The sequence below is a fragment of the Asparagus officinalis genome, chromosome 1 (assembly GCF_001876935.1).
Source record: "Asparagus officinalis chromosome 1, Aspof.V1, whole genome shotgun sequence".
Taxonomy (NCBI): Eukaryota; Viridiplantae; Streptophyta; class Magnoliopsida; order Asparagales; family Asparagaceae; genus Asparagus; species Asparagus officinalis.
The window spans coordinates 127522133-127589724 of NC_033794.1; the positions used below are offsets into that span (position 1 = coordinate 127522133).

Below are 67592 nucleotides of genomic sequence, written 5' to 3' on the forward strand. Positions count from 1 at the left end.
AACACTTTAATAGAAACCATGGGACATATATCAAAAATTCAATAGGCCAGACAAGAGCACCAGAAATCCATCCTTCAAACTGAGAGATACTTGACCTTTCACACGATATAAGTTCCACTGATATTCCGCATGTGGGGTGCAACTGTTAATTACTAGCTTATTACTGTTGGAAAATTATTTTGAAGATTTTGAGCTACAACAAGGTAAATAAAGGAACCAATTAGTTAGCCACAATTGTTCAGCAATAAGCTTCACATAGCCAGATTATGAAGCAAAAGGATAACAACGAAATCATTTTTGTTTGCCCACCCAACGAAATGTCCAAGCAATATACTTTGCAAATACAAAGCATTATAGCGTATGCCACATAACAGAAATTTGAAAATCAAGTTCCACATTAAAGTAACAATATGAAAGAAAATATATGTTCTTTACATTTTGAAAACAAACACAGTATTTGTTCAATGCGAAAACTATAAAATCTCTACACTTGTCATCGTCAGGGAGTCCGACTCAGAAAATTCTCAAGCTTCCCCTATTGATACATGCAAGTGAATTAAACTATTTTCGGAGCTTCCTCTTGATGTTTGCGCGAAGAAGGAGAAGAAAAGTCTGAGAAAAAAATGGACTAGCACGAATGTGTTAACTCTATTGTCCACCATTTCCTGTTGTTCCGAATAAAGATACCTTTTACGTTTGAGTTGCTTTTATCTTCAAGACGCTTATTACATCATCTTAAGATTAAAATTTCTGATTGACCCCATACTAGGGAACTCTCGTAAAACTGTGTGCGTTAAACGACTTAAAAAATGAAACTTTTACAGCCACAAACAAAAGGGACAAAGCCTGATGTATACAACAATAATATAGACAAATCATGTGAAATTGGTATTATAGGGTATATTTAGCATGGTCAGAGACTTAACTGGGAAATAAGTCAAACATGGACAATAGCCATCTTTATACAGCTAATTTGATAATGAAGGAGTTGCTCATGTAACTTTTATCAATATATTCAACTCATTCACATGCTAATATCTATTGTTTTAATTCCTCTCATTACCAAACTTATTATCTACTGTTTCAATTGATGTAGGAAAAAAACAACTATTGTTCGCCAGAACACTAGTTATGTTGGAGTTTCTCCTGATGCTTTATTTATCATTCGTTATGTATCAGACGTTATCTAGGGATCTACGGATTCAAATCTTCATATTCAATTTCATTTTACAGTAAAAAAATAAGAAAATAATTAAATTTAGGAAATAACAATAATTTCAGATAAATTATAATTTACTTACTTAGTAGCCTTAGACAGTCGATGGGGAAGAACCCTCGATCTTCCTTCTGTTGAGCATTTCTTCGACAACCTTATGACAAATATTTCAAAAAGCTACATATAATTATGGGAATATCCCAGCGATAGGTGGAATTCCTTTATAAATTTAATGATTTCAACACCAAGCTAATCATTTAGGTGATAAACCTTAGTATGTTTGAGAAGAATTTCAGTGATTATAAGTACATTCTTATCTTTTCGGGCCCTTTCAAACATTTATATGTGCAGTTGCATGTGATCAAAACTACACAAGGGCTTAATTTCAAAGAAAGTGTTTTTTCTTTTTGTTTCGACTTTATTGGTTAGCCAAACAATGGATAAATGTTAGTACTCACCGATGTAAATAGAGTGAAAGATACTAAACGAACTTCAATGTGCGCCAACAAATACAAGTCCCACGATGACCTAAATGTATACCAAACATTCAAACCATAATTACGGTCCAAGAGATCATCATTCCATAATTAATTTAAAAAAAGAGCTTAATCAATGCAGAAACCTTTCTTTCCCGATCTCTCCCAACTCCAATATCTCTCGCTTACAGACAAACCGATTAATCCAAGCCCTAACTCTCTTCGTTCGCCTTCTTAACCTCATATCGAAATATGAAAACACTCAGTTGATATGAGGAAGATGTGTGATGAAATTCGATGATCTAGGCTTAATTCAAGTATTAGAGATGGAAAAGGGGAAGATTAGTGTGTTACCCGCTTTTAGACCCGTGCAGCCGCCTGTCCGTCGTCGCTCCAAATATCCTCCGCCTTTCAGACCCGTGCAGCCGCCGTACGTTGCGTCGCTCACCGTCGGGGATGTTCCTCAACCAAAGATCCTCGCCGAAACCCTAGTTCTCCTGGATCTCTGGAACAGTGAAACGGGAAGAGAAACGAAACAGAGAGAGAGATGATGCTTAATTTGGGAATTTTGGCCCGGCATTAAGGGTAGTTTAGGATTTTTAATTATTGGGTAAATACAGTATAAGAAAATGGGGTGTATTATAATGTTTGGGTTTAAAAATTAAGTGAGATGAGATACAGTGATCTTTTGGTGCTTTGTAAAAGTGAGTGGGTTTTTAAATAATTGGGGGTAAAACTTTGGGTTAGAAGAGATTTTTCCCTAATACTTAACATATTCTGCGTTGAAATCTGGTTTGCATTCGATAAATGAATAGCGTTTCCTTAAAACAGACATTTTGATCGTAGCATTAACACGACATATTGCCCAAATGGCTACATCAGTGATTGAGCTTTCCCTGGATCGATGGTTATGTTAGCAACAAGTTAGGCGGCTAAATTTTCAGTCAACACAACTTCCATGGCTTTGAAGGGAGACTTCTGGGCTTCTTTAATTACTGCTACACGTGGCCTTGGACTTCAACTGTACATTTGTACACACGAGGCGTCACAAAAACATTGAATTTTTGACCTGTTATCTAAATGGCAATTGAAAATAAACATTATTAGATCATAGAAAACCTTATGGTTTTCTTTGAGTAATGATGTAGCCTGGACATGTTTTTTTTTTTTTTTGCATTTATGTGATGAGCCTCCATGATGTAGCCTGGACATGTTTTTTTTTTTTTTTGCATTTATGTGATGAGCCTCCAGGCCCACCACTTTTTTTTTTCTAAAGCTCAGGTCCGGAATTGAACCCAGGACCGTGGGAGATATATTGAAACCCTCTAACCGTATGGATCGGGTTCTATTGTAATCCCCCTGCCTTTCTCTCTAATTGTTTACCCATAGATGAAGAAAAGCTTAGGATATATATTTACAAGTGCGTGTGGCATAGGCACCGAGGGGAAATCTTAGGAAGAAAAACTCGGGTTTTAATTTTCAAAATTAATTAATTGCAAGTCTAAAAAAATTTAGGATATTTACAAAGTGCATGTTTTTAAAACTTAGCGTATATAAAAGTACAAGCTGTGTAAAGACCATGCTTCCGAAAACAAGTGAGGGGTAAAAGTGCGAAGTGGGAGAAACTATAGGGTATTTAATTGCAATTTGAGCCCCTACGAAATGAGCCTTGATTTGCCCCCGACAAGTCACAACCAGCGCCATGACTCCGTGACCTCAGATTTGAGTTGAGTTTGTCATCCGACAAGACACTTTAGCCCAAGCAAAACCTCAATCAATACGTAGAAAAAAAAACTCAAAAAGCCCAGCCCAACCCCCCTCTCTCTCTCTCTCTCTAACTTCCAACAGTTGAATCGCGACTTGCTTGTCAAAAGGACACAAACAACGAGAAGGAGAGGGGGGAAATAAAAGAGCTAGAGAGAGAGAGGGGGGCAATAAAAGCTCAACACGGTCCACGTGATGAGGTTTCAGCGTCAATGGCACAGACAGTAAATACTCGAGGAACCTGGGGCTCGAGAGGTAAAAGAAGAAATTAGGAACGGAGGAAAACGCAGGGGCATTTTGGGGATCGCGTACGTTTTGTTTCGTACCCCGTGGGCCCCACAGGGCCCGACCCGAGCCTGGAGGAGGCTCATTTCGTTGTCCGGACTTGCGTCCCAGACCGAACCGCCTTCGGGATGTTTTTTTTGCATAGACGCCCTCCTTAATTTGGTTTTAGATACTTCCTCCCTGCAAAATCATGTTTTTGCATAGACGCCTTCAGGATGTTTTGGCATAGCAACGCTTAATGTTCTACAAGTAGGAGCTCATGCTTTTGTCTGACGGTTTAGATTAACATTATTGCATTGTTCTACCCTTAAATTTGAATTTGATTTTCAGCAAAACCTAGATTTTGTTTAATTGGAATAACTAATAATGAGAATTTATTCAACAATTGTAAATTTACTTTGTTTCTGAGTAGATTTATAGTAAAGTCTGAAGAAAAGCAAAAAAAAATCTAACAAAAAATCACACACAGATTAAAAATGATACAAATAGACACAACTTATGTAGATAACCAAGTTGGAAGGGTACAATGTTTGACCCACTTAACCTGAAAACAAATTAAATACGGGACTCAAAAATTATATTTATTTAAACTTCTTAATTTATTGATTTTATTTGATATTTTTAGTTTTTAAGAACTTAGTAGTCGCTAAAGATTTAGACATATATAATTTTGCCTAATATATTTTAAATCATAAAAGTTTTTAGCTGTGAAAACCTACATTCGAACCCGACTTATTTCTTAAATTATACAGTTAGACATCGCTACCCATTTTCTCATAGTTCGGGATATAACTGGAGGGTTGAATTCGCAAATTAGATAGATCCAAATACATACTTATCCTATGAGACTTCTAGGTTGATTTCACCTTTGGCTTGCACTCAGCTAAATCTGACTTGAGCGTGTCACACTCCTAGTCGTTAGAGTATTTTCTAATAGCACATAATTTTTTTTTTTTTTTTTGTGATTTGAAAGTTCATGATAACTTTCTATAATTAAATTAGTTGATGGTACTTTCATGCACAATTCTTAACAATATATAGGAGTTTTTTGTTAAAGTTATAATAAAATTGGAAAGGTACGAAATCCGCGAAATTTGACTTCTCAGGGACACATGCGCAATAGATTTTAGACAAAGGGGGTGAATTGAGAGAGAAGAAGAACAATTTTTCAAAACCGCCTGATTTTTTTTTTTTTTCCAAAACCGACTGTTTTTTTTTTTATTTATCAAAATCGACCCGGTTTTGTGATTAGCAGGCTAATCACTATCTTAAATAGTCGGGGTTGGCAACCCCGACTATTTAGGATAGTGATTAACATGCTAATCACCCTTTAATTAGGGTTTAACCCCCTCCTAAATAGTCGGGGTTGGCAACCCCGACTATTTAGGATAGTCATTAACCTGCTAATCACAAAACCGGGTCGGTTTTGATAAATAAAAAAAAAAAACAGTCGGTTTTGAAAAAAAAAAAAAAATTCAGGCGGTTTTGAAAAATTGTTCGAGAGAAGAAAGACACGGCATCTTGTACCAGCAGGAGAGAGTTGAGAGAGAGAGAGAGAGAGAGAGAGAGTTGGGGAGCACCGATGCGAGTATCGTGGGCCTCAGCCTGACGAAGGGACACAATATATATGTTTATATTGGTTAATTTTAGATAACCCCCTTGGCTCTGAGGAATGTATCAGAAAACTCGATCAACAATTTTAAATAGAGGAAGCCTTATCAATTGTAGATAATCCTCTTTACACTTTTCTTAGAAATCTCTCTTTATATTGCTATTTGAAAATGTAAAATGATCTAAGTATCTTTTTTTGGAAAGAATCTATTTTCACTTAAAATAAGCCTCCTTGTCAGTAAAAAGTGATCATGAATCATTTATAATGCCCTTCTCGCTTCGTCTATCATTCTCTCTGCTAATTATTGTGAAAATTCAAGCTATTTTCATGGCTAAGGGGGTACCTAAGTTTTTTTAGTCATACATTTATTATTACATGACTTTATTATTACATGACACATTAGACTAATGGTACTAGTTGGGAGACATCAAGTTAGAAAATATTAGGGGGTTTTATGAAAATTTCAAAACTGGGAGGATTATCTACGACAACATCCTCGGAGTTTTCTCAAAATAAAATAATTGGGGTTTTTTGCAAGGTTCCCTCAACTTGAGGTTTTTTTTGTAAAAGTTAACCCCATATTTATCACCTTAAAATGTACCTCCATTTCGTCTCATAACTTACTTATATTACTCCACACCCCGCATTTACCCCTTATCCTGGTCCAGCACACTCCCCTCTCTCTCAAGATCCCTCTTCTATTATTATCAGCAGCGACTTCCATTTCTCGAGATCTTGATACTCTCATCATCCGCTGAATCTTTGCCTCCAGTTTCGGGTCCGAGCTTTTTTCGCTGTCGATTCGAGGGATCTGAGGCCATCTCTCGGCGATAGGCGGAGGATGTGAAGGGAGATTGGGGGCGAAAATGGCGGGAAATGGCGCTGGAAGCAGCAGCGGAGGCGGCGGTGCTTCGATCAGCGCCGCGGCGGCGGCGATCGGATTGGCGGATGCGAGACTTCCCGCTCAAGAAAGAGTATGCTCTCGATCTTCATCATCTTTTTGTTTCCCCTCTTCCTATTTTTGTGCTTTTTCTTGGATCTAGCGATTAATAGACCTTTTTGTGTTTTTAGATTTAGGAAAAATCCAGCTAGAAATATGATACTGGGAAAATTGTTACTAATTTAGGACAAAACAAGCTGCAGTTGATCAAATTAAGGTTGCATGAGTGGTTATGGCGTTTGGTTCCTAATTTTGTTTCATCTGTAGTTTTAATATTAAATTTTGTCTCTGATATCGAAAAATAGCGAATCTCTTTTGGGTTTTCCTCGGGGACCACACTTACTTGCATTTTAGCTGATAATAATGCAATTATTTTGTTTGATTTTGATTATCAGGTAAGGAGGGAGTTCATGTTTCTGCCTTTTTCATGAATAAACATTTTATGATGCTATTAATTCGACTACAAATGATTGAAAGCTTGATAAGTGTGGTTCAAATGAATAATCAGCAATGAATGCCTTTTGTTGAGTTCAGCTTCAATATCTATTGTTTCAATTACTCTGTTTGAAGTTGCTGGAGAACAACTGAAATACTCATCGTACATCTAATCAATCGAATGCCTGTCGTTGGCTGCTAAACCTTTGGTTCCATTTGCCTTTGGTTAATAGGCAAACGAGAGCACTAAACATATTTCGTGAGTAGCCTTTCCATTGGCCTGGAAATACAGTGTATAAAAGGAAAAATATTAATTGCTGAATCGGTAAGGGTTCAAACCACATTAATAAGATCTTTTGAGTTAGCAAGTTTTCTTTTGATTGAGAGTGGTAATAAGATGGTCTAGGCAAATTGAAAACGAAGCTAAAAGAGAAGAGGTCTTTTGTGTTAGTAAGCATTCTTTTGATTGAGAATGGTAATAAGGACTTTTGAGTTAGTAAGTTTTCAATACTTGTGGTGTAAGTGTAACTGTCATTTTAAATGGAATCCAAGGAGATAAGAATTTAGTAATTGTGAAATTGAAATTCCTCTTTCGAAGGTAAAAGACGACATGCTACTAGCTTGGACATGGAGGTTATATGGGAGATATTGGATTCTTAAACTTTGTAACCCAATGAGATTTAAGGGCAGCTGATGTTTCATCTCCTATTACTGAAACTTTATCTGATGGAATTGTGAGACAGTCGATCTGGTTCACTTTGGAGTCATCCTCATATAATATTAATTCTAGGATGTTCACATACAATTATTATGCATTTATATATTTAAAGGATCTAAGTTCAAGCTGCCTTTCATTGAAGAATGGGCAGTAGCTAGTGATCTTCCCCCACTAACACTGTTTTAAAAAACCTCCGCCTAGCCCGCTTAGGCGTACGCCTAGGCCTAGGCGGTACCTAGGCCGCCTAACTAGCGCCTAACGTCTAGGCGGTATTTAGGCTGCCCACCTAGATTTTACGAGCGTTTAGGGGAGCATTGTCTGCTTACGTGGATTGCATCCTGTAGGCATTGATTGTGATTTTACGTGTCGTAGCCTACACGTCCTCCAAACTCCATTAACCTCCAAATATGAACACCTCCACTACCTCCTCCGACCTTCAGCAAAACCTCATCGATCATCACTTAAATGAAGAAAGAAAAAAAAAACGCCCAGAAACCGCTTAGGCGTCCGCCTAGGCGACTAAGCGCTGGGCGCCGAGTCCGACGCCTAGAAGCGCCCAACGTGTAATGTAACATTGCCCACTAACAATACTAGTCTACTGCTATGATGATAATTAGGGGTTCATAGCATCCGATATCTGTAATACGACCTTGGCAAGTGCCTTAAACAGGTGTATATATCTTCCTTTTGCAGAAGTCTCATTACAATGAGGTCTAAGTGGGTATGAATTTTGTAGGGAATTTCTCCACGTGGAATAGTAATGTTTACCCCTAGGTCTATATCAGAAATTGTTGTTTGTCCACAAGGTTAGCAGTAGATAAATGTACAAGCAAAAATCAAAGCTAAGGGAGCAGTTGGTAAAAACAACAAACTGAGTGAAGATAAAGGATGGATCGCATTATCAGTCAATGCCTAGTGTTGGTGAATCATTACTTATGAGTAATGCATTCTTTCTAGGGGTGCTAAAACGTATCCGTATCCAAGAAAATATCCGTAATTGTATCCGAGGAAATATTTGTAATAGTATCCGTTATGGATATGGTTACTCAAATCAATAACCGATAGGATATGGTTACAGATATATTTTTGTAGTGAAATATATGTGTTCGTATCCGAAATATCCGAAATATCCGAATACATATTAGTCATACTCTTACGATAGTTTCGATTCTTAAATTATGGATTTCTGGTTAATTTTGATGATCAAGATGTCTATTTAATCTTAACTTTTTAGTTAAACTGAACATATTAATGACCTCTTTTGTATCACACGAACTATATTTTTTCAAATACTATATAGTTTTCTCATATCCGCTTTGTATCTGCATGCATATCCACATCTATATTTGTAACCGTATCCGATTTTAGCTGATATGAATATGAATTTTTCTTACCAAGATATATCTGTATCCGTATTCAAAATGGGTAAGCGGATATGACTATGGTAAGCATTATATCCGAGTCGTATCCGGACTGAATGCACCCCGAATTTTTTCTACAGAATATTGAATTTTTGTGGGTTATTTATGTTTTCAGCAACGAATTAGGAAAAGAAACTTAGGAGCCAAGTTTGTGTTTGGCAAATAAAGAAGAGTTAAGGATGGGTTAAATCAGTTGCTAAATATCCTAAATGTATATCTATCCTAATTGTTACTATAGAAACCATAAAGTAGTTGTTATAAATACCTCAATAAAAAACCTTTTTTCAGATTTTCTAGTAATCTCTCTCTCTACCAGTGTTATCGAGGCGCAAGGCGTAATGCGGGGCACAAAGGTCCCTTACGCGCACCATGCGCAAGGCGCACAATGAGGCGCGCGTCTCGCTGAATTGAGGTGCATAAATCAAACTAATATTTTCGAACATAAGACAAAGATGCATATCAGCAATATGTTTATAAATTATCACATAAAAAGACTAAGAAATATAATTTCACCTACTAAATCACGAAAGAGTCTTAAAAAGACTAAGAAATATAATTTCACCTACTAAATCACGAAAGAGTCTTAATTAGCATGCATAACATAGAGAAGTTCATAAGTTTTCACAAATCACAATGCAAGATAATATCCAACATGAGCAAGAGTCTACGAAACAAAATAAGCAAGTAGCAAAATAACAGTGTCTAGCCATGTTCATAATTTACATGTTCATAATTAAGTGATTAACAATTAAGTGATTAATAATTAAATATTTACATGTTCATAATTTATTAGTTAGCCTGCTAATTAGAGAAGAATGTAACATTTAGCAAATAGCAATAATAATGTAAACAGCAGAAAAAAGAAAATAGAGAAAAAACTGAAAAAGAAAACTGAAAAAAAAGCCACTGTGGAGGCGGCTGTGAGACAGTCAAAAAAAGAAGCCACTGAAAAAAAAAGAAAACAAGAAGAAAAGAAGAAAACTGAAAAAAGAGAAGAAAACAAGAAAAAAAGAAGCCACTGTGAGACAGTCAAAAAGAAAAAAAAAGAAAACAAGAAAAGATAAAAACTGGGAAAAAAAACTAACCTGAGGCGGTGGCGGGGGGGGCGGTTTTCGCGCGGCAGGCCGGCGGCGTCGGTCGGCAGGTTAGGTGAAGGAGTGAGACAGTGGAGAAGATTTGGGAGAGGGCAGCCACTGTAAACTCTTATGGGATTTGAGGATAGCATGCAGACCCGAAAACCATTTAACCCGAAACCTGCTTCAGGAGCAGCCCGCACCAGCACAACCATTCCGTGCGCTCGATGGGCGTGCCAGGCGCGTGCCTCGCTAGCCTGCAGCGCCCCGCCTCTGGTGCGGGGCGCGTTTGCTGCAGCCGCATCGCCTCGAGCCTCGATAACATTGCACTCTACCTTGCGTGGGAAGGCAGAGTATCTTATTCCGCCTTCTTATACAGAATACTAAATCCCTCTAAATGAGGGGTAGAACAAATATAACCGTTATGAATGGCTTGTCCGCATTTTGATGAAAATAACCCGTTTGGAGGGTTAGTGACGGGTTAACCAATTTAACCTGTTGATACCCATTGCCAAATGCAGAGATAAGCAGTTCTGGTGTTAGGAATTCTTTCTTGAAATGGAAACCATATATTGAAATTAGGGAAAATGGTATCATTGCTTCATCCAGAGTCTTATTCGTTCTCATCGATTTTGGAAAGACATAATACTTTTACATTGGTTTGGAAAGAAAGATTATAGATAACCCAATATGTATATTTTTCCCTCTTGCTTATTTCTTTGTTTTTTGTGGCTTTTCTTTTGATTTTTTAGGGCCTTTTCGCCTTACGTAAATGTATTATGAAAACTAATCAGGCTATCTTGTCAATTCGTTTAGTATGTAATATTGTGCATAACTAATTGGTAAAGATAAGTTTGTTTTATAAGTAGTATATTCATTTTGTAAGTTGTTCTAGCTCCTAGCTGGCCATATGTAAAATTTTCATACCTAGTTCATCAGTACTTGTTTCTGGATAATGTACATTTATAATCACAACTAATGGATGCACAATCATTTGACTAACTCGTGCTTGCCTGTTTTGGCAGAGAAGCAGATGGGGAGGTATTTTCAGCTGTTTTGGATCACAGAAGGGAAACAAGCGAGTCGTTCCTGCGTCCCGTGTTAGTGATGGAAATATATCCACCAGTCGTGGAACCGGGTCTCAGTCCGCTGGACCTCCTAATCAGAACACAAATCTAAACCTTTCTATTCTTGCTCCTCCATCATCACCAGCATCTTTTACAAACTCTGCCCTTCCTTCCACAGCCCAGTCACCCAGCTGTTTCATGTCAATGTCTGCCAATTCTCCTGGAGGTCCAACATCAACCATGTTTATGACAGGGCCATATGCGCATGAAACCCAATTGGTTTCACCTCCTGTCTTCTCAACTTTTACTACCGAACCCTCTACTGCTCCCTTGACCCCACCTCCTGAGTTAGCTCACTTAACCACACCTTCATCTCCCGATGTTCCTTATGCACAATACCTTTCATCTTCGCTCGAGCTTAAAGGTTCCAATAAACATAACAGTATGCCTTTCTTGTCATCAGGTTATTCTGTTGGTAGTGATCTTCAAGCGACATATCCTCTTTATCCTGGAAGTCCTTCAAGTAGTCTCATATCGCCTGCTTCAGCAACTCCTAGGACTGGGTTATCATCCCCTTTCCCTGAGCAGGAGGTTCCCAGTCAATGGGGTACTTCTCGTGATTCCCCTTATTCTAGGAGTGGATCAAAGTTGTTTGGATTTGATTCTTCTAGCTCTAGGAATTTCATGTCTACAGATTCTAGTTTCTTCCGCCCTGCTACCTCTGCACAATTTTATTTAGATCAGGCTCAACAGTCATTTCCATCTTATTCTCAGTCTGCTGGAAAGTTGAGCATTTCAAGGGAGGCGGATTCTTATTCAAATGTTGCAAATAGACATAACAAAGCCTGCAAACAGGACGTAGAAGAAATTGAAGCGTATAGAGCATCGTTTGGTTTTAGTGCAGATGAAATCATCAGTACACAGCACTATGTGGAGATTTCTGAAGCTGCTGATGACTCCTTCACTATGTCTCCTTTTGGTAACAATAAGCCATGTATAGATCCTTTCCCGGTAACTGAATTAACAATTGGAGGTCAAACAATTGGAGCGATACATACAAAAACTCAAAAGGCAATGTCAGATGAGAGTGGCAGCGGAGGCCATAATGAAGGAATGCATTCCAGCAATAATCATGCAGGTGAATAATCTTACTTTTTGTTACAGTGAAGTTCGACCTGAAAAGTAGTACCATGGATCGAGTTTTCTCTAGCATGTATTGAAGGTCATATTTTATTGAATATAACCGATCCAATTATTAGAGGAAACAGATATCTGATGCTTGTAGCACAGAACCATTGTGCGTGCTATATGATCAAAATTCCATTTAATACTAGGTTAATTGCAAATAGACCCCTCTAATATCATTGTTTTGATACTGCCCTTGTACTTATCATTGTTACAAGTAGACCCTCTAGGTTAACCTTTTATAACTCTTTTAACGTCAAGTAGACTCACAAATTTCACCCCCCAGGGGCCATCTCTGCTAAAATTCACCCAGGGCGAAAAAGCCAAAAAAAAATTAACCTAGGGGTCTGTCTGCAACAATTAAACAACAGTAGTAGTAAGTGGAAAATAGCGATACTTCAGGGGGTCTATCTGCAAATAACGCTTAATACTATACCAAGTCCATAGTGATTGCTTTTGCCAGTTTTACTGAAGTATGTCTTGCCCCTATGGTTTGGTGCAGATTCTAGGCAAAAGTGTCCATCTGATGGCAGCTTCCCTTCTTTGAAGGGAGGAGAGGAGAGGCTTTCAAAGTCCTTGCGTCGACAACTTAGCAAGAGGTTTTTATCAGGACAGTCGTGCTCGGATGCGGAAGTCGAGTACAGAAGAGCGAGAAGTTTGAAAGATACACACAGCCGTCTGGCTTGGCGCACCTCACCATCGTAACTCCCAACCTTTTCATGTACTAATTCTGTCGGTAATTTAAGCATATCCTAGGCAGTATCATATTGTTACTTGGTTTCTTGAAGAAGCCACATTTCGGTTGATTGTACTGTCACTGAATTCTAATCCTTCCCCCCCCCCCCCCCCCCCCCACCACAAATGTATTATGTGGATATATGATGATGGTGTGTATCGATGTTGTACTTTATAACTGTTAAACAAAGTCTATTACTCTAATCATGTTGTTTTAGTAGAGTTAATTGCTCATGCGGAGCACTGCTGCTGACTGCAAGACACTTAATTTAGTTTTGTAATAGTCCTTGTGTACGCCAAAATAATCCCCGTACAATGGGCAGACTGGCAACAATTTGGTTTATTATTACATGTTGTATGTTACTTGCAGGGGTCACTGCTAGTGCTGGCTCCCTATTGCACTCTGGTCGCTGTGAACTTGCTGTTTTGCCCTATGAGCTGGCATCTATAGAAAAGGGTATTTTACCATTTATATTTTTCTGTTGCAGAATTTTTTTAATTATTTAATACGGCTTTACCAATTTGGTATTTTTAGTTTTTCCGGTGACTTTTTGATATGAAAAGCCTGCCCATTCTGCAATTATAGGCATCTTTCATCGCTGAGAGTGAAATTTTGGGGAATTTTTTGTCCCGAGCTTGCACGTGAGCTTTTATTAGATTTGTAACTGCTGTCGGGGCTTTTAAATTGGGCACCAGAGTTGAATGTGAGGGCAAAGTTGGGGATTAACTGCAAATAAAAAGTAAAAATGAAAAGGATCAAAAAGCAAAAGAAAAGAGGGGGGAAAAAAGGAAGATAAAGTTCACTAGGCATCTAATCTCCCAGAGAAAGCCAGATGAACTCATTTAATTTGTAAAACCAACAATTATTGCCTTCCTCGTACAACCTCTAACTTTTATTAGTTATCGATAAATTCCTTTTGGATAATGTTGGAAGCAGAGTAAGCCGATTTAAAATGAGATATATGCTCCCTATTGGCTTCATCGAATTTCATAGGCCGAAAAAAAAAAGAAACTTGCGTTGAACTTTCAATTTCTCCAGTTTCTATAATTGTATAGTTGCAAGAGCGGAAATTATCTCGTATTTCTTCATGCTTCACAAGCCAAGATTAGTAAACTTGGGCAGATTCAGACGAGCTTCTTGTTCAAGACTCTACACCTTTGTTGATGCAAATATATCCGACCGAAGCTTAGTAAAATATACCAAAATAACAGGACAATGTAAGCGACGAACAAAAGACAACACAAAGTTTAAACAGAGATCACTGGGCCTGTTGATTTCCAATAAACAGTGTAGTATAGTAGTGACCAAAAGAAAAAAGAAAAATCTTGCCATAGGATTTACATTTTATAAGCTAATCATCAAATTTAGGAACATGTATTCCTGAAGATACATAAAACGTAAGAAAAATGTGGTTTCTTTCTTATGGTTTCAGACGCATATACAATTGTTCAGCAGCCTTAGTCTCATTAGTCATAACCCGTCGTCACTGCTGGCATTGCTCCAAGTGATTTTGCTGACTCTAATGGAACCGTCACCTGGCAAAAGTAGCTTCTTCAGGGCCTCGACTTCACTTGACGTCCGCATACCCGCATGCAATCTTCAACTGTCGACATCGAGATTTCACTCCAGACGCAAGGCTCTGCGTACGGCAGTGAGAAATCCCAACCAGATGATGTACATTCAGAATCTCTTTGACGAGGCTGAAAGAAAATTCTGCTTATCCACTAAATGTGATTATGATAAAAAAAAACAACAATAAATAAAATGGATGGAATGAAATAAAGTACTCGTGTTGACACCGAATACTGCATCATCTACAATAAGAAGTAACACAGGTCTAACAATATAAATCATCAAAGATATTATATCACCTGAAACAAGTGATACCTCTGGTTGCCTGTGGTTGAGCATAGTACTGTTACAGAAGCAGTTTAGTAATAAATAGGTCTATGATAACCAGTATCCTATTTACATGCAACACTCACAAAGGAAATAATAGAGCAACTAAAAAAATAAAATAAAATAAAATAAAAGAGAACTAACCGCGTAGCGAAACTTCTTGACCCAGAGCCATGGTTTTACGTTCACATGCTCTCTGCAAGATGAAAATCATCATCTGTGATTAGTTATAATATATCGAAGGTCGTCATGTCTACCCCCTTTTCATATAAATGCATGGTACAATATCTCGTTCATACCAGGATTGGTTTTCAGAGCGAACGCAGTGCTCGGTTGGAAAAAAGAGTTATCTACCTTCAGAAATCAATCCTCATCTGTGCAGAAACTCATAGAGTTGTGCTCTTCATGAAAAATTATTAAGAACCAATCGAAGCTAATAATGGCAGCTCCTCTTCATTGGAAGAATCTATATGCAATTCTAAGTAATCCTGGGAAGACAGTGAAGAGGCAGGATGATAACTTTCATCCTTCATATGTTTAACTAGTTTCTTCACTTCTGTATATATATGCACTATCTCTGGATGCAGATGCTCCCCAGCAACAAACACATGAACCCTGTTATGAAGTTCAAGCCAACTGCACCCTGGATCCTTGCTTACCCCTCGTAATTTCATCATTCTTCTAACTCGCTCTACATCATCCCATCTTCTCCAAGCCGCATAAATATTGGACAACAAATTATACGCCGAAGAGTCCCTTGATCCCAATTCCATTAACCGTTCACCAGCATATGCTCCTATATCAAAATACTGAGGCTTTCGACAGGCTCCTAACACAATACGCCATAGGCACGTTCTGTGATCTATTGGGACCGATTCTACAAAATTCTTAGCTTTTTCCAGCAATCCAGCACGGCTGAGGATATCAACCATACAAGCATAATGCTCGAGTTTAGGCGCCAAACCGTGTTCGTCGTACATAGACTTAAAATAACTCCAGCCCCTCTCAACGAGCCCCATGTGACTACAAGCAAAGAGAAGGTTGATGAACGTGACATCGTCTGGCTCTACGCCATCCAATTTCATCTCTTCGAAAAGATCTAGGGCCTCCATTCCAAACCCATTTTGAGAGAACCCCGAGATGATTGAATTCCAAGCAACAACATCCCTTTGAGGCATCTTTCTAAAGACAAGCCTACAGTCATCAAGATTCCCAGACTTCGCGTACATCGTGGATAGAGCACTTCCAAGGGGAATGCCTAAACCAAACCCATACTTAAGGGCCAAAGCATGAATTTGTTTTCCCTGTTCTAAAGCCGCAAGGCTAGAACAAGCTCGAAAAGCAGTTGCAAATGTGAGATTATTAGGCAAAATGCAATCTTTTTGCATCAGGACAAACAAAGCTAGAGCTTCCTCTTCCTGCCCATTACTAACATAGCCTCCTATCATCGCTGTCCACAAGACTGTATCCACACCGCATGCCTCATTCAAAGCCTCAAACCCTTTTCTCGCATCATCAAGATTGCCACATTTAGCATACATGTCGACCAATGCACTCTTAACATAAGCTTGAAGCTCGAATCCAAGTTTCACCAGGTAAGCATGAATCTGTTTACCTTCTACGAAAGAGATCATATCGCTACAAGCACTAAGGACACCGACGAACGTGAACTCACTAGGTCGAACTCCTTCCGATTGCATCCTCAAAAACAATCTCAAAGCTTTCAGGGGTTCACCATTCTGTGCATACCCAGTTACCATCGCAGACCAAGTGATCGGAGTCCTATCCCCTGATGAAAAAAACACTCGAGCTGCATCATCCAAGCACTCGCACTTGGAGTAAAAAGTAACCAGCGAGTTCTCTACCGCCACGAACGAGGCCAACCCATTCTTAATCACACACCCATGAACCTGAATGCCCATTTGCACAAACTCGGGGAGGCTCACCGCACTAAGAACGCTAGTAATCACAAACTCATTCGGGCTACACTCATCCCCTCCCACCATCAATCTAAACAGCTCAAACCCCTCAACCCCGCACCTCCCGCCCGCGTAACCCGAGACCATAGCCGCCCAAGTCACCGAGTTCCTCTCATGCATTCTATCAAACACCTTGCGCGCGTCCGGAACGAGCCCGAGCTTACAGTACATGTTGAGCAGTGAGCTGCCCACAAACACGTCGTCGCAGCTCCCGGTCTTGAGGGCGACGAAGTGCGCCTCTCTTCCACCGGCGGAGCACCTCGCAGCAACGGTGAAGACGTCGGCGAAGGTGACTGCGTTGGGGAGGAGCCGAGGGCCCGCATCCGGTTGAAGAGGCGAGGGCGGCGCGGGTTCTGCTGGGAGGAGCCGTTGATGAGGGAGTTGAAGGAGACGGCGTCGGGGCTGAGGAGCTCGTCGAAGCGAGGTGGGCGTCGGCGAGGCTGCGGGATTTGGAGTAGAGGCTGATGGGGCGTTGTGAGGAGAGTGTCCGGCGAAAGAGCCGGTTTTGACGAGGTGGGCGTGGAGGAGCGCCCGCATTTGAGGGTTTTGGGCGCGCATCGGAGGAGGAGGTGGAAGAGGTGTTTTGATGCGGAGGAGGAGGACATTGATTTCGTCCTTAAATTTGATTTTTATATAATGGCCATACTTTAAATGGTTCGCAGGAAAAAAGAACCCTCTAAATTTCAATATATTATTTGGGGTTTTAATTTTGTTGAACCCAAAATTTTTTTAGCTATAAATTAGACCACCAATTCTTCATATTTCTGAAAAATAAACCCCAAAGCCTCATATTTGTTGGACAAATTTTTAAAATCATCCCTTTTTAAAATTTATTTATAAAAAACGACTCATTTCAACTTTAATTATAAAAACAGACCCAGTTGGATGAAACTGGGTCTGTTTTTGAAAAAAAAAAAATTCAAACTTCACGGGAGTTGAACTCCCTGAACTCCCGTGAAGTTTTGTTATGAGAAAAAACTTCACGGGAGTTCAACTCCCGTGAAGTTTGAATTTTTTTTTCAAAAACAGACCCAGTTTCATCCAACTGGGTCTGTTTTTGTAATTAAAGTTGAAAAGGGTCTTTTTTGGGGAATAAATTTTAAAAAGGGATGATTTTGAAAATTTATCCCATATTTGTTCTAAAATGGGTCTCAATCGCGACAAATCTCTCCTCCGACCCCAAAGAGCTTTCTTACTTCAATAACCTCGGGACTAGGTTCTAAGAATGGGCGTAAATGAGAGCGTCTCACGTGACTAAGTTTTTTGTGCAACATTCCGTGTTGAAAATAGATGTAGGTGTCTATGCGAAGCAAATTCAGACGAGAGAGATATTAAAGTGAGTACAAATTCTATCAAAACACCCGCATCTAAATATAGCATGAAGATCTATGTCAAATGCCGGATGGAGAGCTTGTGTGTGAAGTTACATTAAAGTTGAAATCATCCCGCCACCGTAAATGTGGTTGGATGGGATTTAATAACAATTGGGCTTAAAATTAAATCACATTTCGTAACATGGACATCGTGAGAGTAGATGGGTTTAGAAATAAATAGGTGGTAAGACTTTGGGTTTACAGTGAAACAAAAAAAAAACCCTTAAAATAGACGTGGATCTACTGCAGTGGCGCCAAGTGGTGCTCTTCGAAACAAGGGGCCCACTCCTGCTCCCGAGATTTCTCTCTCCATTCTCAAAACCCTTATTAAGATCGAGCCACGGGCTGATGAAGCAAAAAAAAAAATCTCTCTAATGGCGTTCCGAATCCTCGCAATCGCCGCTGCATTCTTCGTCTCCGTTAGGGTTTCATCATCGGGATCGGCGTCTCCAGCTGTCGTGTCTCGGATCGCCTTCGGTTCCTGCGCTAATCAGAGCGCTGATCAGGTAAATTCTTTCTTTCTTTTTTTTTTAAATTTTTTTAAGATTATACGGTTGTTCGACTTAGAGCAGACGACGTTCATGACACTAATTTGTTCGGCAGCAGAGAAGAAAGAGCACATATTTCTTTGAGGGCTAATGGGTAGAGGGTTTCATTTTTTAATTCTGTGTTGTTGTGTTTTCTCAAGGAGAACGATCCTCCTTTTATAGGGCCCAAACCCATTATCTTCATCCCTCATAGCCGCCCCTGGGAGATTTTCTCTCAACAAACTTATTTTTCGCGTTTTTCACAACTTTTTCACGTTTTTCACAACATGAGAGTAGTTGATTTGGTCACATAAGACCGAGTCAAGGTAACATCTCCCATTTGACCAAATTAACCAAGTGACATGCCTTCAACTATCCATGAGATCAGATGTTACTTCTTACCATTACTCCCACTAGTAACTTTTATTTCATTATGTATAAAATTTTTACTTGGACTTATTTATTTCTAAGTCCAATCAAACTTACATCTTTGATAAAAGATTCCGCTGGTATTTTTTTTATTAAAGGATCAACAATTATGTCTGTAGTAGAGATATAAGTCACTTTAACTTCTTCCTTTTCAACAATATCTCGAATATAGTGATACTGGATCTTATGTGTTTTTTTTTTGGAGCTATTCGTGCCGCTATTGATCAAGCTAATCACTGCTTGATTATCACAGTAAATATTAATAGGTCATTCTAACAAATTGAGATCTAGATCAATCAAAAATCGTCTTATCCAGACAACATCTGTAGTTGTCATACTGCAAGCTATATATTCAACTTCTTGCGTATATCTAGCAACACACTATTGTTTCTTGCTACTCTAAGAAATAACTCCTCTAAAGATGAATAAGTGTTCCGAAATGGACTTTTCATCATCTTTATCACATCCGAAATCAGCATCGGAATAACCGAGGAGATCAACCGAATCTGCTTCATAAACTAATCTATGAGTCAATATACATCTGATATACTTCATAATTCTTTTAATAGCTTCCCAATGTGCTAATCCTGAATTATTTTGATATCGACTGACTAGACTTACATCATAAGCTATATCAGGTCTGGTACACAACATTGCATACATCAAACTTCTAATTGCTCGAGCTTAAGGTACATCTAATGGTTTTTGCCCATCTCCAGGTTTTGCTCTTTACATAATCTCTTTCCCATTCTCCATTCCAAACCTTTTAAAAATTGATCTTAAATATTTTTCTTGTTTTAAACTTAGCATTGTAGATTTTCTATCTCGAATTATTTAAATTCCAAGAATATATGATGCATCTCCCATGTCTTATCTCAAACTTTTCGCTAAGATCTGCCTTGATTTTATTCAATATTTCTATATCATTTCTAGCAAGCAATATATCATCCACATATAAAGATATTATAGTAAATTTTCTTTCACTTTTCAAGACATATACACAATTATCTAATTTATTTTGAATAAAATCATGTTTAGTGATTGCATCATGAAATTTGAGATATCATTGTCTAGAAAACTGTTTTAAATCGTAAAATAATTTTATTAATTTGTAAACTTTATGTTCCTGTCATTTCACCTGAAAACCTTCATGTTGTTGCATATATATTGCTTCCTTCAACTCTCCATTAAGGAATGCAGTTTTAACACCCATTTGGAATAACTCCATATCAGGATAACAATAGCCAAAATGATTCTAATGGATGTAAATTTAGCTACAAGAGAATACGTCTCCTGAAAATCTATTTCTGCCTTCTGGTTGTAACCCTTAGCAACTAACCGTGCTTTGAATTTATTAATAGATCCATCAACACGATATTTCTTTTTAAGCACCAATTTGTATCTTATGGTTTTTCTATTTTCCGGTAGATCACATAACTCCCATACATTATTATTTTTTTCTATAGAATCAAGTTCTTCTCTCATGGGTTCTAGCCATAAAGCTGATTCAGGTGATTTCATCGCATCAGAGAAGGTTAAGAGATCTTGTTATTCTATATTTGTATCGACCGAGAAACAAGATGACTCACATGAATATAAATAGTAATCATCCATCCATGAAGATTGTGTTCTTAGTCTTTGGTTGCCTACAATCGGTTGATAAGGTACATTATTTGTCATATGTATTTCATCATTTTTAAGGTTAGGTTCATTCACAATATCAGGGTCATTAGTGGGAACTACATCTTAATAATTATCATCTATTACAGTTAGAGATTCTGTTTCCTCTCGAACTTGTTCTTCTTCCTCTAGGTTCTCTAGAAATGTAGCATCTCTGTTTTTAATGACCATTTTTTTATTGTAGAACTTATAACCTTTTGTCTTTTCTAAATACCCTATGAATCTACACTTTATTATTTTAAAATCCAACTTATCTCTAAGTTGATATGGAATGAGAACATGGACTATAGATCCCCACTTCTTGAGATGACTCAGATTAGGTTTTCTTCCATTCCATAGTTCATAATGTGTAGATACAACTGATTTGGTGGGAATTCTATTTAAAATGTAGTTTGCAGTTAATAACGCTTCTCTCTAAAAAAATTTAAAGAGACCAGAATGAGACAACATGCATCTAACTACATTAAGTAATGTTTTGTTCTTTTTTCAGCAACATCATTCTGTTGTGATGTGTACGATATTGTTGTATGCCTTTTAATTCCATGCTGAATGCAACAACTCTCAAATTCTTTGGAGTTTTATTCCCCACCTCTATCAGTTCTTAAAATTTTAATTTTCATTTCAAGTTGGTTTTCGACTTCTGACTTATATCTCTTAAAGCAGTCAAGAGCCTCTAATTTGCTAGATATAAGATAGATGTGTGCAAACTTGGAATATTCATCTATAAAAATAATAAAATATTCTTTATTACTATGAGTTTTGACACTTAGGGGACCACAAATATCCGAGTGTATCGACCTTAAAAGTTTATTGACTCTTTGTCCGCCAATAAAAGGTTTTTAGTCATTTTACCAGTTAAATAATGTTCACATGATGACGATTGAGCATTAGATAGTGCAAAAAGTAAGTTTATTCTGATAATTTTTTTTTATTTTTAAAATAGTAGCATGTCCTAGTCTAGAATGTCACAATCCAGACTCAGAAATATAACAGGACAAGTAGTTCAAATTCAAAATTTTATTATCAAAATTATTACAAACTACTGAAAGAATGAATAATTCATGCTCGGATACATATTTTTCCATAGCATACACTTTATTATTTTTCCTATAGAAATTCGGTTATTGTAGAACCTAACTTCCAGTTTTTTCTTCATCAAACTGAGAACAGAGATCAGATTGCGCAGAATTCCTGGTGCATAGAACACATCTTTGAGGACAAGAACACTGTTCCCAAGATCCAATTTATACGAACCAATACCTTCTACATCGAGATAGGTATTATTTTTCATATAGATTCTCTTTTCTCCTATCTTCAACTCGGTGAATTCTGTAACTCCATTCTTATCATTTGCGATATGTCTGATCGCACCGGAGTCGATCCACAAACCGCTGATATCCGTCATCACAACATTGCATTCCGTCACACCGATGAATTCTCTTTTGCTAGTACCCCTTTGTTCTATATGCTTATAGCCTCCCTTATTCTCCTGTTTTTCATCTTGCGGGCAATTGGACTTGAAATGGCCGAACTTTCCACAATTATAGCAGGTTCCGTGGGATACTTTCTTTCTCTTGAACTACTGTGATTTCGGTCCTCGCGGTTGTGATTTGCTAGGATCAGGATTTTTATAGCTTCTAATATTATGCCTCAGGCGGACATAATTCAGCTCTTGTTACACTATATTCTGTTCTGATTCTTTCCTATTGGCTATTAAGTCTTGTTCTATCGCTATGTATATAGAAAGATCAGTGACAGATTTAATGGCAGAGTTAATTCTTAATGTGGTGGCAGCCACAATAAGGGAAAGGGGTAGACTATTCAAAATGGTTGTCACTTGCATTCTTTTCAGGATTTCGATCCCAACAGTGGATAAGTCCTTAGTCATGGCAGTCATCTTATTTATATGCTCTATGACATTGTCTCCCTCTTACATACGACAAGAATTATATTTATGCAAGAGGGGTTAAATGTTAACTTTAGAGGCGGTGTCGTATTTTTCTTTTATGGCATTCCACATGTTCATGGAGTCTTATAAGTTTTAAAAACTTTGATTAAGTTATCTTCCATGAACATGAGCATAATGTTTTTTACCTTTTTGTCTTTCGACTTTCACTATTCAAACCCTTTCTTTTCCTTAGTTGTAGATTTATCAGTAAGGGTTGGAACAGTGGTTTCGATTACATCATTGATATTGTCATGAATAAGAGCATATTTTATTTTTCTATACCACATGTCATAATTACTGTTATTAAATTTGTCAATTTTTTATAGTTCTGATAGAACGAGTTTACTAGCCATTCGGTAGAGAACTAAAGCTAAAATCTAATTTAAAATATGTATAAAGTTGGTATACTAAAAATAGAATAAAGTTAGATAAAATAAATAAATTAAAAGAACCTAATTCTTGTGAGTTGAGAAAGGAAGCTCCAATTAGAGCGAGATCATCACTAAGTGGCGTTGACCGAATGATCATTTGTCGAAGTTATGACGCCGTGAGGACGAGTCACCTTCCCCAGATGCAGCGGTAGTGAGACTCGTCGACCTTAACCTTGACCTTGAAGATGTAGGCCACATGATAGGAGTAGGTCTTGAAGGTGTAGGTGTAGGTCAGGCTTTGAGAAATTTTAAAAAATGGGTTGTGACAAGACTTGACAAAATAGGTTATGAATAGGCTAGATTAGGATATGAAACAGTAGGCTAGTAAAAAGAGGTTAGATCTAGGCTATGAAACAATAGGCTGGATGTAGGCCGGGTATGAACAGGAGGGTTATGAATGCAGAGTACTGAACAACCAGGCCCAGCCTGGATGTAGGACCGAAAACAATAGGTTGGATGTGGGACGGATGAGCTTTATGGCTAAACCTCAACAGAGAGTGTTTCCTCTTCAAAGAGTAGGCTAGCTCAACAGAGAGTGCTTCTTCAAGAAGTTGGAGAAAGAGAGCTACTTCTTTATTAGGAAAATGGCAGTGGGATTCGTAGATGATGGAGAACCTTCTGCTCTGATACTAGTGTTCGACAACAGAGAAGGAAAAGAAAGAGCACGGATTTTTTGAGGGGGCTCCGGTAATGGGTAGAGAGTTTGATTTTTTAATTATGTGTTGTGTTTTCTCAAGGAGAACGATCCTCCTTTTATAGGGGCCAAACCCATCATCTCCACCCCCTCATAACCGTCCTTTTGAGATTTTCTCTCAACAAACTCATTTTTCACGTTTTTCACAACTTTTCCATGTTTTTCACAACATGAGAGTTGTTGATTTGGTCACACAAGACCGAATCAAGGTAACATAATTATGATTGAGCTCTATTATGGTTCAATCCTTACTTCGTACTTACGCCCCAAACTATTGAATTTGTCCCTTAATACCTCTTGAATTATTTTTTGTCTCGCTTTGGCCCCTAAACTATTAATATCAGGTTCATGTTTACCCCTTGAACTATTTTCAGCCTCACCTTACAGTCTGAACTATTAAATTCGTCCCTGCATTCCCTCTAAACTATCAAATTTAGTACCTAATAGCCATCTCTGGCTAATTACTTCATTGGTGTTTTCGTTAAAATTATGAGAAGTGATAGTTGAGGGGGCGGTGTGGGACCAAAATAATTCGGGGGGCAAGATGCAATGATTTCAATAGTTCAATGGCCATCTAAGCACTAAAAATATATCTTTTTTCTTTTGGTTGGGGATTAGGGTTTTTTTTTTGTGTGAGTGTGCTTTTTTGTTTTTGTTTTGTTTTTTTTTTTTTTTTTTGGGGGGGGATAGCCCAGGGGGTAAGAGTAGGGACTGGGGTCATAAATATAAAGCTGTAAGTTTGCACTTATGGTATTAGTTAATGACATAAATCTGTTGTAAACTTAGGTGGATAAGAGTTCTTGTCCACCAACTTTTTATTCATTGATTTTGCTTTGAGACTTGTGCTAACATGTTATACACATCAAGACACAAAACTCAGAGATAGCCGTGATGTGTAGCATGAAGCTCAAAGAAAAATTGTAGCACGAAGCTCAAAGCAAAATCAAGAGATGAAAATCAAGAGCTTTACTGTTCTTTTTTAATATTAGTTCCTTGAATTTAAATTTTTTTGAAATAAGTCCCTCGAATCATTGAAATTTTTGTTAGGCCATAAACTCTTATATCTTGCTACCACTAGTCTTGATTGGAGGGACTAGTTTGAAACAATTTATAAGAAATGGTGGACCTAATAGCAATTTGAATGATTTTAGGGGCTAATGTAGAAATAACTTATAAAAAATTGGGGGACCTAATAGCAATTTCAATGATTTGAAGGACTAATTTCAAATTAAAGACTTAATGGACTAGTGTTGAAAAACTCTCTTTTATTTTTTTGCATTTGACATAGCTGTAAGGGTTTATGATTGGAATATATGTTATGTAATAAAGGGTTCCCCCTAGAAACCACCTTAAAAATTGAGTAATTCTACTAAAACCACCTTTAAATTTCAACTTATACAAAAACCACCTTTAAAGTAGATTTGTGTTGCAGTCAACCACCTCATAGTCAATTTCTCACTAAAATCCAAAAATACCCTTAAAAACTCACATTCAAGGCACGCGACTCATTTTGTTAATGTTTAGGTCTAGTTAGGATACAAGTCACATATATTGAACGTGATTTTTTTAAGGTTTTTTTTTTGTTTTTTCAGTGAAATTTTGACTATGAGGTGGTTGATTGCAACACGTCACTTTAAAGGGTGGTTTATGTATGAATTGAAATTCAAAGATGGTTCTTGTAGAACTACCCTTTTTTTGGTGGTTTCTCTGAAAAAACCCCTATAATAAACACTTTACTAATTAGGATGTATCTTTTTGAGTCAAGTCGCATGCTTCTCTTGTATACATAGAAGTTTCCCCCTTTCTGCACTTACAGGAGGCTTTTAAAACCGTTGGAGATGAAATTTGACAACTTTGTTAATTGTTATTAACTGGATATATATGCTGATTTTCTAATCTGAGTCAGGAATTTGCATAGATAATGATCTAGTCTTCCATTGTGCATATTGTGATATTCTTTGTGGATGAGATACTTCTCAGTGAGTCATATCATTATCCACCACATATATGAGCAGCATTAGCACGCTTGCTTGTCTGACGTGAGGTTGGTAATCAACCCTCATGGTTTTTCTGCTTGAAAACTGTTATTTACTTATTATTTAATTTTAGTTTCAGGATACATGTTCTTCTACCTGTCTTCTCTGACACAAAGCTTTAATTTGCTGCATTCTTTTTGTCTTTTTATTTGTTATTTGGTTTTTAATTCGCAGAATGCATGTTGATGACTTGCAGCCTATATGGAATGCCATAATTGATTTTGATCCCCAGCTTTTTATTTGGTTGGGGGACAATATCTATGGAGATAATCGACGTCCTTTTAGCATTCTTGGGAAGGAGAGGACTATTGGTCCTTGGAAAAATGTGCCAAGATTCTTCCCATCGTCAGAGGAGCAGTTGAAGAAGAGCTATGAGATAGCGAAGAGCAATCCAGGATACTCTGCATTAAGACGACGGAGTAAGGTATCTTAACTTCTTCTCTAGCCACTTCAATTTTGTATGTGTAGATAGCTCATTATTTTCTTTAAGGAGTACGAAGTTGTTGCACCTAGCAACGTAGCATTGCTCTTCACGTCTGACCTATACGAAGCACCAGTCCTTCAACTTTTTTGGAAAGAGAAGCATTAGCATTACCATACGTGCCATGAAAATGATAAATTAAATGCTACCTGTAGTCACTAAAGCTTTCGTCCAAGTAAATCATGGAGAATCCTACTCAAATGTGCAAAAGATCAATTCAGGGGGAAAAAATAGTGGCTCACTATTGCAACAAAAGGGGCAGGGAATGTGGGGACTATCTAACAGCTACTATGAGTTGGAATCACTTTCAGAGACTGTTACCGTGATAACATGGATAGTAGATGAGCCTCTGTGATGAGGATTGGATGAAGGGCTCTGATATGGAACCACAAATTGTTTACCCATGTCATAATCAAGGAGATACATAAACGTCTGGCACATCAAGACGCAATATCTATTATGTGCCTCAATATCTTGATGTCAAATAGTATTTATGTTCTTGGAAGCCCCTGACCTTTGAATGCTTATAATAACAGATTGAGGTAGCACTAATGTCAATGAAATAATAGATTGAATGTAACATGTCAACATATGTTAGGCCTCTGATGGTTGCTGTGAGAAGCCAGTCATCATCAATGGCTGTTCAGCCTGTTCTAATCTCTATTGTCTAGTAGTTGAACATTTTTCCTTTTCTTGCATCATTCCTGTCATTAGTTTATTATGCATTTTTTTTGCTTATATCTTTTGGTTGCAATGTGTGCTTTAACTACCAGCCATTATATATGTTCTTTAAATCCATCTCGCAGTAAAAAACATCATATTTATCTTCTGTCATTTTGTAATTTTTCTTCATATACTTGGTTTATATTATTAGCATCAACTGAAAATTGCAGGTTATTGGAACATGGGATGATCATGATTATGGACTAAATGATGCAGGGAAGGAGTTTAGTGGGAAAGATACAAGCCAAAGACTCCTCTTGGATTTCTTAGATGAAGCTGAAGATAGCCCTCGGTGAGTGCTTCAAATAGACTCCATAAATCTTTCATAAATTTTATTTAAATATAAGCATGGCAGATGGCACTTGGAAGCTATAATTTAGAGACATCCTTGCGAGGACCCATGTCAACATGCATTCATGTGACAAACACGCCGCCTTTATTAAAATCTAGAAAGAGGGACATGGTATGAGGGGGAAAACATAGGTATCTACATCAGCTATATTATTTAAGCAAACTGTTACCAAACACCTTCTTGATAATATTGAAGTTTAACACTGGGGGTGATTTCTTGCTACAGAAAATAAAGTAACTTATGGTAGGCTTGAATATTGTGCTTCTTGAACAAAGCCATTATCCAGTGTCATTCTGTGTGGGTATGAGTATATATAGACACATGAGAATAGATATTAGAACATTGGTAGAAGACCTCAATCACAGCTGGTATTTTACGGTTCATTACATAGTCCCAGCAGAATCATTGTACGGTATGTCATTGATATTAACTGTCCACTTTAAGGGCTGACACCTTTGTAGTTTGTGTATTTTAATGTATTCTATACAGATCCCAGATGATAAATTTAAGTTGATATTTGATTGGTGGAGTTCATAATTCATCTTGGTTTGTGAATGTTTTTATGTTTATCTTCCTTGAAAATGGATAAAAAAGACTGTTCAAGAAATATTGTTATAGGATTACTATGTTCATTTATTGTTTAGATGAAAAATTAACTTGTTCAAAGTTCTTTTAGTTCTAGCAAATTTGATGCCTTTTGTACTACGTCATTTATAATGTATATAGAAGTAATATAAAAGCAGTATTTTACATCAAAGTAGCATAGTAAAATATATTACATGCTTAACATGTTTTCATTGTTGTACTTGTGGCATGTTGTATTTAATTTTTGAGTATTCCTGTATTTATGTAGAGTTGTATCAACTTGTAACATCATATTATCATGGCTTAATATGGTTGTAACATTGTATAATTTGAATGTTAAGATGGTACCTTTCCATAGTTTGATGAATATAAATCTTGAATCTTATATCGATCCTTGTAAATTTTTGTATATGGTTGTCATGTGATCTTCATCTTTATGGTTTGGTTTATATTGTTATTACTTGTCCTACCAACTTTCTCTTGGATTCTGTGCACTTTGGCTGAAAATTTTCTCCCCATTTTACCCATTTGTGCTTGTGTTCTTGGTTACTTAAGATTGCATCTTACCCATATTTTTCAAAGCCTCTACGTGAAACATGTCTCAGAGTAGAATTTGTCGCAAGCATTACGTTGCTGCATTTGTCATTATGCCTTCTTTCTTGTAGGCGAAAACAAGCTGGTGTTTATGCTTCCTATTTATTTGGACCCACTGGGAAGCAAATAAAGGTCCGTAAGTGAAAATTCACTGCTGCCAGTTTATTTTGCTTGACATGTTGTTGACCACTGTCAGGAAATAGGTAATTTGCTTACTTGGGTTAACATGCAAGCATGCAACCATTATCATCATCTATGCCCCTTCACTTCACAATGGGTTTAACTATAGACCAAAATTCTGAATTGAAAATGCTATAGGCAACCATTGAACATATTTTATGATTTGGCTGTTTACCTGTGTCAATTCAATGCCAAATTCCTAGCTAAGGAATCCTTTGAAAGAGATGAGGCTCTCCGTAAAACTTTGAGACTATAAGTCTATGTTATGGGTAAAAGCTCAGAATATCTCCTTGATCAAGGAATAGCCTATATGAAGGAGAAAATAAGAACCACTCAGAGAACTGCATTTATATCCGAGGCACAATATTCAAGAGATCCGAGCTAAATCAATCCCTGCACTCTATCTCTATTATTGAAATTGTTTCATATGCTCACTGCTGTTATTACATTTGTGGAGTTCCTTGCAGTGTCAGTCATTTGTTCCCTATATATGAGATTTATTGTATAGAAAAAAAATTTATGTTTATAGTTCTGATATTGTATATCTTGTTGTATATGCTCCACCAAGCTGGAGGTGTGTAACATGCTAGCAATTACTCCGGATATGGCGTTGCAGGTTATTCTCTTGGACACTAGATACCATAGGGATCCATTTTTCAGTGATGGAAGTATATTGGGTGAGACACAATGGGAGTGGTTACAACAGGAATTAAGTGGTCCTGGATCAGAGATTACCATTATAGCATCTTCTATTCAGGTAATGGGAGAATGCATATTCCTTTCTAATGCACTTGCATGTTAGAAATTTATATATCTATAGAACAAACCTTTCTTAGTATCCAAAAGTAATGAATGATGTGACAGTTGTGCTTCTGAAGATACTTTGTTATAGAACTATTTTGGTGCAGAAGTAATTAAACATAGCTGCATAGCCATGACTGGTGCACTATGAAGCACGGACACGCATAACATGAAGCCGTGTCGTGTCGTGTCCGTGTCGGACACACGTGTCGAACACACGTATCCTATGTATTTTTTAGGATTTGCCTCGTGTCGGCGTGTCGGATGGCCGTGTCGGATCCGTGTCCGTGCTACATAGCTGGTGCATAAGAAATTAAACATGGTCCTTTTGGCATTTGCTAAATACTGTAAGTTTCCCTTTGGTGATCCCTACCACATTTCTAACTTGTAGTCAAATTGTCAATGGTGTTGTTACGAAGTAATCTTATAGAAACTGCGCACATGGAGCCAAATGTGGTATAGTTCCTGCGTGTAGAGTTTTATTTAATTCCCAGATGTCCAAAGCTATTTTGAAATAACAAAATAACTAACAACATATTGAAATAGTATACACTATATTGAATTTTTTTGAAATAACATGAATGCATTTTTTTCAATGCTGGTCACACCTATTAGACATAATACTTCTCTTTTATTTGGAGTTTTTAGAGTCTGATGTATCATTGTGTCATGTACTGTCATGTCTGTGTCGCCATGTCCGTGTCCATGCATCATAACTTCAAGTACTACGACTGAGTCCTATTAAAGCACGGTGACTATCATAACTTACCCTAGCATGAACACCAGATACTGTAACTAAATTTAACATCCCTATTTATAAACTACTCTGGTTACTCCTGTAGAAACTGAAATTAAACAAACTTAGCACATTTAACTTCAACATGCATCATAGATGTTCTTGAGGGGCATCAGAAACATTCTTTTGGTTGTATTTGGCCCATAGATGTATGTGTCTATATATATGTGTATGTATAAGGAGATTTTTAGCTGAGAAATACACAAATCAAAGATCCCATGCTATGTGGTCCTGTAAAGCAGGCGATTTTCTGACAAAAAGTTAGGAGGTTTGCTGATGTTCATACATCTGAAGGTTGTGGCTTGGATGAGTGCTATATCACAAACAAACTCGCCAGGGTTTGGAGACTGGTGATACAATAACACAACTGTTGCCCCAATCTTTATGCAGGAGGTTTATAGGAGAAAATCTCCTGAGTGGTATGCTAGAACATGTATTTCCCATCTAAAAATGTATGATATGTGCTACTTATATTCATGTCCTGATGTATGTATGTATGTATGAAAAATTATAAGGACTGAATATCTCAGGCACATGCATGCTCATGTATAAATGCATTTGAGTAACATATTTCATCTATCATGTGTTAATTTTTCAAGAGGAGGGATCACAATGAATGAAGATGGTCATTTTTTTATTAAATTTTTTATATATCTATGATAATGGTAATGATAATAACAAGTGAGCTTTATGTTATTCAGGTGTGTCGGAACAATCCTTTTTCCTACCACTGGATTGTCCTTTCTGACAGTTTTTTCAACTACTATGATATTGATGACAATAATATAAGTAAATGCATCATTGTTATTTGGGTGCATCCAAGTGATCATTTGGACTATTTTGGGACTGTCCTTTAAAAAGATTTTAGATATTTCTGGTGCATGTTGTCTTGTTTAATATACATGTAGGATTGCATCATTTCTTGCCTTCTTTGTTCAGGTTATATCAAATCTTTCTGCATCAACTGGTCCATATTTCTATGTGGAATCTTGGGGACGTTTCCCCAAGGAGAGGAAGAGACTATATGAATTGATAGCTGATAGTAAGGTATGCTTACTTTTATTTTGACATCATGTTCTGTGATAATATTTGAACTTTCAAGCTGATTATATAAATTGGTAAAGCCGTATTCTGCTTTTTATGACAGTTTTTCCATTATTTCAGAATGTACATTTGAACAACTGACGTGATATACCTAGCAAAATATGTTGTGGAAGAGGTTAAAGTTGGTCTTGTATTAGCATTAGTATCACACATAGCCATGGCTTAGTAATATTGTAACTCCAATGGCACACTTTTTAAGGTTTGCTTTTTCTGGGGCTTGAAATTAATAGTTTTTTGTTTCCTGATATAACCTTTAGCATAATCTTCACATGAGTTTTTTGTTCAAGTATCTTGATGAAATTTCAAGCATTGATCCTTTGTGTTTAGCATAATCTTCACATGAGTTTTTTGTTCAAGTATCTTGATGAAATTTCAAGCATTGATCCTTTGTGTTTTTAACATGCAGAGAAATGGAATCTTATTCAAGTATCTTGATGAAATTTCAAGCATTGATCCTTTGTGTTTTTAACATGCAGAGAAATGGAATCTTATTTATCAGTGGTGATGTTCACTTTGGAGAGATTGCACGTTATGACTGTGGTACTGATTATCCTTTGTATGACATAACGTCAAGTGGACTTACTCAGTCTGTCGAGAATGCTGTGCCCCAGCCACTACCTTTCCTTATTAGAGCTGCAGCATGGTTGATACCATCTACTCTGAGAGTCTATTCCCCAAAGTGCCGATACAAATCATGCACATATGGTATACTACTGTGAAAAACCATATGACTTATATATAAGATATTAAAATCATGCTGCATAGGGGGAAAAAATTAAAACCAAGCCTCATATGTGTTTATGTTTGTTCTATAAAACCTTTTCTCGGGAAATGCTTTCTAACATTGGTTCTTTTTTATATTGCTTGTAGTACAACTCTATGTCTGTCCGTAGCTACTCTATTAATATTTAATAGTGAGCCTCTACTTTGTCGTCTGAGACTGACATCCATATCAGGTTCCAAGTCATGGTTGCAAATGGAAACACCTTGCTTCACAAATTTATAGCACACTTCTATGTTCTAGTATATGCACAACTTTAATAGATTTGACATTTCTGGGTCTAGCAGTGAATCCATATTTAGATTTGGATGCAAGCTGGTATTAGACTTTTATTCTGGATTTCATCTCAGAAAGTATTAAATTAAGGGGAAACATGCTTACTGTTTCTCTATGTTCGTTTTAAGTTTAAATCTCTCTCATCATCCAGAAATAAACGTTTACTATGAATTAAGTTTTTTGATGGCTTTGTTCAGGCAAGCCAAACTTTGGAGTAATTGAAATAGATTGGGATGCAAGTCCACAAAGTATCAAAATCGAAGTGAGAGATGTGAATGGCAATCCTGTTACTGGGGTAGAGCTCTTACTTTCTGAGTTGCAGTCAGGATACACACACAAGACACTCTCAAGAGGAGTATATCAGAAGCATTGTACCCTTGAAGTTGACCTTCCATGGTTTCTCAGATATCGTCTTTCCTTTCTACTTTTTGGAGCTTTAATAGGTATGCACCTTTGCTTACTGACACTGTCATTTTGAAACTTTTAATTGAATATGTCAACCTTTTACTGAGCTACACCAGCGAGTAGTAGGATCCAGAGCAACCTAGCACCTTAATAGGACAAGGTTACTTGCTAATTTACGGAAACAATAGGTCAACTTATTCTCCTTTGTGAGGTCCTTTCTGCTTTAGTTCAACTGTTAGGGCGTTTAACCATACAAGATCACTCCTGATCAGAGTTATGATTTGTTTCCCGATTGACAGGATTCAAATAGAAAACCCTATCAGTATAATGTGCGTACAGATAGAAAATCAACCTGAACAGAATGGATTTTTTATTTGAACGACATATCTAAGGAACTACAAATCCTTTCAGTATATACTGTGTGTACCATGTTACTCCTCATTGACACACCAAATATTATTCTTTGTATTTTTAATGGGTTAATTGCTGATAGACCCCCCGTAAAATCGTCCAATAGTGGGTGGACCCACTCTACTTCTATTGGTGCGGATGATCCCCTGTGCTATTGCCCAAATGTGGATAAGACCCCTGAGTTTTTTTTTTTTTTGCTCTTTTAAAGAGTCAACAAAAAAATCACTCAGGGAGTATATCTGCATAAACAGAACTACAAGGGGTCTAGCCGCAGTTTGATCTATACTGCAGGGGTCTATCCGCAATTAACTCTTTTTTTGTTTGCATCAGATGGTTTCTTTGTATTAGAATTTTAAACCAAATGAAAAGATTCTTTAATGTAATAGTTCAAAAAGCTATTTACGTTATATCAAGTAGAAATGTATTTGGTATCTGAAGAAAATTCGTCATATTGAAAGAACCATATTCGAATTCGGTTTCATTGAAATTAATCTGAATTTAAAGAGATTAGACTAATTTAAACATGAATATCTCAATATTCAATTTAATTTGGTTCCAACTGAAATCTAGATCAAGCGCATAGTTATCACTATAGAAGTTTGAACCATTGGTTCACCTGTTTAGCAGGTCATAGTGTTGCTAGGAGGTTTGGGGGCCAAGATTTATATTTCTTGAACTGAAAATTCGACATATTATTTGAAGTAGTTCTTAAAAGATCTTCCAGAAATTTGTTATCAAATGTCTTTTTTTTTTTTTTTGCTTTTTGCAAAGAGAATTTTTATATCATGAACAAGAGAAATCTAGTTCTTCATAACGCTTGTGGTGTTTCTACATAATATTGTGGATGTGCCTTGCATATTTATCAGGAAACATGTTTACGATAAAATTTCCTCTAAGCTGGTGACATACATTGAGGCACTCACAATAAAGGTAATCTGTGTAATGAGGACTAGATAGGAAAACTTTCTTAATCAAGAACGGACTCTGGGAATGTGGATTTTGTTTCTGAAACTCAACTACTCTGTTGGAGTTTTTCACCAATCCAATTAGATGGTTACTCTTATAGGTTGTTTGTTTTCGCTATATGACATATCGATAACTACAGCAATATTTCAATGTCAAATATTTCAAGTGGTGTTCATTAAATAGCGGGGAAAAAACTCAATTTTTATTTTAATCTAGTGAATAGGAGGCATATTTTATGTTAATCTTATGTGTTTATAGTCAACATTCTCCTCATTTCAGGTGCAATTGTTGTTTTGATTCTGCTCACTGTCATTATGCTATCACTAAGCAAGAGATTTCTTAGGAAATACAAGATTGACTGATTGATGGGGTAAGTAATCATTTTGCGTTAAACGGCAATAATTCATTTGGTCCTCCAATTTTACCTGTTGTCTCGATATGTAATCTATTGTCGTTAAGTTGAATTTCATTCTCATTTGCAGGACGGCTCCATTTTAAACTCTATGCTTCCCCTCGAAGGTGGCATTTCATAATCTGTTACTTGCCTGATCCATGGATGCTTGTTGATGTGGTCTTAAAGAGCATATTTTGTTGCTATAGAAGTAGTAGTTAATCATGCAGCTCCTGCTGATCTCTCGTGCAAATACTTGGTATAAATCTACTTTACGTGCAAAACCACCTTGAAGGACAGTTGAGATTTTTTGACAGGCTTATGTTGAGCTCTCCATCAAGTGAAAGAGCAAAGTACAGGTGATCTATCACTATCTTGGATTATTACGTGGAAGCTTATATCGGATGCAAGGGAATGCTAAAACTACTGGGAGCGTAGGCAAACTTCTAATGGAAGTTGGAAATCCTTACTTTTATTTGTAAGCTTATTGACACTGCCGAAATTTTACACACTCTTCTTGTGCCACCTGCAAAATTTCTTGCAATGAGCCTGGATGATTAAGTTATCTAAGATTAGTAGGATGCTGACTACGGAATGTTCCTGTTTAGTTGTTCTTTAGAGAGGATTTTGTTGTGTTTCCTAGTAAATTTACTGTACTGCCGCGTGAAAATGACCAACAAGACAAACTGAACCAACCAAAAGCTGACTGGAGCTACTTGAAGCAGTTAATGAAGAAGCTAAGCAAAAAAATATGTCACTGCAACTAGAGAGATTCAGGGTTTGAGCTTTCTTCTTTATTCAAGTAGATAGGTGCTCTTTGTCTACTGAATTTTTTGACCATTGATTTTGCTTTGGGATTTGTGCTACTATGTGATACGCATCCAGGTATGCATCTCAAAGATAGTATCGATGTGTAGCACGAATCTCAAAGCAAGATCAAAAGATTAAAAAGTTGGCGGACGAAAGCTCATATCCACTCAAAGTTTTTTTCTAGCTTTATAGTGTATGCGTGTGTGTAACTCAAATATTTAATCCTTTGCTTTCTCATCCTTGTCTAAGATTATTAGCGGATGAATTAAGCAGAAATCTAGATGGATACCTTACCAAAACTTGCATATTTTGGGACGGTAGGAGAAAGGAAAATCATCGGTCAGTCAGAATGCTTAAGAAGAAAAGCCGAGTTTTAGAATTGAAAAAACTATTCAGTGGATCGTTTGCCTGATAATGGGGTGCTTCAAGAAAATAAGAATTCCAAAAGCCCTCGTGCGCTCATATCGAATTTTTTTTTGCTTTACGCTATAAAATAAAAGGAAAAAATTACAAAATAAACTTATTTTGCTAAATATTTAGCAAAATAAACCTCTTTTTAGCCAACAGACCAAAAAGAGGTCGATTTTCGCTAAACAAACCATTCGAAACATACGGGACTACTAGCTAGTCTCATATGTTTCGAATGATCTGTTTTGCAAAATCAACTTTTTTTTAGCCGGTTGGCAAAAAAGAGGTCTATTTTGCTAAATATTTAGCAAAACAGATCTATTTTGCAAATTTCTTCAAAATAAAAATATGTAACCTTTTGAATCACCAGCTTTCTAGTGGAGACAGTCGGGAGAGTTGTTTCACCCGAAATCAATAGTACGAGCAAGCAGAGTACAGAGTATGAGAGATTACGTTTGAACTTTTGCTTTACGCTACAAGATAAAGATAAATGATCTTCGAATCACCAGCCATCGAGTGAGGGACAGCCAAATGAGTAGTTTTGCTAGAAATAAAAAAATAGAGTGCTGCTACGGGGACCCAAAATATGGGACCAAGGGAGGGGACAAGTAAAGTGTCCCCTCCCTATTGCATAATGAGTTGGCATGACCAACTCATTATGCAATAGGGAGGGGACATCTCACCTGTCCACTCCCTTGGTCCCATATTTTGGGTCGGGCTAACTCATTATGAAATAGGGAGGGGATACCTCACTTGTCCCCTCCCTTGGTCCCATATTTTAGACCCTTAAATCATTTTCCAAAAAAATATGATCAAGCAAAGAACAGAGTATAGGAGATCACATGTTAACGCAACCCACATTAATCTTCGGTAACAAAAAAAGGGAGAGCATATATGAAGGTAGACGACCATGCGATAGCAAGCCATAGTTTCATCACCTTACACGGTCATGAGCATCCTTTTGGATGACTTGAAACCAAAAGGTCTACAAGAAACAAGATAGAAGACGACCTTGCCCTTGAGTTTTCCTAAGCAAAAAAAAACAACTTGCCTTCCCCCCAGTGGAAAATAGCTGCGAGCTTGCACTTCAATGATAACCTGGTGACCTCCTCCTCATGGTGATGACCATCGTCAATTACTGTTTTGCCCTCCCCACCCTCCCATTGAAGAGGGTAGCTCCTCAAGAAAACTCTTCTGCTGCTGCTGTAGGTCTCATCCCTGAAGCTCCTTGCCTTCATCCCTTCTTCCCCTTCCATCTTTAGCTCAGTGAGAGAAACTAAGCTTTGGCTCATTGGTTTCAATTATATATTGAGAGAAAGCAAAAGAAAAGAGACAATTACTTTCCTGACAATTAGTGTTAATTAATTGATGATGTGTGCTATACATACATAGGTGCTAATCTATTTATTTAAAAAAAAAATTCCTTGGCTTTGAGCAGGAAGTTGAAATCTAAAACACCCAATTCTTTAGCCATAATGGGTACAAAAAGTAATGAGAAAACTTATGTCAACTTAAGTGGACCATCCATCAAAGTTTCTATCCGTTGATAAAAAGTCTCTTCATATATACGTGTGTGTGTCAGCTTGGCCCATATTTGATCCCATATATTTCATTTCGGCTATTTTGTGTTATTAGATGTTTGAATCTATATAACAAATCTCTAAGCACGGAGATTTAAATCTTACTTAATTAGAGGTGATATTTTGAGCGACATCATAGTCTCACTAACTAAAACCAAAAATGTTGATGTAAACATTTTCCAGTAATGCCATACACGTGAACAATCTAATATTTTCCTCGTTAAGAACTCGAACCCAGATTAGTTCATGTCATGATATGTTTTACATTCCAGAGAGGCTATAATCAGATATACCAGTGTTTCCGGTACAGAAGTTCCAATGTCAAAGGAAAATGCCCTATTTTTTAGCACGGTTTGAACTACTGACTTACATAATTAAAAGTAACCATTTAGATTTACGATGAAATCTTGAAATTAATCACTGATCCAATTTGAGTACCTCTATAGAATAGATCTCACCTAAAAAAAACTAAACTGTTAATTAAGTAACGACAGCAAGCGGTCGGTTCAGTAGTTCAACGTAGAAGATTATTGACTCAAGAGATCGACATGGTAAAATGGAGAAGATTGCTGATGAACAAGGGCTCAAAGTGGCAGGTTTTCAAAATCAGACAACAACAGCCTCTCTTTCTGGTGCGGTGCGGTGCGGTCACCGATGGTGAAGCTGCTGACCATTTTCAAATTTCTTGCTGGGGACAAGAATTTCTACGATACTTTTCTTTTTATTAAAAGAAGATGATTCGTTGGGTAACCCGCCAAATATTCACATAAAGCGAAGCTGTCTTTTTGATGGAATAGACTTGGAAGATTCTATCCGAATTCTTTGAATTTGTAACCGCGCGCATGTGTAACTTTTATTAGGTTCAAATAACCAAGTAAATTAAGTTAACAAAAATATGGAACTTAAGGTTTAATAGCACATAAATATCTTATAGATTGCATGTCTTTGCACTTATATGCATGCCCTTAAGTCTTTTTTTCGCTTGACCCTATTGAATTTTGGGGTGTAATTGACGACATCTTAATGTGCAAGTAAGCAGATATATTCATATTAGTATTTGTTTGTGTGTGTGTCTCTCATTGATAGGATACGATTATGAATATGAATGATAGTGAAATATTCGACTTTGTGATCAAAATATCAGGAGATATGTTGATCATGTAATATCAACGGTTTTAATCGTTAGATTAAAGAACTTGAGGAAATTTTTGATGATCAAGACTATCTAATATTAGATTTTCAAATATAATAAATATATTAATGAGCTCTTTAGTATCATATAAACCCTTTTTCAATCTTATTTGGTTTTCTCGTATCTGTTTTATATCTGCTTGTATATGTGCACATATATATCCGTGTGTGTATCCGTATATGTATTAAATTTTAGAGGACATTATTATGAGCTTTCTTCATCGAGAAATATATATATATGTATCTGTATTTGTATCCGTATCCATAATTAATAAATAGAAACGATTATGATAGATTCATATCAGAGTCGAATCCGATTGTTTACACGTACCCCTATGTGCAAGCCATATAAAAATCTTCACATGAATATTTCAACGTTTAAAAGATAAATGGCCAACGTTTAACCAAGCGATGGTAAATATCACTTTTAAAAACACTAGGTTATTCAAATATCAAAAAAGTGCTTAGAGCATATAAGCGCATATAAGCGCAAAGCAATGTAAGTTATAAGGTGTCGACCTTCATATGGTGAATCTGCTACATAATTTTTTAATAAAGATTTCGTCGTTATTAATTGTTGTTGTTTGAATAACCACTACTTAAACTTGTATCGAGGCAATTTGAGCAGTTTAACACATCTCAACATTTTTCAACGTAAAAGCGAAAGCTTAAGGGGCTGTTTGTTTCCTTTTTTTTTTGAGAGGGAAAGGTGGGGAAAGCCTGTTAAAAGTCTGCTAAAAATGCAGCTTTTGGCAGGCTTTCCACCCAAATCGTCATTTTTAGAGGCGATTTGGGTGGAAAGTCTGCCAAAAGCTATACTTTTGGCAGGCTTTCCCCATCTTTCCCTCTCAAAAAAAAGAAAACAAACAGCCCCTTAACATCTGTTGTCTGGCAAATAATATTAGGATTAACTTTTGCTTTCGCTATCATCTTTTTCACCGCTGATAGTATGAAATTTGCACCCGGAAAAAAATAAAAAATAAAAAAATGACGGTGGGCCGGGTGACGAGTTGGTGCAAGGATGGAGCGTGCGAACACTTACACGACCCGCTACCCGGTAACAGAATTAACGGGTCGGGTACGGGTCGACCAATAGAATCCTCACCCATTTGACGACCGTGATCTCCCAAATCCCAAACTAACCCCTCTTCCTCCAAAACCTCGGCAGGGCTAGGGTTTTTGACGACCTCGGCTCACCTCTAATGGCGATCTCTCCAACGCCCAGCCTCGACAGTCTCTTCAAAAATCAAAGGGTTTCTCTCCAAAGAACCAATCTTTCTGAAAAATTTTCTGAGGTGAGCCATCGGTCATTAAAATCCCTTGTGGATTGAGTTCTCCCCTTCCCTAATTAGTCATGATAGCCTACAGATTTTTTCTGATCGCTAGTTTCTCAAGAATGGTTCCTTGCGTTCGAGAAGGTACTGGAGGTTCTGGGAGAAACCCATCTCGAATTTTGCGCAAAAATCCAATCTTTTTCAGTAAATCGCAGAAATCCCAATTTGTCACCATTGCACAACTGCCCAAATCTATGCATTTAAGAGTCTCCCATGTCAAGAAGCAGTGCTACTCAGTATTGAGCATAAACCTATCATCTAATTCCCATTCGTCGTCCAAAATCTCTCGGGTAACTCGAGTTGATGCCCAAAATGCTCTCTTTGATTACTTGCATTGTACTCGAAGTTTGCATTACACGGATGCCGAGCATGTGAGCAAGAATTCTCCTATGTTCCTTCAGAATCTCTTGTCAAAAGTTGATGATGAAGAGGACGTTGGCAGGTCCCTTACTAAGTTCCTTAGATATCATCCCATCAATGAGTTTGAGCCCTTCTTTGAGAGCTTGGGTCTTAAAACGTCGGAGCTTCACCTGCTTCTACCGAAGAATTTGATTTATCTTAGTGATGATGATGTGCTGCTTGAGAATTACCATGTTCTTTGTAATTATGGTGTACCTCGGAGTAAGATAGGTAAGATGTATAAAGAGGGTATGGAGATCTTTCGATATGATTTTGGTGTTTTATCTTTGAAACTTCAAGCTTATGAGAGGCTTGGGTTGAGTAAACCGACCATTATTAAGTTGGTAACTTGTTGCCCGGCCCTTTTGGTTGGTGACATTAATGTGGACTTTCTAAGTGTTCTTGAGAAATTGAAGAATTTTGGGGTTGAACTTGATTGGATTAGAGGGTCTTTATCGGACAAGAGCAAGTACGAATGGAATAGAATACTTGAGATGCTACGCTTTTTAGATGGCATTGGATGCAACAAGAAGGAATTGTCCATGTTTATTAAGGAGCACCCGAGATTTGTTTTTGATGACTCTGGAAAGAAAATATATATCCTTGTTGCAGTTTTGTTGAAATTGGGTCTAAAAAGAGAAGAAATCTTACTCTTTTTTGAGCAATACCCTCGAATCCTGACTGGAAGTTTCACAAAGAATTTATGGAGGTCTGTTCAATTTTTATCTGAGATCGGGATGGAATCAAAGGATATTGCCAGCATTGTCTCTAAACATGCACAAGCTTTAGGATCTGCTTATTGTTTGCAGCCCAAACTTGTCTTAGAAAACTCAAATATGTCGGCCAAGAAATTGTGCGAGGTTATAAAAAAGGATCCGAGTCAATTCAGCGTCCTAACTTCCAGAAGAAAGACGAGCTCCACACCCTTGCCCAAAATAGAAGGAACATTTCTAAAGGAGAAGACCGCTTTCTTGTTGAAATTAGGATTTGTTGAGAACTCCGATGAGATGGCAAAAGCTTTAAGTAAGTTTCGAGGAAGAGGAGATCAACTTCAAGAGAGATTCGATTGCCTAGTGAATGCAGGGTTAGATTGCCACACAGTTTCAGAGATGGTCAGATTAGTTCCACCCGTGCTCAATCAATCAACGGATGTTGTTCAAAAAAAGCTCGATTACCTTTTGAACGATTTGGGTTATACATTGGAGTCTCTCGTTGCATTTCCAACATTTTTGTGCTACAACTTGGAGAAGATAAAGCTAAGGTTCGCGATGTATAAATGGCTTAAAGAGAATGGGGTGGTGATAGCTACTAAAAATAGGAAGATGGTGAGTTCTACTGTGGCATTGAGTACTCTTCTTGCTTGCTCAGATGCAAGATTTGTAAAGTATGTTGTTAGTTTGCACCCTGGAGGGGCTAAGGTATGGGAAAGGTTAAAGAGTTCATCTTTGTAACAAGTGTGTATTCTTTCTTTTCCCTCTTTTGCACAATAACATATATTTATTGCCTCATTGATTATGAGTATCAAATAATTCACTTAGATTTTGGTTTTGATACCTGCTCAAATGTCTAAAACATCAAGTTGGTAGAAATTCTTGGCTGTAATTGATTAAAATTCTGTGTTGTTTGGAAATTCTTAATAGTTGACAGTTTTGTGAAGTTGGATTGAAAATTTCTGATACTGGAATATACTCTTTTACTTTTTTTTAAATATGTCGGAAAACTTTATAAATCACTGGCTGTGCTTGGATTGTTGATCTCTGGCAACTAATGCAATTAGTGTGGGTTGTAGAACATATGTTGATAAAGCAAAGACTTCAAAAATCTCCTATATTTTGTTGAGTATTAAGTTTTGTTAACCTTTTGTCTAGTGTTTGATGATACAGTTTAAGATCATAGCTTCTGGATGGAGAGAAATGTTTTTTTTTTAATAGCAAGAACCTTACCTTGAAATTTCATTGGTGGATCCATTGCAAAAACTGAAAGATAGTTATGAAGCCTGGATCAATTCTAAAACTATTTTTGTTAGTGAACGACTACCCTGTGATTCTTAAACTATGTTATGTACTTATATTTTCAACATAACTATGAGCAGGTCAATGGTCAAATGAGGTTAGAGCCAAACTTTCGTGGGGGTCAAATTGCAAAGTAGGCAGCAGCTACGTCGCAAACCTGTATCTGAATAGATTTGTTAATTCAGTCCAAACTTATCCCTTGAAGTGCAATCTAATCTATATCTCGTTTTAATGCTTTTCCAATGAAGTATAAAATTGTATGTGAAATTGCCAGTCAAGTTTTGTATTTTTGGCATGCACGCTCAATCGAATTGTTATTTGTGTCATAAACATGAGATTAATGGGTATTGTCATACGAGGGAATTTCTTCTCATATCCAACGATGTAGCACAATTTTAACTAAAGTGTGAATATATTAGAAGCCAAAAAAATCTATTACCACCACCATCGTCATGCTCATTAAAATGTGGGTTATGGAGCATAAAATTGTTCACGATCTGATCATTTTATGCTACTAGTCGCATGCAACCGTTAAAATGTAAACATGTTGAATACTCAATGTTTATGCCGAGGAAACTGAGATTGATGAATTTGAGAATTGGATTTAAAGGTTGGGGGTTCTCAATCTGTCCCTATAGATCGATAGTGATCTTGGCTGATGCTCAGTCTGAAAATATGAAAGAAAAGATGTCAGATCGACGACATAGGTTGTTCTTTGGCAGCTCTGCCGATGCCTAAATTAGCCTCTTGATTAAAAATACTAAATTCAGCCGAAATTAGGCCAGGGTTTCAGAGTAGATCATAGAACCTTTTAGCTGTGCATTGGACTCATTTATATAGAGATTACATGGGCAAACAAGATGTAAAGAATGATGACTAGGCAACGCGATTGCTGAGTTGGACGCCCACATGGCAAGATTCCGTGAATTTTGATGTTAGAACATGGGTTTGAGAATAATATCAGCAGTTTCAATGATTTGAGGGGCTAATGTCAAATTAGAGAACATATGAGGGACCAATGTATAAAAACTCCAATAGTTAAATAAGGAAGGGCAGATTCGGAAGTTAACAAATTCTTTCTATGGGATAAGAAAATTGAGGATAGAAAAGATAAGGCCTTTATATTCTCTTCCTCGCTCCTGCAAACACTCCGGGACTTTGGAGCAGGAACCTTGCGTTCATGGATTCTTGAAGCATCCTTGGCCAAAATCGAATATTTTTCTCAATGTCAAGGTAAGAACTTTAGACTCTTTAACATTTCTTATTTCAAGAGTTTGAGGATTAGCTTAAACTAGGAATTTTTCCTACTTGCTTACAATGTGTTTGATAAATTGCCACATTGAACCATCTTCTTACTTCAACATAGAACATCGACAACTATGGAGACTACCACCAATTCCCACAAAGCTCAAGTCATTGGATTCCTCAAACAAAAAGGGTTCGTCGATGACCAAATCCACGACATCTTCAAGCGGTGCAACAAGCTAGAAACCATCGAAAGAGCGAGCATCGACGGTAACTGGAACTACTTAACGAGCATCGGTATTCAAGAGAGAAAGCTTCCTCGTGTCATCTCAAAGTGCCCCAAAATCCTAACTTTAAGCTTAGACAACAAGCTTATCCCCACAGTGAATTGCCTTTTGACATTAGGATCGAAACCGAGTGAAGTCTCCTCGGCCATTGTGAAATTTCCAAATGTCCTCTCTCACAGTGTTGAAGACAAGCTTTGCCCATTGCTAGCATTTTTCCAGTCACTAGGAATTCAAGACAAGCAGGTGGGCAAACTCCTTTTATTAAATCCAAGGCTTATAAGTTACAGCATTGAATCCAAATTCTCTAAGATTGTCGAGTTTCTCGAGAGTTTAGGCCTGGATCAAAGCGAAATGATTGGTAAGATACTGCTGAAGCATCCATTCATCATGGGCTATAGCGTTGAGAGGCGACTCAAGCCAACAGTGGAGTTCCTGAAATCAATAGGATTGAATGAGATTGATGTGAAGAAAGTTGCGATGAACTTCCCTGAGGTTTTGTGTAGAGATGTGGAGAAAATATTGAGACCCAATTCGAACTTTCTGAAGAGATGTGGGTTTAATAAGGGGCAGCTTGCCATGATTGTTACTGGGTATCCTCTTGTGTTGATAAAGAGTGTGAAGAATTGCTTGGAGCCAAGAATTAAGTTTTTGGTGCAGATAATGGGGAGAGATATTGGGGAGATTACTGAGTATCCCGAGTTTTTTCGACATGGGTTAAAGAAGAACTTGGAGTTTCGGTATAAGCTTCTTAAAGAGAAGAATGCAAGCTGTAGTTTGGTTGAGATGCTTGATTGTAACAAGAGGAAATTCTTCCTTAAATATGGGGTTTGTTGATTGTCAATTGTTTTTTTGAATTCTGTAGTAGATTTGAACATTTTGATGAGTAAGAAGAGTTTGTCAATTTGAGCATGTTTCCTTTGTGTCAGGAACAAAGAGTTGAATCATATTTCTGTGTGTTATCATGTACAAAGTTTTAGCATTTACAGATTGCAATGCTCTTTTATAAATTACAACTGCAGTTGCAGTTTTTAATTTTAACCATAATTGGCTAACAGGGATTACTTTCCCTAGCAATTTGTTCAGCAAAATCTCTTGGAGTCCTTTCTCCTGAATATTGTTTTTTAGTTAATTGTTTGTGACACATTTTTATCCAACTTGCTGGGGAAAGTATTAAAGAGGTTGAAACTGATTAATAATAGCTTTTTACGAAATTGCTGTCAAATCGTAATTTTGGGAAATCATATTTTCTTTTATGAAAAAATGGATGAAGAACATTCATATAGAAGAATGACACAACAATCAAGTCTCATGTTTTGAACCTTTTACTATACACGTGTTAACGTGTATATGAGATTTTTTTCAATAGCTTAGGGAGTTGACTATTTTAAAAGCTTAAGAGAGATTGTTTCTGATCAAAAGGAAGAACGGATGGTCCTTTATTAAAAACCGCAAACAGTTGATCCACCCGACGATAGCAGCAAGCATTGAGAATACTCGTGCGTGCCCCGCCAAGGTTCCCTTCATATCTTTTTAAGAAAAAATAAGGTCACGTGTTTAACATTTATTAACATTTTCCTTCTCGTGGCTTTCTCTGCTTTTTACCGCTAGCAGCCAAACATTAATTAATCATTTCAAGGATAAATTTTTAAAACCAACCTATTTGTCAAAAAATTCCCAAGAAAATACCCGTTTCAAACTTAATTTTAAAAACCGACCCAGTTGGGCTGAAACTGGATCGGTTTTTGAAAAAAAAAATCTCAAACTTTACCGGAGTTGAAGTCCCGTGAAGTTATGTTATATAAAAAACTTCACGATACTTCAACTCCTATGAAGTTTAGGAGTTTTTTTTTCCTTTAAAAACCGACCCAGTTTCAACTAACTGGGTCGGTTTTTGAAATTAAGTTTGAAACGAGTTTTTTTTTTTTTTTTTTTTTTGGAAATAAAATTCAAAACAGTTCCGTTTGGAAAATTTGTCCTTTCAATCAATGGAGTAATAGCTAACAACTCCATCGACAACATTCCGTGTTTGACAAGTCTTCGCCAAATCCAAACAGACCGGTGAAAGAAAACCCCTGCCCTCCTCTCGAGCGTTAGCTAGCTAGCAACTATGGACGACGGGGTGGTCCCCGTGATCGACCTGCTAGGCTCGCCGGCGTGACTAGGCAACGCGATTGCTGAGTTGGACGCCCACATGGCAAGATTCCGTGAATTTTGATGTTAGAACATGGGTTTGAGAATAATATCAGCAGTTTCAATGATTTGAGGGGCTAATGTCAAATTAGAGAACATATGAGGGACCAATGTATAAAAACTCCAATAGTTAAATAAGGAAGGGCAGATTCGGAAGTTAACAAATTCTTTCTATGGGATAAGAAAATTGAGGATAGAAAAGATAAGGCCTTTATATTCTCTTCCTCGCTCCTGCAAACACTCCGGGACTTTGGAGCAGGAACCTTGCGTTCATGGATTCTTGAAGCATCCTTGGCCAAAATCGAATATTTTTCTCAATGTCAAGGTAAGAACTTTAGACTCTTTAACATTTCTTATTTCAAGAGTTTGAGGATTAGCTTAAACTAGGAATTTTTCCTACTTGCTTACAATGTGTTTGATAAATTGCCACATTGAACCATCTTCTTACTTCAACATAGAACATCGACAACTATGGAGACTACCACCAATTCCCACAAAGCTCAAGTCATTGGATTCCTCAAACAAAAAGGGTTCGTCGATGACCAAATCCACGACATCTTCAAGCGGTGCAACAAGCTAGAAACCATCGAAAGAGCGAGCATCGACGGTAACTGGAACTACTTAACGAGCATCGGTATTCAAGAGAGAAAGCTTCCTCGTGTCATCTCAAAGTGCCCCAAAATCCTAACTTTAAGCTTAGACAACAAGCTTATCCCCACAGTGAATTGCCTTTTGACATTAGGATCGAAACCGAGTGAAGTCTCCTCGGCCATTGTGAAATTTCCAAATGTCCTCTCTCACAGTGTTGAAGACAAGCTTTGCCCATTGCTAGCATTTTTCCAGTCACTAGGAATTCAAGACAAGCAGGTGGGCAAACTCCTTTTATTAAATCCAAGGCTTATAAGTTACAGCATTGAATCCAAATTCTCTAAGATTGTCGAGTTTCTCGAGAGTTTAGGCCTGGATCAAAGCGAAATGATTGGTAAGATACTGCTGAAGCATCCATTCATCATGGGCTATAGCGTTGAGAGGCGACTCAAGCCAACAGTGGAGTTCCTGAAATCAATAGGATTGAATGAGATTGATGTGAAGAAAGTTGCGATGAACTTCCCTGAGGTTTTGTGTAGAGATGTGGAGAAAATATTGAGACCCAATTCGAACTTTCTGAAGAGATGTGGGTTTAATAAGGGGCAGCTTGCCATGATTGTTACTGGGTATCCTCTTGTGTTGATAAAGAGTGTGAAGAATTGCTTGGAGCCAAGAATTAAGTTTTTGGTGCAGATAATGGGGAGAGATATTGGGGAGATTACTGAGTATCCCGAGTTTTTTCGACATGGGTTAAAGAAGAACTTGGAGTTTCGGTATAAGCTTCTTAAAGAGAAGAATGCAAGCTGTAGTTTGGTTGAGATGCTTGATTGTAACAAGAGGAAATTCTTCCTTAAATATGGGGTTTGTTGATTGTCAATTGTTTTTTTGAATTCTGTAGTAGATTTGAACATTTTGATGAGTAAGAAGAGTTTGTCAATTTGAGCATGTTTCCTTTGTGTCAGGAACAAAGAGTTGAATCATATTTCTGTGTGTTATCATGTACAAAGTTTTAGCATTTACAGATTGCAATGCTCTTTTATAAATTACAACTGCAGTTGCAGTTTTTAATTTTAACCATAATTGGCTAACAGGGATTACTTTCCCTAGCAATTTGTTCAGCAAAATCTCTTGGAGTCCTTTCTCCTGAATATTGTTTTTTAGTTAATTGTTTGTGACACATTTTTATCCAACTTGCTGGGGAAAGTATTAAAGAGGTTGAAACTGATTAATAATAGCTTTTTACGAAATTGCTGTCAAATCGTAATTTTGGGAAATCATATTTTCTTTTATGAAAAAATGGATGAAGAACATTCATATAGAAGAATGACACAACAATCAAGTCTCATGTTTTGAACCTTTTACTATACACGTGTTAACGTGTATATGAGATTTTTTTCAATAGCTTAGGGAGTTGACTATTTTAAAAGCTTAAGAGAGATTGTTTCTGATCAAAAGGAAGAACGGATGGTCCTTTATTAAAAACCGCAAACAGTTGATCCACCCGACGATAGCAGCAAGCATTGAGAATACTCGTGCGTGCCCCGCCAAGGTTCCCTTCATATCTTTTTAAGAAAAAATAAGGTCACGTGTTTAACATTTATTAACATTTTCCTTCTCGTGGCTTTCTCTGCTTTTTACCGCTAGCAGCCAAACATTAATTAATCATTTCAAGGATAAATTTTTAAAACCAACCTATTTGTCAAAAAATTCCCAAGAAAATACCCGTTTCAAACTTAATTTTAAAAACCGACCCAGTTGGGCTGAAACTGGATCGGTTTTTGAAAAAAAAAATCTCAAACTTTACCGGAGTTGAAGTCCCGTGAAGTTATGTTATATAAAAAACTTCACGATACTTCAACTCCTATGAAGTTTAGGAGTTTTTTTTTCCTTTAAAAACCGACCCAGTTTCAACTAACTGGGTCGGTTTTTGAAATTAAGTTTGAAACGAGTTTTTTTTTGGGAATTTTTTGACAAACAGGTTGGATTTGAAATTTTTTTTTTTTTTTTTTTTTTTTGGAAATAAAATTCAAAACAGTTCCGTTTGGAAAATTTGTCCTTTCAATCAATGGAGTAATAGCTAACAACTCCATCGACAACATTCCGTGTTTGACAAGTCTTCGCCAAATCCAAACAGACCGGTGAAAGAAAACCCCTGCCCTCCTCTCGAGCGTTAGCTAGCTAGCAACTATGGACGACGGGGTGGTCCCCGTGATCGACCTGCTAGGCTCGCCGGCGGGGGACGGGAGCTTCGGGCCGCCCCTGCGAGGGCGTCGGCTGCTTTCGGGTCGTCGCCCACGGGATCCCGCGGAGCTGATGGCTGGCCATGAAGGCGGCGGTGCCGGCACTGTTTGCATCAACCCGATGACGTCAAGAGGAGGAACGTGACCGTCACTCGAGGGCCGGGTACAGTGGAGCCCGCAGAAGGAGAACGCCGTCTACGAGGCGCTTCGGCGCTCTACGACCCGGGCAACGCGTGGGCCGTGGAGGGCTTTTGTCCCTGCAGGCGTCCCCTCCATCCACAGGTGCCGGAGCACGCGAGGATAGCATTTTTTAATTAAAAAAAATAGTCAATTTACAACTCATGCTTAATTTTATTTTTTATAAAGAGTTGCTCTTTTAATTTTTTTTTTTTTGCAATTGTTGATGCCAAAAGGTCGCATGGTTGCAAAACAGAGGTTTTCTTTTGCAAAAAAAAAAAAAAAAAAGTTACAACTAGATTTACGTACGGTAGGTTGTTTTTAGGTTTTCTTTTGCAAAAAAAAAAAAAAAAAAGTTACAACTAGATTTACGTACGGTAGGTTGTTTTTGTACAGATCGAGTTGCTCATTTTTTGCAATTGTTGATGTGAAAAGATGGCGGTAGTAGCAAAACAAAGAATTGCAACTACAACCGTCTTTTACAAAACTGTCTATATTTTAATTTTTGTCTTTTTAAATATATGGGATGACATTAATTGTTCTCCTGTTTTTAGCTTTAGTTTAACATTAAAACTCGAAAACTGCAGAGCAAATTAAGTTTTGGGTTATAACTTGTTCCAGCGTTACTACTTGTGTTAATTATCTTTTTAATATTATTATTGTCATGTATTTCTTCACTTCTTTTAACTTGTATATATATATGGTGTCTTTGAGATGTCTCTATTTTTTCTACCAAAATTTATGGAACTTGCGATGATCAGCTCTTCCTTATATCAAAGTTTAGTATGAGAAATTAATGCTCCTTAATTTGTTGCATGAGATTTAACCAAGAGAAATTAATGCTCGTTAATTTGTTGCATGAGATTTAACCTCTACTACGATCAATACTGATTTTGTTCGCTGGACGATCGTCAGAGAAACAATCAGGACCTATGCTTCGAAGCTCCATGAACTTATAGTGCAGATAGCCAGCAAGCTCGCAGGGAGTTTGGGCTTGGTTGGCTACTCATTCGAAGATTGGCCCAGTCAATTCAGGATCAACAAATACCACTTCGCTGAGGAAACTGTTGGTTCTTCCGGCGTCCAGATACACACGGATTCAGGGTTCCTCACCGTTCTCCAAGAAGATGAATCCGTCGGCGGGCTCGAAGTGATGACCGAGTCAGGTTCGTTCATACCTGTCAATCCAGTTCCTGGATCCTTTCTTGTCAACCTCGGGGATGTCGCGAAGGTATTTTTATTCATCATTTTTTTTTCTAATTTTTTTCTTGTTATTTCAAACTTGCATTCTCTACTATCGTTGATCTCCTCTCAGCTCGCATAGTAGTACTTATCATCCCTTTATTCGTGAGAAATAGGGAGTTATTCGTAATTTATCTTTGTCAAATTACAACCGCAGGAGCGATAAGTGTTAGTAAACGAGGTGGGCTATCGGCAATTTACACGTTACAAGTTACTTAAATTCTATTGAAGGTATAAATGAGGGGTTATCTGCAACTTATACACAATTTACTACTTTGAACACTCTATCTTGCCTAATAGCCAAGAGATTTGCCATTTTCACATGTCATCTCACATTCTATATGATAAGGATTTTATCGGGTTTCAGCAACTGACACCGTTCCATGTCTACCTTAATTTTTATGCTGTGACTAATATTAATCACATCATGTCAACAATTCTTATATTTTATGTTGATTATGAGCTTTTCATTGTATGAACCTCTGGTTTTTAAAGGCCTGGAGCAATGGTAGACTACACAACGTGAAGCACAGAGTGCAGTGCAAGAAAGCGGCACAGAGATTTTCTATAGCGTTGTTCCTGCTAGCGCCAAAGAACGACATAGTTGAGCCTCCGCCAGCGCTTGTGGATTCTGAACACCCAAGGCTCTACAAAACCTTCACCTACCATGAATACCGAAAGCTACGTTTTTCCTCAGGGTCACACGCTGGTGAAGCACTCTCCTCTCTAGCTCAACACCCTGCTAATGTTGAAGCCTAATATGTGAAGGGTTTTACCCAAAAAAACTTAGATGTAACTGATTAAGACATCGATCTATGGATCGATAATAAGGGTTGAGTTAGAGTAATTTGGCTACATTTCTGTGCAATATGATTTTTCATTAGTGTACCCTGCATACAGACGTGCTTTTTTGAACTCCTAAGTAATACTGCAGCCTCATATATGGAAGTTGATAATGTTCATGAGCACAGGGGGGCTTTTAGAGCAGCCACTGGTGGTAAACTTGGCGCTAACCTTGGATAAAATCGTGGGCTGAGCTCGTGTAGAGGTCGTGAAACATAGTACGTAGGAAGTTTTCGGGGTAAAAATCCATGGGTGATGCCCTCTTGGTTGTTTCTAGGGTTCGTGATCGCCACATTTTATTACACTTTTATATCTTTGTTATCTATTTTATTTGAATAAACATATCGCGTGACAATGACTTTTTATCTTAATTTACAGATAATGGCAAATTAATGAATAAGAGCCCAAAAGAACCAAATTCCCTCAATTTTTTTTTACCATTTATTGAAACCTAAGATCAAACCAAGAGGAGACCCACAAAGCCCAAGAGATGAAGAAAACTCGGGTCAACAAAAAAATAATTATGTTAAGAAGGTTAACCAACCGATTAGCTAATTGATTGGCGAACCAATTAGTTCATAGTAGAATCAGTTGATTGATGTAGGCAACAAATAGGGATAGAGAGTGAGAGGTTTAGGGAGAATTTTTTTTAATAAAAACTCCATTTTGGAGAGGGATAGAGAGTGAGAGGTTTAGGAAGATTTTTTTTAATAAAAACTCCATTTTGGAGAGGAGGACTACTGTTAACTGAGAAGACCTTCTAAATTGTGAACTTTTTATTTATAATAAATAAAAATTTATCTTTTTTAAAATTTTTCTGTCAGTTTGATGATGAAGATGAAGATTTGCTTACAAGGGTTCAACTCTTTGCAATATAAGTTTTTATTTTTCTCTTTTAATTTCTTATTTTAGAATTGCATGGTTTAGGATTTTATTTTTTATTTTATTTCATGTTTTAATAGATTAGATTTATTATTTTGTAGTATAGATTTATTTCATGATTTGTAGTGTAGATTTATTTTCTTGCTCTTTTATGTTTTGATTTTCTATTTCTTTCTTTTACTGCTTGTAGTTTAGATTTACCTCTTGTTCTTTTAAAACTTTGCCCACGACCGTTATTTGCGAACCTCGTCCATGACCACTTTAAAAGCTATGTTTATGAAAACGGTTCACCCACATTATCTCCTAAGTTAATGGCCACTAATCTACATCTAATAACCACTAACTCTCTCTTAGCCTATAAGAGGGCTAGAGATTGCTCATTTTTTTGGGAATATGAGGATCTTATGATCTAGCATCTAGCATCTTATCATTCAAAGATAAATTAAGCTTGGCACAACTTCGGCGATCTTCATAAAATCAGTAAGAAGACCCCTTCGTCTAAAGTTCAGACCGTCAACAGAGTACAACATCTATGCTATATTGGCACACAGAAAAGAATCTACAAATACAAGTTTTTGTTATTTCTTTGTAATCCTCTGAATTTGTAACTTGTGCTGGTTATAATTCAAAGACCCAAAACAACATCCATTAAGTAAGACGTTTGAGATTTCTAGTAACCTCAAGTGCTGGCTAACGTCGGGAGCTTTTACCGCTAGTTCACGGTTGTGTTGATATGCCTCTATGAAGACGGCGACTGTTGTTCTTGGGCAACGACATCACGACTGCCCCAGTACAAGCCAACAACTTCTTTTTGTATATTATTTTAAATAATTTATTTACTATTTTATTTATTTTTTATACAAAATATCCAATAGAATGAAGGCAGGAGGACAGAGATAGAGTGAAGAGGAAGGGAAGAGGGGGTGATAGGATGGACGAGAGAGAAGAGAGGAGAAATAAAATAGGGAAAATGTTGATATGATGAGAGAAGAAAGAGAAGATGAAGAAGATAATGGTATTTTAGAGATAAGAAAACAAAGGAGGGGATGGAAAGAAAAGTTAGAAAAAGGGGTTTAAACTCATTTAACTTTGGTCAATGGGCTAGGTCACATGATGACTCTTAAAAGGAGCCTAGAGACAAATTTTCATTATTTTAATCAAATACTAGTGTGTAATAATGATATTTTTTATGAAATTACTTTCAAATCATAATTTCGAGAAATCAGTTTTTTTAATGAAAAATTAATGAAGAACATTCATAGAGAAGAACGACACGACAATCAAGTCTCATGTTTGGACTTTTCCCTATACAGGTTAACATGTATATGAGTTTTTTCAATGGTTAATTTACAGAGTATAAATATTTTATTAAGTTCAGAGGGGTTCTGCAAGCTTAATGGACTTACGCAAAAATCTCAAATTCATGGGCGGTTTTGTAAACTTTAACATTTAATCGAGTACCTGTAGCATATTTAGTAAATTATTTCCAGAAAAGTCTCTCTCACATCCCCGATTTAAGGGATAAGACGGTTGAGAGGAGTTCCAAAACCAAAATTATAATTTTACTTGGATAAAAAGGTTATTTTAGAAAATATGAATAAGAAGAGGAACAAATTTTATGATTGGTTGCACTTCTATAGCTAACAAAACGCATCGCTCCATCTGACCACCATTAGTCCACTGCTCAACTATGTCAAAAACCACTAGAGAATGCAAATAATTGTTTTAGAAAGGAAATAATTTTGCACAGGAATTGGGGGAAAGAGAGAAATTTCACAAATTGATCCAAACTTCGGCGCATGATTCCATAAGGCATCGTCTTTAACTACCGAACCAATGGGTTTTTAGCCCTAGTTTTGAGAACAAAGGAAGACGATTGATCCACCCAATCTATAAATAGGGCATGCGGAATTTCTTTGATGAGAATTCACCCAATCTAGGTCGTAACATCAAGGGAAAGAACATATAGTTCTTTATTCAGACTGCAGATAATTGATCCACCCGACGGCAATAGGCATTGAGACGAGCTTTGTAGGCTGAAGCAATAGATTCAAGATGTTCTTAATTTGACACTCCGTGTTGTTGGTTCTACAGCCGTTAGGGATTGTTCGGAAGATTAAGTGCTTTTCTGGGGTGCGATTTGAGAACTAAGTGATTGAGATATCTCTACATAGTATTCTTCATAATTTAGTAAAGCTGTTCTCTTCCTTTGCCCATATACGTAGGGTACAAGCAAAACCACGTTTGGGGGATGCGGTGACCCTCGGGTCTGTAGTTACATCCCGTACACCCGGAGTTTACTTGTGGGTGCCGGGGATCTAACTTGGTTTCAGCCGGGATCATCGTTCCTTACCAATGTTTCCCTTAATTCCAAATAATAATAATAATAATAATAATAATAATAATAATAATAATAATAATAATAATAAATAATGTTAACATTTTGGGAAAAATGTGTCCAGGTCCCAAAAGCAGAAACTTCATGTGACAAGGCCCCTCATAGTTTTCTCCATGTGGATCAGCCCCTTGAAGTGTGACACTTTGTACTGCAGCCCATTTTTATTAATTATCACATGACCGCTAAGCTAAAATTCCCAAACTATCCTTATCATCTCTCCTCAATCTCTCTGACCCAGCACTCATATCATCTCTCTCATCTCTCTCTCTCTCTCTCTCTCTCTCTCTCTCCTCTCTCTCTCTCTCTCACCTCTCTCTAAAACTAAGAGCTTTCTCAAGCTCGTCGTCCTGGCCGAGACGCACAGAGCATTAATCCATTAGCTAGAAGAAGAAAAGGAAAAAAAATAAAGGTAAGGAGAAGTAGAGTAGAAGGAGAATGAAGAGAAATGCCGTAATTAAGAAAGAACGAAAATGTGTATTAATGTATCTCTATGAATGAAATTGCCACGGTGCCGCCGAGCGATATTCGAAGCAATATAACGAGAGGTAGAAAATGAGCCCAAATGAAAGGAAGATACCGTGTGATAGATAATATAAAGGGCCACACACCGGCGCAGACGGTAGTGAAAACGGAGACCGGAGGTGGCCGTAAAGCACGCGCGAAGTCGGCACGGCGCTGCTGTTTTCTGCTCGCTGCTGCCGTCGAGCGATGTTTCGGATGTTACTGAGAGAGATAGAGAATGAGTTAGAGCGTGATACAAATTGGAGGTGATAGGCAACATGTAGGGCTACTCACCAAAGAAGAAATCGACGGAAACAGAGATTTGAGGCGATCAGAAAGTGCGTGCAAAGTCGGCACAAAACTATAGTTTTCTGCAGTGCAATTTCTCGCTGTTCAGGTTTGTTCTTCGCTGTTCGGAGATTTTCGCCGCTGTCCGGGCTTACCGGAGGTGGGAGGAGGTTGCCGGGGTCGTCGGGGTGTTTCGGTGGGCTCCGTCGGAGGTAGGAAGAGCTTTTCTCCGTTCCCAAGAGCCTAGAACTAAGATGAATTAGAGCTAGAACTAGCAAGATAGAAGCTAGAACTGGCTGTATACAAGCTAGAACTAGGAGAATAGAAGCTAGAACTAACGTAGAAGAAAGAACTAGCAAGTGTGCATGTAAAAAATCATTGATGGGTTTAGAACTAGAAAGATAGAAGCTAGAACTAGGGGTATACAAGCTAGAACTAGGGGAATAGAAGATAGAACTAACGTAAGAACTAGCAAATGTGCATATAAAAAACCCTTGTTGGGTTTAGAACTAGCAAGATAGAAGCTAGAACTGGGGGTATACAAGCTAGAACTAGGGGAATAGAAGCTAGAACTAACGTAGAAGAAAGAACTAGCAAGTGTGTATGTAAAAAACCCTTGATGGGTTTAGAACTAGCAAGATAGAAGGTAGAACTAGGGGTATACAAGCTAGAACTAGGGGAATAGAAGCTAGAACTAACGTAGAAGAAAGAACTAGCAAGTGTGCATGTAAAAAACCCTTGTTGGGTTTAGAACTAGCAAGATAGAAGCTAGAACTGGGGGTAACAAGCTAGAACTAGGGGAATAGAAGCTAGAACTAACGTAGAAGAAAGAACTAGCAAGTGTGCATGTAAAAAACTCTTGTTGGGTTTAGAACTAGCAAGATAGAAGCTAGAACTGGGGGTATACAAGCTAAAACTATGGGAATAGAAGCTAGAACTAACGTAGAAGAAAGAACTAGCAAGTGTGCATGTAAAAAACCCTTGATGGGTTTAAAACTAGCAAGATAGAAGCTAGAACTAGGGGTATACAAGCTAGAACTAGGGGAATAGAAGCTAGAACTAACGTAGAAGAAAAAACTAGCAAGTGTGCATGTAAAAAACCCTTGTTGGGTTTAGAACTAGCAAGATAGAAGCTAGAACGGTAGGTATACAAGCTAAAACTAGGGGAATAAAAGCTAGAACTAACGTAGAAGAAAGAACTAGCAAGTGTGCATGTAAAAAACCCTTGATGGGTTTAGAACTAGAACTAGAAAGATAGAAGCTAGAACTGGGGGTATACAAGCTAGAACTAGGGGAATAAAAGCTAGAACTAACGTAGAAGAAAGAACTAGCAAGTGTGCATGTAAAAAACCCTTGTTGGGTTTAGAACTAGCAAGATAGAAGCTAGAACGGTAGGTATACAAGCTAAAACTAGGGGAATAAAAGCTAGAACTAACGTAGAAGAAAGAACTAGCAAGTGTGCATGTAAAAAACCCTTGATGGGTTTAGAACTAGAACTAGCAAGATAGAAGCTAGAACTGGGGGTATACAAGCTAGAACTAGGGGAATAAAAGCTAGAACTAACGTAGAAGAAAGAACTAACAAGTGTGCATGTAAAAAACCCTTGATGGGTTTAGAACTAGCAAGATAGAAACTAGAACTGGGGGTATACAATGGTTTTTTACATGCACACTTGTTAGTTCTTTCTTCTACGTTAGTTCTACCTTCTATTCTCCTAGTTCTAGCTTGTATACCCCCAGTTCTAGCTTATATCTTGCTAGTTCTAAACCTAACAAGGGTTTTTTACATGCACACTTGCTAGTTCTTTCTTCTACGTTAGTTCTAGCTTCTATTCCCCTAGTTCTAACTTGTATATCCCCAGTTCTAGCTTCTATCTTGCTAGTTCTAAACCCAACAAGAGTTTTTTACATGCACACTTGCTAGTTCTTTCTTCTACGTTAGCTGTAGCTTCTATTCTACTAGTTCTAGCTTGTATACAGCCAGTTCTAGCTTCTATCTTGCTAGTTCTAGCTAGTTCTAGCTCTAATTCATCTTAGTTCTAGGCTCTTGGGAACGGAGAAAAGCTCCTCCTACCTCCGACGGAGCCCACCGAGACACCCCGATGACCCCGGCAACCTCCTCCCACCTCCGGTAAGCCCGGACAGCGACGAAAATCTCCGAACAGCGAAGAACAAACCCGAACGGCGAGAAATTGCACTGCAGAAAACTATAGTTTTGTGCCGACTTTGCACGCACTTTCTGATCGCCTCTAATCTCCGTTTCCGTCGATTTCTTCTTTGGTGAGTAGCCCTACATGTTGCCTATCACCTCCAATTTGTATCACGCTCTAACTCATTCTCTATCTCTCTCGGTAACATCCGAAACATCGCTCGACGGCAGCAGCGAGCAGAAAACAGCAGCGCCGTGCCAACTTCGCGCGTGTTTTACGGCCACCTCCGGTCTCCATTTTCACTACCGTCTGCGCCGGTGTGTGGCCCTTTATATTATCTATCACACGATATCTTCTTTTCATTTGGGCTCATTTTCTACCTCTCGTTATATTGCTTCGAATATCGATCGGCGGCACCGTGATAATTTTATTCATAGAGATACATTAATACACATTTTCGGTCTTTCTTAATTACAGCATTTCTCTTCATCCCCTTCTACTCTACTTCTCCTTACCTTTCTTTTTTTTTCCTTCTTCTAGCTAATAGATTAATGCTCTGTGCGTCTCGGTCAGGACGACGAGCTTGAGAAAGCTCTTAGTTTTAGAGAGAGGTGAGAGAGAGAGAGATGAGATGAGAAAGAGAGAGAGAGAGAGAGAGAGAGAGAGAGAGAGAGAGAGAGAGGAGATGAGAGAGAGATGATATGAGTGCTGGGTCAGAGAGATTGAGGAGAGAGGATAAAGATAGTTTGGGAATTTTAGCTTAGCTGGCATGTGATAATTAATAAAAAGGAGCTGCAGTACAAAATGTCATACTTCAAGGGGCTGATCCACATGAAGAAAACTATAAGGGGTATTGTCATATGAAATTTTTGTTTTTGGGGTCTGGACACATTTTTTCCAAACATTTTTAGATGAAGAGAGTGATAAATTAACAACAGCCGACAGTAGATCTTTTCTCCCGCGCGCTTGTCTCTGTAAGCGTAGTTGACACAGGAGGTAAACTCTGATATCTTGAAGTTTGGAATCTGCATCGATTTTGATTTTGCTTTCTTCTCATCGCTTTCTCCACTTTTTTTACTACTAGCAGCTAAATATTAATTAATTATTTCAATTGAAAAAGGAAAAAAGAAATTTACCATCTCCTTCCTTAAATGATTAAATCCAAACAGGCTTTCCCAATATTTGCCGGCCCACGATTGTCAATAAATAATAATAACAAAGACTTTTTTTAAACCCTTTTGGCATTTGTAACCGCTTGATCCCTCCACCCCTAGCAATTAATTAATTATGGAGGAGGTTGTCCCGGTGATCGACCTGCTAGGCTCGCCGGCGGAGGNGCCACAGGTGGAGATATAAAGACTTTTCAGTCATAAAGACTTTTGTTGCGTGACCTTCAACTTGATTACAACGAATCGTGAATTTTGTTCGCTGGACGATCTTCAGAGAAACAATCAGGGCCTACGCCTCGGAGCTCCACGGGCTTCTGGTGCGGATAGCGAGCAAGGTCGCGGAGAGCTTGGGCTTGGTCGGCTACTCGTTCGAAGACTGGCCCAGTCAGTTCAGGATCAACAGGTACAACTTCACCGAGGAAACCGTTGGTTCTTCCGGCGTCCAGATGCACACGGATTCAGGGTTCCTCACCGTTCTCCAAGAAGATGAATCCGTCGGCGGGCTCGAAGTGATGACCGAGTCAGGTTCGTTCGTGGCTGTCGATCCGGTTCCTGGGTCCTTTCTTGTCAACCTCGGGGATGTTGCGAAGGTATTTTTATTCATCATTGTTTTCTAGATTTTTTTTCTTGTTATTTCAAACCTACATTCTATTTGATCAGAATTTCACGATTAACAATTGGATAAATTGGAGATAACCTCCTTTATACGCAGGGCCGGCACCGAGGTTTGGGTTGCCCTAGTCCAATCTAATTTTAGTTGCCCCTTATGTTAAAAATTCGGTACGAACAATAACGATAAAAATAAATATACATATAATATCATTTAGCGTTTTATATTGGGCTCAAACTGATAATATTCTCTTGCAAAATCAACATTCATATAAGAAAAGGTTACATTTGTGCTACAATTTAATTCAAAGAAAAATACTTCTTCTTGAATTTTTCAAAGCGAATTCTTCAATTAGGTCATCATACATATGCACGTGTTTGGAAAAAAAAACTGACGAAATGCGCCCTCTAAGACTCAAACAGGGGCGGTTTATACAACAGACAAACCCCTCAACCACAATACCAAGTCCGCATCATGTTAAAGCTTGGGATTTTATGTTTATAAATTATAACCCTATATTACGTGGCCCTAGGTTGCCCTAGCCCCGAGGCTTGGTGGGCTTACCCCATGGCCGGGTCTGTTTATATGTATCTTTAGCATCGTTGATCTCCTCTCGACTCGTATATTAACTATTTATCGTCTCTTAATTCGTGGGAGAGATGGGACTATCTGTAATTTATCTTTCTCAAAATTCCAACCCAAGGGTGATAAGTGTCGATAAACGATTTTGAGGGTGATGAATTCTATTGAAGGTGTAATTGAGGGGGCTATCTGCAATTTACATGTAACAATTTTACTTATATCCTATCGAAGTTGAAGGTATAAATGAGGAGATTATCTGCACCTTATACACAATTTACTTTGGACACTCTGCCGTGCCTAATACCCAAGAAATTTGCCATTTTTCACATGTCATCTCACATTCTATATGATAATGATTTTACCGGCTTTCAGCAACCGCCAGCGTTCCGTGTCTACCATAAAAGCCTGTGTCCAAAGTATACATGCTAGGAAAAGGTAGAATATATGGTTGCCTGAAATATCAGACAAATTGCATCATTTCGGCACTTTCCCCCTGTTATGAGATGCACATTGATGACCTGGAGCAATGATAGGCTGCATAATGTGGATATAGAGACTGAAAAGTAAAAAAAAAAATTAACACTATGTATCCGAGTTATCGGACAGACTAGCCTTTCTTTTTATGCTGTAACTAATACTAATTACATCATGTCGGCAATTTTTCTATTTTATGTTGATTATGAGCTTTTCATTGTATGAACCTCTGTTTTTGAAGGCCTGGAGCAATGGTAGACTACATAATGTGAAGCACAGAGTCCAGTGCAAGAAAGCCGTATGGAGATTTTCTATAGCATTGTTCCTGCTAGCACCAAAGGATGATATAGTTGAGCCTCCACCAACACTCGCGGATTCTGAACACCCAAGACTCTACAAAACCTTCACCTACGACGAGTATCGAAAGCTGCGTTTATCGTCAGGATCACGTGCTGGTGAAGCCCTCTCCCTTTTAGCTCAAAATGCTACTAATGTTGAAGCCTAATATGTATGTGAAGGATTTTACTGGAAAAAAGTTAGAGAGATGTAACTGATTAAGACATCTATGGATTGATAATAAGAGCTGAGTAGTTTGGCTACGTTCCTTTGCAATATGATACTTCATCAGTGTGGCTTGCGTACCAGAGGGTAAAAAGTTGATGTTTCCTCTAAATTAATATGGGTGGAATTTTTTTTTTTTAATCCAACTCTTAACTGCTTTCTTCTTTCTAAAAGGTGCTTTTTAAAACTCTATATGGTGCACATTCGAAAAACAGTTGGGTACAAGTGCATTAGCTGAACATCTTAACGCATACTGCCGCCTGATATATGAAAGCACTGGGGGGCTTTGACAACAGCCACTACTGTAAACTCGGCATTAAACCTTGGATAAATTCATCGGTAGAGGTCGTGAAACATAGTACTTGGGAAATTTTCAGGGCAAAAATCCCAAAAATCCTTGGGTGATGCCTTCTTGGCTGTTTTTTAGGTTCGCGGGCAAGTACTGTATGTCCCTAGGATAAAGGTCTATATCGATTGGGCATAATCTCGGAACCTTAGCCCTGGCTATAGCGTATTACACGCGACAAATTATGTCATTGGCATGGATTAGTACCCACAAAAATTGTCCATAAGTAGAATATATTCTCTCTGCTCCCTAATCTTCGCCGCCACACACACAAAAAAAAAGACATTACTGAATTTCCGGTAAAAATTTATTACACGGTATGTTGGTAGCAGCTCCACAAGCTACTCAAGTATGTTTCAAACTAATTAAGGACAAATTTTCAAAACCAACCCATTTGATGTTTTAATTGCAAAAAACGATCCGTTCCTAACTTATTTAGAGAAACCGACCTGGTTTCAGCACTGTCGCTGTAACCAGGTCGGTTTTTTTCCCGTGAAGTTTGGGAAAAAAATTTTAAAAAACCGACCCAGTTTCAACCAACTGGGTCGGTTTTTATAAATAAAATAGAAACGGGTCGTTTTTTGCAAACCAACTGGGTCGGTTTTTATAAATAAAATAGAAACGGGTCGTTTTTTGCAATTAAATCATGAAATGGATCGGTTTTGAAAATTTGTCTAAATAAAATAGAAACGGGTCGTTTTTTGCAATTAAATCATGAAATGGATCGGTTTTGAAAATTTGTCCAACTAATTAAATGATATCTTTTGCTTCAAGAAATTAGAAAGAAAGTGTTGATAATAGTGTATTGTAGTGGGTTTTAGTCCCACATTGCTTGGGAGAACAAACCTCACACTCCTCTACTTGTATAAATATATGTGCACACTCAATATTCAATTCAAGGGAAATTTACCCAAGATTCTCTCTCTCTCTTACTTTAACATGGTATCAGAGCTAGGGCTATTTCCCTTTCAATAAAATTTTTAACGCTTTTGCGTTCTTTTGCCAAATCTTGGCCTTATTGCTTTGCAGCCGTTTAATGTTTTATTTTTTTTATTTTTATTTTTAATTATTTGGCGTTCATCTGCCAGATATTTTGGCCTTGTCGTTTTGCGGCCTCTTAACGCGTTTCGCGTTCTCGTTTAACCTTCGGGTTCTATTTTAAACCTTCGGGTTTCATTCTAACCTTCGGGTTCTATTTTAAACCTTCGGGTTTCATTCTAACCTTCGGGTTCTATTTTAAACCTTCGGGTTTCATTCTAACCTTCGGGTTCTATTTTAACGGCATTGTCGTTTCAAGACCGTCTCTCGGTCTCAAATTAACGGCATCGTCGTTTCAAGCCGTCTCTCGGCCTCAAACGAACGACATTAGTAACAGCATCTCGACATCTTAACGTCTCAAGATTGCTGTTATGGCTCCTTCAGAGAAGATTCCCAAACCACCTTTGCCCCTCAATGATCAAAGTGACTGGGCAGGGTGGTCCACCATTGTCACCAATGCCTTGCGTGGCGCTGGTTTGCTTGATCATCTCACCAGTACGGGACCAGTTCCACCGTCCATCAGCACTGTTGCTTCATCCAGTACTATTGCCTCTGGCAGTGGTGATGTCGATCTTCAGACTGCTCGTGCTCTCTATGTCAAGGAGAGTTCAGAGTGGCAATTGCAGGAATTTCGTGTTATGGATTATCTCACTCGCTGTGTTGGCTCTGGTCTCACTGTCGAGATTGGCTCGCTTCCCTCTGCTCAGGCCATGTGGACTCGTCTCACTGAGCGTTTCACTGAGTGCTCGGGTGCACGGGAGGCATATCTTCTGCAACGCATTTCTCTACAACGCAAAGGTAGTTCATCTCTGCAGTCCCATTTTGGACAAATGCAAGCTTTTTGGACAGAGTTACGCTCCATGCTTCCTGGACGTAATTCCACATATGAAGACTGGCTAGCCTGGTACGAACGGCATGAGGTGCATCAATTGTTTCAGTCCCTTCCTGAATATTCAACTATGGCTGATCAACTACTTCACCAGCCTCAATTTCCGACTTTGGCCTCAGTTATGGGAGCTCTCACTGCTTATGAGACCCGGCAGCAGACAGCACGACTCAATTTGTCAACAGACACTCCTACCTCTTCACTCGAGACTGTTTTGTCTGTACCTGTCACTGCTCCTGTTATGAATTATACTTCTCCACAGGCTCCCTCTCCACAGGCTCGATCTAAGCTCTCTTGCAAATATTGTAAGAAGGAAGGACACCGCATTGAGACATGCTTCAAGCTTCATCCTGAGTTACGTTCCTCAGGTACTGGACGTGGTCGGCGACCCCCTCAGTCTCAACCCTCTCGTACACCAGGATTGTTGGCCAATGCTATACCTTCTACTACTTCAGACTCTACTATTCAAGCTATTGAAAGTCTTCGCCGTCAACTTGATGCTTTTCAACATATCACCTCTACATCCGCCGCACAACTCTCTGGTATGCATTTTGCTGGTTCTTCAGCTAATCCTTCAGTCTCTGGTATGAATGATCTCTGGATTTTTGACTCTGGTTGTTCCTTTCATATGACTTGTAATGCCTCACTTTTATCCTCTGTCTTTACTTCATCCTCTCTTCCTCCTATCTACACAGCTGCTGGACAACCATTGTCCATTACTCAGTATGGCTCTATTACCCCACAAAATGATCCATCTGGTCGTCTAACACTTGGTCCCGTCTATGTGGCTCCACAATTGTGCTTGAATTTAATTTCTATTAGCTCTTTATGCATGGCGGGCCTGTTTGTCTCATTTTCTTCTGATACTTGTATTGTGCAGGATCCACAGACGGGCAAGACGGTTGGGGCGGGTCGTAGGAGGCACAAACTGTATTTTCTGGAATATCTTCACCTTCCAGAGTCCATACGTCCACGTTCTCTTGTTGCTTCTCTTTGTTCGTCAAAACCCTCTACCTCGCTTCCTGCCAATTTATGGCATAGACGACTTGGTCATGTGTGTAATAAAAGGCTGGAGAGTCTTATTCAGTCTGGAGTACTTGGTCCTGTATCATCTAGTTCTAGTATTGAGTCATGTGCTGGTTGCAAATTGGCTAAATTCACTGCTTTACCATTTAAAATGAGTACATCTGTATCCACTTCCTTATTTGATTTAGTACATTCTGATATTTGGGGGCCAGCTCCTTTGCCTTCTTCATCTGGCTACTTATATTATGTTAGTTTTATCGACGATTTCTCTCGTTTTACATGGGTTTACCTACTTAAGAATCGCTCTGACGTACTTACTGCTTATCAAGCCTTCACTGCTATGATTTTCACTCAATGGCAATCTCGTATTAAAGTTTTTCGTTCTGATTGTGCCAAAGAGTACCTATCCTCTGCCATGCGCTCTATCATGTCCTCTCATGGGACTATCTTTCAACAGTCATGTCCCTACACTCATGAGCAAAATGGTGTTGCTGAACGCAAACATCGTCATATCCTCGATACTGCCCGATCAATGCTCATTTCTTACTCTGTTCCTCGTCGTTTCTGGGCTGAGGCTATTCTCACCGCGACTCATGCCATTAATATCACTCCATCTAGCTCTCTTTCCGGTGCTACTCCTTATAGTCGTGTTTATACTCATCCTCCCCGTTATGATCTAGTTCGCGTTTTTGGTTGTCGATGTTTTGTTTTTCTGCCATCTCACGAACGTGATAAATTGTCTCCCAGAGCAGTTTCTTGTGTTTATTTAGGAATTAGTTCAGAACATCGAGGTTATCGTTGTTATGATCCCGCAACTCGTCGAGTTCATATATCTCGTCATGTTCAGTTCGAAGAGGATTCTCCATATTATTCTACTTCTGATGACTTTAATTTCCTCCACTCTACCGATCATGCTTCCCCGTCCACTGCATCACCCACTTCTTCACCTCAATTTTCCTTTCGAGATCTCCCTGACATCTCTCCCTCTCCTTCTGTTGACTCTTCCTCACCTGAGTCTTCTCTTACACCATCTAATCCATATCCTGTGGACACAACTCTCACTCCAGAAAATACTGTTGATCTTCATGCACCTGCGCCAGCATCTCCCCCGCCTGAGGTTCCTCTTGCTCTTCGTCGAGGCAAACGCCCACATGTCATGCCTGCCCGGTATGCTTCTGTTACTTCTTATTCACCTATCTTTCATAACTTTCTTGCTGCCATTCATACTATTGTTGAGCCAAAGTCCTTCCAAGAGGCAGTTCAAATTCCAGAGTGGCGACAAGCTATGGCTGAGGAATTTCAAGCATTTCAGCAAACTCATACCTGGGATATTGTTCCCTGTCCTCCTGGGATCTCTCTTGTTGGCAGTAAATGGGTTTATAAGGTCAAGTTTCGTCCTGATGGCACCATTGAACGTCGAAAAGCTCGTTTAGTGGCTAGAGGTTTTACTCAGCAACAAGGTATTGATTATGAGGAGACCTTTGCTCCTGTTGCTCAGATGCCCACTGTGCGTACTCTCCTTGCGGTCGCTGCTGCTCATCGTTGGCCCTTATACCAGATGGATGTCAAAAATGCTTTTCTTCATGGCTCTTTATCAGAGACCGTATATATGCAACCGCCTCCAGGGTCAAATATTCCTCCGGGACATGTATGTCTCCTTCGTCGTGCTGTTTATGGTCTCAAACAGGCACCCCGCGCTTGGTTTGAGTGTTTTCGCGATGTTGTGCTCAAAGCGGGCTTTATAGAAAGTCATCAAGATGCTTCTCTGTTTGTTCGCACTACATCGCGTGGCAGGGTTTTATTACTCATCTATGTAGATGATATGATCATTACAGGTGATGATATGACAGGTATACAATACGCAAAATCTCAGTTGCAACAACAGTTCCACATGAAGGATCTTGGATCTCTTCGGTATTTCCTTGGTCTAGAAATTTCTCAAGGCCCGCGGGGTGTATTACTGTCTCAACAGAAGTATCTCTCAGATATTCTAAATCAAGCTGAGTTAACTGATAATACAACTGTCGATACTCCACTCCAGCAGAATGTCAAACTTTGCTCTACTGACGGTGAGCCTCTATCTGATCCTACCCGATATCGACATCTTGTTGGTCAGTTGGTCTATTTGTGCATCTCTCGACCAGATATCTCTCATGCTGTTGGTATTGTCAGTCAATTTGTTAGTGCCCCACGTTCTGTACACTATGCTGTCTTATTACGGATTCTTCGGTACCTCCGGGGTACTAGCACTCGCTCACTTTTGTTTCCTGCTACATCTAAGTTAGAGCTTTGTGCATATTCTGATGCTGATTGGGCTGGTGATCCAACTACCAGAAAGTCTACCACAGGTTATTGTATATTTCTTGGTGATTCCCTTATTTCCTGGCGAAGTAAGAAACAAGATGTTATTGCTCTTTCCAGTACTGAGGCAGAGTATCGTGCAATGTCCACAACAGCTAAAGAGATTATTCATCTTCGTCGCCTTCTCAGTGATTTCGGTATTTCTGTTACGACTCCTACTCCTCTCTACTGTGATAATAAGAGTGCCATCCAGATTGCTAATAATCCAGTATTTCATGAAAGGACCAAACATATTGAGATCGACGCTCATTTTGTCCGTCACCAAGTTATCAAGGACAAGACAATTCTACTTCCTCATGTTTCATCCGCTGACGAGCTTGCAGATTTCTTCACAAAGGCCTTACCTGTTCATCGGTTCCAGTTTCTTGTACGCAAACTCACTTTGTTTGATCCAACATGAGTTTGAAGGGGGCTGTTGATAATAGTGTATTGTAGTGGGTTTTAGTCCCACATTGCTTGGGAGAACAAACCTCACACTCCTCTACTTGTATAAATATATGTGCACACTCAATATTCAATTCAAGGGAAATTTACCCAAGATTCTCTCTCTCTCTCTTACTTTAACAGAAAGAAAGGTCGATGTTTGCTTGATGATATTGCTTAACCGATCACCATAAGCCGTGCAGAGAAGAGAACACCCTTAAAGAGTTCTTTTTGATCCCTTTTATTGACAACCACGATTAAAAGTTTCTAAAAGGAAAAAAGAGTTGCAACATTTGTTGCACGTCACTGTTATCCAACACCAAGAGCTAGCTCTGCCTGATGAAGTCCAGTTGACACCAGTCCATAACTATCCTTATCATTTAGAATCTGATGCCTATTAGTCCATTTGACATCTTGTGGCTATAGAGGAGGACAATGCTCAACAAAAGTCTTTGAGATTCTATTAATTTTGAGAAGTATGCTCATCTCCTCTCTTGCTCTCTAGCACATTAACCGACAAAATAAAACATCTTTCCTCTTCACAGTACCGCAGCCCATATTTAGACATGAATCGTAGAAAAT

General features: G+C 38.1%; 8 protein-coding genes across 14 annotated transcripts; 7 read left to right on the forward strand and 1 right to left on the reverse strand.

The window, feature by feature from the left end:
• On the forward strand, window positions 5989-13029 carry LOC109839032 (uncharacterized protein At1g76660). Its single transcript, XM_020407489.1, has 3 exons — window positions 5989-6327; window positions 10966-12145; window positions 12695-13029. The coding sequence occupies exons 1-3, from the start codon at window positions 6220-6222 to the stop codon at window positions 12895-12897; spliced, it is 1491 nt and encodes a 496-aa protein (XP_020263078.1). The 5' UTR covers window positions 5989-6219; the 3' UTR covers window positions 12898-13029.
• On the reverse strand, window positions 14175-17471 carry LOC109838966 (pentatricopeptide repeat-containing protein At2g33680-like). Its single transcript, XM_020407415.1, is given in 3 exon segments — window positions 14175-15023; window positions 15127-17120; window positions 17123-17471. Coding segments are annotated over 2 exon segments (2166 nt in total). The 5' UTR covers window positions 17412-17471; the 3' UTR covers window positions 14175-15023; window positions 15127-15243.
• LOC109839102 lies at window positions 18304-35417 on the forward strand. Of its 7 annotated transcripts, none has more exons than XM_020407557.1 (11): window positions 18304-18685; window positions 20602-20646; window positions 26121-26348; window positions 27299-27420; window positions 28731-28791; window positions 29408-29596; window positions 31376-31483; window positions 32017-32245; window positions 32795-33040; window positions 34659-34749; window positions 34862-35417. In XM_020407557.1, the coding sequence occupies exons 1-10, from the start codon at window positions 18554-18556 to the stop codon at window positions 34739-34741; spliced, it is 1443 nt and encodes a 480-aa protein (XP_020263146.1). In that variant the 5' UTR covers window positions 18304-18553; the 3' UTR covers window positions 34742-34749; window positions 34862-35417. The 7 variants fall into 7 exon arrangements, with proteins under 7 accessions (XP_020263146.1, XP_020263235.1, XP_020263193.1 ...); XM_020407646.1 differs by having other exon boundaries at window positions 18306-18685; window positions 29456-29596; XM_020407826.1 differs by lacking the exon at window positions 20602-20646 and adding an exon at window positions 21986-22092 and having other exon boundaries at window positions 18616-18685; window positions 26099-26348.
• LOC109839448 (transcription termination factor MTEF18, mitochondrial-like) lies at window positions 39894-42040 on the forward strand. The gene has a single exon (XM_020407899.1). It carries the CDS (start codon window positions 40114-40116, stop codon window positions 41941-41943), a length of 1830 nt encoding a protein of 609 aa, XP_020263488.1. The 5' UTR covers window positions 39894-40113; the 3' UTR covers window positions 41944-42040.
• LOC109839514 (transcription termination factor MTERF6, chloroplastic/mitochondrial-like) lies at window positions 43593-45002 on the forward strand. The gene is made up of 2 exons (XM_020408014.1): window positions 43593-43737; window positions 43871-45002. Exons 1-2 carry the CDS (start codon window positions 43730-43732, stop codon window positions 44868-44870), a joined length of 1008 nt encoding a protein of 335 aa, XP_020263603.1. The 5' UTR covers window positions 43593-43729; the 3' UTR covers window positions 44871-45002.
• On the forward strand, window positions 46407-47816 carry LOC109839597 (transcription termination factor MTERF6, chloroplastic/mitochondrial-like). Its single transcript, XM_020408117.1, has 2 exons — window positions 46407-46551; window positions 46685-47816. Exons 1-2 carry the CDS (start codon window positions 46544-46546, stop codon window positions 47682-47684), a joined length of 1008 nt encoding a protein of 335 aa, XP_020263706.1. The 5' UTR covers window positions 46407-46543; the 3' UTR covers window positions 47685-47816.
• Window positions 49128-51421, forward strand: LOC109841506 (2-oxoglutarate-dependent dioxygenase DAO-like). Its single transcript, XM_020410470.1, has 3 exons — window positions 49128-49155; window positions 50095-50462; window positions 50969-51421. The coding sequence occupies exons 1-3, from the start codon at window positions 49128-49130 to the stop codon at window positions 51230-51232; spliced, it is 660 nt and encodes a 219-aa protein (XP_020266059.1). The 3' UTR covers window positions 51233-51421.
• LOC109839668 (2-oxoglutarate-dependent dioxygenase DAO-like) lies at window positions 58940-60968 on the forward strand (the record flags this gene model as incomplete). The annotated part of the gene is made up of 2 exons (XM_020408210.1): window positions 58940-59293; window positions 60611-60968. Coding segments are annotated over 2 exons (618 nt in total), but the record flags the coding sequence as incomplete, so codon positions are not given.

Excerpts from the sequence above, each read along its gene's own strand:
- LOC109839032 (XM_020407489.1), top strand. The coding sequence starts at position 6,220 with ATGGCGGGAAATGGCGCTGGAAGCAGCAGCGGAGGCGGCGGTGCTTCG. Across the intron at positions 6,328-10,965 it reads GACTTCCCGCTCAAGAAAGA|AGAAGCAGATGGGGAGGTAT; the intron begins GTATGCTCTCGA and ends CTGTTTTGGCAG. Across the intron at positions 12,146-12,694 it reads TTCCAGCAATAATCATGCAG|ATTCTAGGCAAAAGTGTCCA; the intron begins GTGAATAATCTT and ends GGTTTGGTGCAG.
- LOC109839102 (XM_020407557.1), top strand. The coding sequence starts at position 18,554 with ATGGCGTTCCGAATCCTCGCAATCGCCGCTGCATTCTTCGTCTCCGTT. Across the intron at positions 20,647-26,120 it reads TAGCCATAAAGCTGATTCAG|CCTATATGGAATGCCATAAT; the intron begins GTGATTTCATCG and ends GATGACTTGCAG. Across the intron at positions 28,792-29,407 it reads CCACTGGGAAGCAAATAAAG|CTGGAGGTGTGTAACATGCT; the intron begins GTCCGTAAGTGA and ends TGCTCCACCAAG.
- LOC109839448 (XM_020407899.1), top strand. The coding sequence starts at position 40,114 with ATGATAGCCTACAGATTTTTTCTGATCGCTAGTTTCTCAAGAATGGTT.
- LOC109841506 (XM_020410470.1), top strand. The coding sequence starts at position 49,128 with ATGGCTGGCCATGAAGGCGGCGGTGCCG. Across the intron at positions 49,156-50,094 it reads CCATGAAGGCGGCGGTGCCG|ATTTAACCTCTACTACGATC; the intron begins GCACTGTTTGCA and ends TTGTTGCATGAG. Across the intron at positions 50,463-50,968 it reads ACCTCGGGGATGTCGCGAAG|GCCTGGAGCAATGGTAGACT; the intron begins GTATTTTTATTC and ends TGGTTTTTAAAG.